A 72,089-nucleotide genomic window follows, 5' to 3' on the forward strand; every position below is an offset into this window, starting at 1 on the left:
AGGGAGGCAGAGGATTCCCACCAGCTTGATCGCGCTGCAGACGATCTAAAGATTCTGTTCCGTTCGAATCAAGTTGAATGGTCTAGATTCTTCAAAATGACTTGGATACCTCATAATATGGTATTATATACCTTTAGAAAAAAAAACTTTTGAAAAAGCACAAGTGTTTTGGTCCTCTCCTTTTCTAATTGACCCTAACAGCTTCGGCCGTCGCTCTCGAAAAATTATCACCCCCAGTACTGGGGACGGTCAAATGCGCATCATGCGGCTGGGACACCGCCCATGTGTGCACAGTGGGCCCCACCGTGCACACATGGGTGGTGCCCAGCCGCACGATGGCACTTGACCGCCCCCAATACAATAAAGATCCCGCCGCTCTCTCCTCCAGTCCTCATGTTAACTGAGCTTTTTTCTTTCTATCCCGTTTTTTCTAATTTCATTTCTCCCTTTTCCCCCTTTCTTCCTCAAGAAAAAAATCCTCTCCAATACTCCTTTGGTGTAGTGCAATACATACCGCTTTTGCAAGTGATCGATATCCTACCGTTATCGTATCCGTGACACGGTTTAGACAAGGGGTAAAATGGTCAATAAATATATTTTTAAAGAAGAATAAGGGGCAAATTTGTCCGATACAATCAATCTGTGTCGACATCGATCCAATATCATATCAGTTTCTAAATTGACCGATACCTATTCCAATACCGTGCACTAAAACTATGACCCTAGGGCCCCCCCCCCCCCCAAAAAAAAAAAATTATATATATATATACTCCTCTGTAACCAAGAAACCTAAAAAATGTAAAGATCAAATTTTTCGAAATATAAGATGTAAAACAACAAAAAAATGAAATTACTATTACCTAATATTGTTTTCACTTTGAGAATGGTTTGTTGTCTATGGAGAAATCTAGGTTGTAGTGGCCCCTTTTAGGACAACAAATTAAAAAGGTTGTATGTTACCTTTTTTAACTCTATCATTTGCTAATTATTAAGAGTTTTTTTGGTAAAGTAATTATTAAGAGTTTATGATCAATGTTTAATTGCTTGAATTTGGGAGTGGGAGAAGAATTACTGAATATCAAATTGGGACTTGGCTACTGTCCTGCAATGGCGGGAGCTGGAGCATCTAGCACCACTTTAGGATATAGACACATGGCATGTTATTAATCCAACGGTTAAGAGAAAATGGACAATTTATAATCCACTTTTCATCTCTCAAAATCTCGTTCTGCAATAACCCGACCCGAAAATCCTGAAACCCATCGTAGATTAAAACCTCCGTTCATCTTTCTCTAGGCCCTTCCCTCTCTCTTTCTGATAATCTCCATCAACCCTAGGTGAAGGAGTCCATCTTACCTGGTTCAACGGCGAACAGCGAATGGCGACCGGTGACGGCGAGGCTAACCAGGTAAGCTCTTCTCTCTCTCTCGCTCTCTCTCTCTCTCTCTCTCTCTCATATGTTCGTTCTGAAACCCTAACAAATGCATTTTCATTTTTGGTACAGGGGAGGTGGAAGAAAATTTTGGTTAAAAAGTTTGGGAAAGGATAGAATGAAGATCCACTGGAAGCTGCAAAGCAATATCAGAATAATGACTAATCGAAACAATTGATCAGAAGCTTCAGAAGTTTTTGACGCCAACTCATCAAAATAAATGCCCAATGTTACAGAATCAACATATGTATAGGTGATTTGCATTGTCCAGAGTCAAATTTACAGAGAGATGAATAAAGGATCAAAGAAGAATAAGAGAATTCCTATCAGATACTGTGAAACCTTACTTTGTTGAAGCAAAAAATTTCTCCAGTAGGTCAATTTAGGGAGGAAGCAGAGTATTAGTAATTTGGGGCATTGCATGACTGGTGCAATTTAGATGAATTAGTTGTTGGAAAAAAAATCCACTGAGATAAAGGTTATAGAAAGAAGGGTCTTTGAACAGGATAATAAGAACAACGATGGAAATGCTCCCCAAAGCATCATGATATGATGCACGGATTGCAGCCATAGATTGGGAACTATGCAAATTCAAGGGCGGGTCTCATCCAGATGGTGAAGCTCCTTGTATGACTTCCAACTAGTCAAATCTTCTTCCACTTCCCCTGTACCAAATTCAAGGGTGGGTCTCATCAGACTCCTTGTATGACTTCCAATTAGTCAAAATCTTCTCCCACTTCCCTGTACCAAATATGAAATGCATTTATTAGATTTCAGAATGAAAATGAGAGAGAGAGAGAGAGAAGAGCTAACCTGGTTAGCCTCGCTGTCGCCGGTCGCCGTTGAACCAGGTAAGATGGAGTCCTTCGTCTAGGGTTGATGGAGATTAACAGAAAGAAAGGGGGAAGGGCCGAGAGAAAGACGAAGGCTTTAATCTAGGTTTCAGGATTTTCGGGTCGGGTTATTGCAGAACAAGATTATAAATTGCCTATTTTCTATCAACCGTTGGATTAATAACATGCCATGTGTCTATATCCTAGGTGGTGCTGGACACTCCAGCTCCTGCCACTGCAGGACAGGAGCCAAATCCATCAAATCGGGATGTATAAAAGTTATCAAAGGCTAGAATAATTTAAAAAAACAAAAAGCCAAGAGATTAAAATCTGGTCATGTAACGTCTGCACCAATGCGAGTCCCATGAGAGAGCATGTAAGGGCATCAACATAGATATGAATTTTTATTTCATTAGGGAGGGCGACTGCAGTGCAGTTCGGGGTTGAGAGCTCAACATGTGGAAGATGCTTCACCTAACTGTGCAAGTTCGATTGACTCAATTAATTTTTTATTGCTTCTTGAGCTCAACACCGTTGGATGGCACATATCTTCCACGTGTCAAGCCCTCAACCCCAAATTGCACCGCACTCTGCTATTAGGGAATTGGAGAGGATTTTTTTTCCAAAACGTTAATGCTTGTTTATTACTTTGAGAGAGAGATTAAATTAAAGGATATATATGACCCCTGGGCAAGACCTTGAGAAAAAGGTTAAATTAAAGGATACATATGAACCATAGTTTAGGGAAAAACAGAAAGGAAAAATGGAATTTGAAGAGATGAAACAAGATTCCCTCAATAACTAAAATAAAATTACTAGCATAAGGTTCCTTAATTAAGAGTAAGACTGATAGAGGTAGGCCAATGGTGCATTATTAAACCATAAATGAACTTTATTTAGTATGATTCACCCTGAGAGCACCCAGATATGCATAAATAAGAATTAGTAAAAAATAAAAAATAAAAGAAAAAGTAAAGTTTGAAAAGGAAAGAAAGAACACAAAAAGGACTAGGAGTTGGTAGCAAGACAAGAGGAAATAGGGCGACCAAAAAATATTTGAAAAACACTTTGTAAGATTCTAAGTATTCTTAGTTAATGGTAAAGAGAAGAAGAGGGAGGGCAAAAGCACTTCAGAAAAAAAAAGTGACATCCCCAATTTGCAAAGTTTTTGGGTGGTATCTTTAATATTTTCTATCATTCACTTGGAAAAAAAAATTTTTAGACCAGACAAGCCGTAGACCTCAACCGATGGTTGGTAATGGTTGCTTGAGCTTTGAGCTATCTCACTTGTTCTTGGGCAACAACAACACTAATAATAAAAATAAAATATTACCATTAGACTAAATCATTCATTCACAAAAGGGGAATACAGTTGTATTATTCAAGTCTAAGTACAACATGGCACTTTCTCATATTATATTTAGTTTTTAGTATTAATTTTATTCTTCTTATAATATTAATTAGTGTTTTATAATTAGCAGCGTTATTGTTCTAACTAAGATGTTTTCGTTTATTGAGTGTGACTTACAAGCAATGCAATGGAGTAGTTCGTTCACTATTGGGGTTAAGAACAAAGTTGCAATGAGTTTAAAAAGCCAATTTATTGTTGTCTCAGTTTTATTTTAACTTTTTTTTTTTTGGTTAGATCACATACACCAAGATCCAGTTAAACTAGGGTTTGGATCATACCTGAATGTGTACGGAAGCACAGCGGAAGAAGAATCAATAGCCAAGCTTATGGCTACAAGCACTCGAACAAAGCTCCACAATCTCTATAGGTTTCTCCTTAGAGAAATCCACACCACAAATCCCTAGGTAGCAGGGATGGAAACCCAAATAGAAAAATCACAGAACTTGAAGAGAGAGAATAATTTCTTATACACTGCTCTAGGGTTTTAGGTCATCTTAGATATATAAAGCCAAAACCTTGGACCACCCCTTTTAGATCCCCACTAGGACTCTAACAGAGAGGAGGGAGAGGAGTTGGTCACTTAAGTGATTGGCTCCCTCTCCCCTACATGGGTTCGACCGGTTTGCTCCTTGTGGACGGACTGGACCGGGCCCATAGCCCAATGTCGATTACATCTCCCACTCGCCCACATAGGGTGCATAAGTTTTAGTATGCCTTCAAGTTTCTCTCATTCCGTGTTTATCCTTCATACAAGAAATGGGGTGTGCGACCAGTCGAGATGATACAGGGTAGGAATGTAAACGGATCGAATTCGGTCGGATGGCGGCATTATCATATTCGTATCCGATTATATTCGGACGGACTTGGATAATATCCTATCGGTTTTCGGACGGATTCGGATAATTTTCGGATAGTGATTTTTTGAATACCTTATATATTAGTCTAATGGACTAATATCCAATTATATTTTCGCCGGGGGCAGCTGGCGGCAATCCACCCACCGAAATTCTCATAATTTTAAGATCTACACATCTGTACGATTGGTTTCAACTTTTGCCGGCTAAAAAAATCGGCAGAAAGCCTATGTCCGTATGAGTTTTTCCAAAAATTGAAAAATTCCAAAAACCTTGATTCGAAACGAAAAAATTCGATTCCCTCAGCATGATCTATAATTTTTTAATCCATATAGGTTCAAGAACGGATCTATGTAGGCTCCGATACCACATGTTAGAATAGTTTGATCCAAATAGGGACAAAACCATAAAAGCCAGGATCTTCATAGGGCATTCAAGAACACAATCAAACAAATAATAGAGAATTAGAGATAGAACCACTAACCTTGTTTCAAATCCATGGTGATGATAATCATAGTGAAAAATAAAGACCAAAGATAACTGGCTTGATGAAAATACCGTAAGCACAGGGATGATGAACACTGAATATCTCCTTCTCTTTCCAGAATATACTTCTCAATAGAGATTGAGAATAATTAGTTGTGATGGGTTAAAGGGGGGCCCTAGCTCTCTTTATATAGTAATTCATATAGGACCTCTCTCATCATAGTCCCAGTAGGAATCTACCTGACCCTCACTAAAGCCAGTCTATATAGGACTCCGAAAACCACTCAATGACCCGCTTTATTAGACCACAATTAGGGTTAGCCTGGTTTAGTTAAATTAGGAGACTTAATATTAGTCCATTAGATAGATTTAATTAATCCTAATTAAAATATGACTCTAACATATACATATAACTATTGAGGAATTCGAGTCCCTCAATAATAACCCAAAGAAATTTACATGCTTATCCAATCATCTCCATATCATCACCACCTGTACAATGTAAGCCTTGAAAACCGTTCACTTGTAAATCGGTAATCTAATGCTTCCTGTAATTACGTATTTTTAAAAAGAGAAAACGAAAATATCCAGAGATCCAGACCATCGATCAGATCACTATCAAAGCTTCTCAGAAATATATGGCATATCTAATTTAATTTGCCATTTAAGAACATAAGTACTCTGCACCCTTTATTCCTCTACTGAGTAGTGATCCCCTGTTCAAGTGTGTGTGGTTGGGTATTGTTATATGCCCATTGCGTTCTGTTCGTACTCAAGCACCTTTTTGTTTGAAGAAAAAAAAAATAAAGAAGTCAGAATTCACAACAACAAAATGATAGAAAATTAAGAACAAATGGAAAACGTAGTCTCTGTACAAGGATTTGAGAAAAAATGTATACTGGCTTCAAGATTGAAGCAAGGAATTACATTAATGTATTCACACTAGCTAATTACATCTCTAATGAATTTGAAAATGGAAGAAGAATGAAATTGGGTGATGAAATTTGATTAACGACTAATACGATGAGAACTTAAAATCTTTTCCCTCGCTCTCCTGTCATATCTTAATAGTTTGGATTTCAGATTCGGAGACACGAGACTCGTAAAATCTGGCGATGAAAGCGGAGGCCTTCCTGTCAATGTCAGGTTCACCAACCCAATGATCTTTGTCTTCGTCGCTGTATTGTACCCTTCTCAGGTTCACTGCATCGTCCCACATATCTTCTCCTCCGTTGCCTGATTTCCTCCCCTTGCCGGTCTTGAACCCGTTAAAGATGGAGAAGAAGGATGACTTTCTCTCCCTTCCTTGCCCATGCCTGCTACCCTTTTCACCCATCTCTCTCTCTTCTCTACGACTTTACCTCACTCAAGGTGTACTAGCTAGCTACTACTCTTGTTTGGCTTCGCTGTTGGCTCTGGTTTCCAATTGCAACAAAGCTCCCTCTAATTTATACTACGAGGGAAGCAAAGGATCCCCACCAGCTTGATCGCATTGCAGACCATCTAAAGATTCTGTTCCGTTCGAATCAAGTTGAATGGTCAAGATTCTTCAAAATGACTTGGATACCTTATATATAATATGGTATTATATACCTTTAGAAACAAACACTTTTGAATTAACCCTAACAGCTTCCGCCGTCGCTCTCTCCTTCAGTCCTCATGTTAACTGAACTTTTTTCTTTCTATCCAGTTTTTTCTAATTTTATGTGTCTGAACTTCCTTCTCCCCCTTTTGCCCTTTTCTTTCTCAAGAAAAAAATCCTCTCCAATACTCCTTTGGTGTAGTGCGATACATATCGGTTTTGCAAGCGATCAATATCATGCCGCTATCATATTGGTGACACGATTCAAACAAGAGGTAAAATGGTCAATAAATCTATTTTTAAAGAAGAATAGGGGGCAAATTTGTCCGATATGGTTAATCTGTGTCGACATGGATCCAATATCATATCATTTTCTGAATTGAGTGATACCCATTCCAATACCGTGCACTTTGAGAGAGATATTAAATTAAAGGATATATATGACCCCTAGGCAAGACCTTGAGAGAGAGGTTAAATTAAAGGATATGCATGAACCATAGCTTAGGGAAAAACAGAAAGAAAAATGGAATTTGAAGAGATGAAACAAGATTCTCTCAATAACTAAAATAAAATTATTTATTTTATTAAGAGTAAGACTGATAGAGGTGGGCCAAAGGTGCATTATTAAATCATAAATGAACTTTATTTAGTATGATTCACCCTGAGAGCATCCAAATATGCATAAATAAGAATTGCTAAAAAAGAAAAAAAGAAAGAGTAGAGTTTGAAAAGGAAAGAAAGAACACAAAAAGGACTACGAGTTGGTAGCAAGACAAGAGGAAATGGGGCGACCAAAAAATATTTGAAAAACACTTTGTAAGATTCTAAGAATTCTTAGTTAATGGTAAAGAGAAGAAGAGGGAAGGCGAAAGCATGGCAGAAAAAAAAGTGACATCCCCAATTTGCAAAGTTTTTTGGTGGTATCTTTAACATTTTCCATCATTCACTTGCAGAAAGTTTTTTTTAGACAAGACAAGCCTTAGACCTCAACCGATGGTTGGTAATGGTTGCTTGAGCTTTGAGCTATCTTACTTGTTCTTGGGCAATAACAACAACAATAATAATAAAAATAAAATATTACCAGTAGATTAATTCATTCATTCACAAAAGGGGAATACAGTTGTATAATTCAAGTCTAAGTACAACATAGCACTTTCTCATATTATATTTAGTTTTTAGTATTAATTTTATTCTTCTTATAATATGTACGGATGTAAACGGATCGAATTCGATCGGATAGTGACATTATCATATTCGTATCCGATTATATTCGGACGGATTCGGATAATATCCTATTGATTTTCGGACGGATTCGGATAATTTTCGGATAGTGATTTTTTGAATACAGGTTCTCCTAAATGGATATAAATACGGATCGAATACGATTTTTCGACTATCCTTTGACATATTTACCGTTTTTATGATGAGGGTTAGGGTTGAGACTTGAGAGTTCAGTAACTACCCTTTCTTCTACTCTTCTTAGCCTTTTATCCTCTTACATTTTTTACTTTTGATTTTTTAGTAGATATGTACTTCCATGTATCACATTACATAAAACAATATATATAAACCAATAGCAAATCTAGAAAAAGAATCACATTATCTTAACTTAGAAATTTATAAAAATAAGATAACAAAATCCAATAAGGTAACTTAAAAGGATAGACAAACATAGTTATATTTCAGATATTTTATTACCGTTGGACTGCTAAACGAATCGGATAATAATCTGTCGAATAGGGGGATTATCATATTCGTATCCGATTAGTTTTGGACGGATTCGAATTCTCCTAAACGGATACGAACACGGATCGAATACGGATTTACGAATATCCATTTACATCCCTAATAATATGAATTAGTGTTTTATTATTAGCAGCGTTATTTTTCTAACTAAGATGTTTTCGTTTATTGAGTGTGACATACAAGCAATGCAATGGAGTAGTTCGTTCACTATTGGGGTTAAGATCAAAGTTGAAATGAGTTTAAAAAGCCAATTTTTTTGTTGTTTCACTTTTTTTTCCATACAACAAAAAGGCCAAAAAAAATAGCAAACATTTTAAATATGTCTTAAACATGTCTTATACTTAAATCTTACCTCCAAAACAATTAATTTAATATTATAAAAGCTTATGACCACACATCAAATATTAATATATTGCTAATAAGATATGAGTTCGTCCTAAAATTTATGTGCTATATTATATTTTTTGGCCTAATTTTTTAAATCTAAACATTAAAACATGTACTGTCGATCTGTGTTTTGTTGCCATTTTTTAAATGTATAAAAACATTTTTGATTGTTTAGTTCAAATTTTGAATAGGGGTTAAATATTGTTGTGCCAAAGAATATTACTCAGGTACTCACTACTTACTGAGTTCGAGGTGGATGGGAAGGTCGGGCTAGGTCATAGTTGCCATTTTGGTGAATATTGGAATTTGGAAAGAAGATAAGGCATGATTAGGCCAAAAAGGCCCAGGTCATTTACAATAACAAGCCAAGAGGAGAAGGAATACAGTAATATTCAATTCAAATCAATAACACCCAAAGGAGAAAGAAAGCGAAAGGAGAGGTTTCATAATTCCTAGTTCTCCTCCTTAATTCAAATCAATAATACCCTAATTCCCAAGGTGTTTAACACCTTGATTCGCAAGGTGTTTCCTTGGAAAAAGGCCTATGTTGAGGTTTGACAGATCTTGTCTTCCTCCTTGGTGAGGAGAGAAGGGTTCTTGCCTTCGGGAGTGTATTTTCTAGAATTGCAACCTAGATTAGAGTCTAGCACCATAAATGTCTCACTCCTTTCAGGGGGAGGACTATGTTTGACTCAGTGATGGATAAGGAAAAGGTTTGCCCCAGATATTTGGGAAGCTCAAATTTATGGGGTGGGAAAGATGTTAGGTACCCTAGCAACTGCCTGGCCAATAGCCTATCTTTATCTATGTGGACCCACTCTGAGGCTAATTATTCCTACTAAATAGTCCTAGATACTAACTTGCATGATAATAATACTGCTTGAATATAAATTAAAGCTACAAAGTATATGTATGTACGCAATATGTATGGTAAATATATGCATTGTATATAAACATGTAATAAGAAAGATATACAGGGAATACAATATATATATATATATATATATATATATATATATATATATATATATTAGTAAACATGCACGTGCAAATGCACGCGTGATCTTATATTAGGAGGAGAGAGAGAGAGAGAGCTAACTGATGACTATTGATAGTTTAAATAAAAACTGCTACAAGCAAGAGCAACTCTATGTGTAAAACATGATGATAGGAACCAAAAAAGAAAAAAAGAACAGTTACCAATAAAAGATCATCTTGACATAGATTCAATATTTGCGTAAATACTTAGTCATAAGTCTATATAGCAAGATTTAAGGGCACATGTTTTATTTTAATTTTGTAGGAAAAACATTTGTATCACAAGCTATACTAATGCTTCAATATATGCATTCTCCTCAAACCAATGCCCTATATTACATACCCATCCATGGTAACAAATAGTGATAAAATGGTCTTAGGCTCTTCTTTTAGACAAAAAAAATGACTTATCTATATATATTGGTTACTTTCATACTTATAGATATTTAGCCATGTCTTTTCAGAATCCCGTTCTTCCTGCAATCTTTTCAACTCCTTCTGTGCGGCAGCAATTTCTTGTCTTAAGAATCTGTATGGGTAACAACAAGCCTTCGGTTCTCTGTTCCAAGAATTTGCATCTCAACTTCTTGTTTTGCAAGCTTCTGTTCCATGATATGTGGAGGACGCTAAGAGCCGTCTTAGATGATGAGATGGAGCACGACCTTTACTTCCCATTTCAAATTACAATGTCTAGACTGGATATTAAGGGAGAAAAAAATATAAGAAACTAAAGCAGCATTGCCACAACCATTTGGCTTGCAAATTTGGCTTGCAAAGCATCAGATGAAGAATTGATCATGCAATGTCCTAATAATCAAAAGCCAACAAAATTATGAGAAAAAATATATGGCACAATTCAAAAATAGTATTGGGCCCAGATAGTTCTCAGGTGATACGTGTCTGATTCTGTTCAAAGCTACAAATCTACAGAAAGGATAAGTAAACCTCATATGTAAACCTCTAGTTACCTACCTTCTCACTATTTGACAATAGACCCAATCATGTCAGTATGAGTTAGGCGACAAAAAAAATTGGAGGGGTGGAGTGAGTTTACTAAACTCAATGAATCGCCCATTCACAATCATCATACACCAACCAGAAGTTAAATTTATCAGGAATCATACTTCCAATTTCCTAAGGACTAGCAATTATTTTGATTTAGGAAAGATTGCTTCTGAAAGCAACCTGTCAGCATGGATAGAAATGAAAGAAGCTAATTTGGAGGCAATTCACCTCAAAATTCCAATGTAGTAGCTTGAAAGTTGTGAGAATTGTTGTTGGGGATATAGGAGCTTGAGCAATGCTTGGTCCTTATCAAACCCAAACAATTGCAGTTAACATGATCACTAGGAACTAAATGGGCCTGACAACACTCTATAGTCTCTACATGGTATTGACCCATATTAGCCCTCATACACTACTTTCTCAAATCTGACCAAAAGCTGCATTGGCTAATACCTTTGGCAATTCAATAAATAATACAAGATCCACCAAAATCACTGATCACTGAACAAACTATGAGGGAAGAAACAAGTAAAAGGACCTCATGTGTGTGGATGACAGAGTTGTGAAGAACAGCCGGGTCTTGTTCAGATAAATGGTAGAATCTACCCAATTTGCCCATGTCTTCAAGGCATCCTATTAGCAATGGGTGTTCCAATTCATCAAATCCTAACAAGAGGTAGCTAGCATATGTATGTTTGCAAACATGAAGACACCTTCTCTAGAACCATGGCAGAAACATTGGGTATGATTTAGATACATACAACAACATAAATGTCGTACACATTGACATAATCAAAGCAGGCAACACAACTCATTTCAACATTGGAGGTAGTTAATTGTAAACAAAAAATTAATAACTTAAGAACAATGTTGAGATTAAATAGCCCTAAAAGCATGTAACTCAATATCAGACTTGATTTATGCAGAATTTACTAATTTGGCCCAAAGTCATCTGATCCAAGTAAACAAGATGGTACTCAGCTTGATTAGGTTGTAAGTTAAAGTGGGAGTTGGGTGATTCCTCCCATTCCTCCCTATAATCCTAATGGGAAGAAGGTCAACTTTATATACAGGTGACTAGTTGTTTAGGACTGATTATGTCCTTTGTTGCTCTTTGGGCGGTCTCTCTTCAGCTTGATTAGGTTGTAAGTTAGTCCCTTGTTTGCTTGTTTGTTGTGGAGCTTTCTCCTTGTATTTCTCCTTGTTCTTTTCCTTTTTATTTTGGGGAAAAGAATCTCTTTGCTTCGTTAATATATTTTTCATCCACCCAAAAAAAAGATGGTACTCAGCAAACTGATTTAAAGGACAACAGATTTTGTTCTCACAAAGATTATTAGAGAAACAAAAAAAAATTAAATTATCTAGCGCATGTCACAATACTCTTCCTTGCCAGTCGGGAAGAGAAGAGGATTTGCCCAACAAATTAACTTTCCGGCCAACTTGCAAAAATCCCTTCTACATTAGATGATATATAGATGGAGTTATGTAAATCAAGGTAACGGATTCTCATTGAACTGTTCAATTGCCACTTGCACAAATAGATCCTATAAATTGCTTAATTTCTTCACGTACCCAATAGACCAAAACTAAAAGAAAACACAAAGATGAGGGATCGAGGAAGGGAAGTAACAGCATGATGAAGTTGTTGACAAGTTGCATACATCCTAAGGCTAGTAGCCATTAAGAAGACACATAGAAAAAGCCAAACCTGCAAAATAAGAATCTAAGAAAAACTTCTTCACTATTTGTACAATAACTATGATCCAACAACAATTAATAATAAAAAACCAAGAACATGCACAAAGAATAGTAACTAATACTTGAAAGTTTGGTTACATTTGGTGTGAATTTAAGTACAAATGATGATACATAACGTGAATATGTTACACGGATATTCACAGATATCATTTGTGAATATTTTAGAACGTGAATATTTCAGAGAAAACAGTTCTAACTAACCTAAATGAATATATTGATGTCAACAGTCTCATGACGGCCTATCAATCCTCTCTCATTACCCTCTCCATAGGCTTCATATGCTCTTGGTGTCGCAGACCCAGCTTATCAATAGCCTTGCTGATCAAAGTGAAATTCATAACCAAAATCAAGAAAATTCACTCAGAATTCAAAATTAATCTACACTATAGAAGCAGAACATTTATAGCTAGCACATTCCTATACACAAAAAGGAAAAAAATATTTACTTGTTAGTTCTGCACCAGCACTATTCCAGTCTCCCTAATTATCCTATTGATAATAAGATCAGAATCAACAATTAAACACTGGAAACAATGCCCAAATGAAAGGTGGGTTATGGTTGGATAAAGATGACACACACACACACACAAATTCAAATCAAATTACTTTTTAACTTAAAACTCTGTCAAGGTCTCAAAGACAAAAACTATAGACAAATATTAGTTCTTGAATAGGTTAAAAACTTTTAATTTTTTCAAAGTAGGAAAAGAATCTTTGTGGTGGTTGAAGAACACAAAAGGCAGTGATTATCTATAGTGTTAACATTTTCAAGAAGACCTTGATTGGTTTTGGGTCAAATGTAAGAACAACTCCTATAATTGTTGTGATCCTCTTTTTTACAAAGCAAGTAGGAAAATAAAAAAAAAATAGAAAAAACACATAATCATTGATAAAAAGAAAATATCAGTGAACTTATTTAACAACCCTCGAGAAGGTAGCAAGCCATCCATAGTTGATTACCAAAAGAAAACCCAAGAACTGGTCCAACTTGGAGTTCCCACTGTTCAGGCCAACATAAACCACGGTTATGCATAAATTTACAGGACAAATTGTAGTTCTGAAAGACAAAGCAATTATAAGATCTAAGCATTTTATAAAGAAAAGATTAACCTGTCCAGGCATGACCTCACCATTAAAACAATTTTACGTAGATTCTAGTTGTTCAAAATGGTTTCTCAATGACTCCTACTATGGCTTCTTACATCTTACCAAAATTTTTGTTATGCTCATGGATGACTTAGAGATGGTAATGTTGTTGTCAGGGTACTATCTCATCCTCCCTTCTACAGGCTCCATCTATCTAATCTATATATCAAATAAGAATACACAATTACCATAAAAAACAATGTACAAGGAATGGTATCTCATGTGAAAATACCGTACTATGAGCACAATGTAGAGGAAAATAAGATATAGCGCACTTGCAGCCTTGTTAGATCAAACAGATTGGTTACAACAATAGGAAAAACCCCAACAACTAATAAATCATAAAATTCTCTGCAAGGCAAGAGTAATCACATTAGGGTATAAACTAAGCATTTGAGGTCAACACCAAATACTGCAAAAGACATTGTTTCTAAGGAATAAGCCTCAAACACCAAATCCAATGCAGGGAACCACCTTAAGTCAAAAACACCAAAGAAATCCTAACTAAAACCTGCAATGGGTAAGAATCGAATAGGGTTAGAGAGACATAAATCATGGGTTAAAGAAGATGACAGGGGTCAGAGAGATGAAAACAAAATAGTTGGGAGAAAAGAGAGAAATAGATGCTAACATCCAAATTATAAACAAATAAATAAATAATTGTTGGGTCCTTAACCTTCTTCTTCTTCTTGGACTTGCCCTCCTTCTCTTCATTTACGTCTTCAACATCACCTTCATCTTCTTTCTTGGTTTCCAAGTCTTCATCATCACTAAGCTCCTTCTCTGTTGTCTTCTCCGTCCATAGGTAGATAGGATAGCTTATGAACTCACTTCTTCACGAGATCCTTCAATCTTCTCTCTTCAAGGTACTCCAGCTGTTTTAAGATATCATCATCCGTGAATCAGCCGCCACAATACATCAAACCAAAGTCCAAACAAACAAAGAAGTGCACAAAGAAATTAGAGAGGAAATGTGAACTGTACCTGGTCGTCCTTGAGGAAGAGGGAGATTTTCATTCCTCTGCCAAGAGGCTCCCCATTGACATCCCTCGTTACAGTGAAGGAACCACCCGCTTGAGATTCCCAAATATATTGTTCATTGTCGTTGTGCTTCGAAGTCTCAATAACTTTGTCCGCAACAAGATAGGCCGAGTAGAATCCGACACAGAATTGACCGATCATGCTCACATCCGCTCCAGCTTATATTGCAACCATGAATTCCTTGGTTCCAGATCTTGCAATTGTTCCCAAATTGTTCACCAAATCTGTGGAAACCATTAATTTCGATCAGAGACGACCAATCAAAGAAACACGAACTCAGGTACAAGGAAAATAATACAGTGCTGTCAATAATAGAAAGCATCTTGTTGGATTTATCAGGAATAAGCCTAATGAACAACTCTGGTTTTGTCACCAGACTTTGGAACCGGATCTTGTCCAATGCCTGAAACGATGTTACGTTTCAGAAACAAATCTCGAATTTTACAACGAAAGGAACTCAAAAGAACAGAAAAAAAAAAAACTTACATCCAAGGAATTACTAATGAGTTCTCGAAGGAAGATCTCCTTGTTGCTGTAGAAGGTGTTGATGGAAGATCGTCCTGATAGTATGATAGTATGATAGTATGGTATGATATGATATGATATGATATGATATATATACTAGTAAATATGCACGTGTAACTATGTGTAGAGGCAGAAAAGATATTTGAGATTTGCACGTGTAACCATGTGTAGAGGCAGAAAAGATATTTGAGAGGGGAGGGTTGCTATACCAAATAATATTTTCTTCTCCCCAAAGGTTAGTCAAAATTATTCATGCAAAAGATAGAAAACTAAAGAACCAAAACAAAATCTCTTACAGGAAAATCAAAAGAGTTGAATTAGAACAAGGTGGGAAGCTTCTAGTTAGAATATAATGCAACAGTAGAATGTATGCAAAGCAAGAGGTCACTAACCTTGTAAAGCTTCAAATTCCAATGAAAAATATATCAAACTTTAGCTAAAAGATGCAATCTTGACGTACCAAAGAGAATCGCAAACACTGAAGTAGAGAATGAGAAAGAGAAAGTGAAGGAGAGTTATAAATAGAGGTGGCTGGTCAATCGAGGATGCCATTGTATCAATTATTTCCTTATGTGAATTCGATGGACAGAGATTTTATAATTGATAGGTAAGAACTGGATTTAGATTTATTTCCTCTCCCTGAGAGAGATTTTATAATTGGTAGGTAAGAACTTGATTTAGATTTATTACCTCTCTCTCTCTCTCTCTCTCTCTCTCTCTCTCTCTCTCTCTCTCTCTCCTATACTCTACACGTTTTAATCGTGCCTTGGAATGAGCATCGGTTTCGTAGGGGCTATTATTGACTTCTTACAATAGGGGGATCAGGGGGAATAATAATGATCCTAATTGGATCCTTTCTTTTTCAGCAAGACCGGTTGTGGGCAACTAATGTTCCTTATATAATTGGGCCCTGAACTCTCCCTTGTGAATGGTTCCTGATAGGGGCAAATGGATCCCGACCAATGACATAAGGACACGTGGACAACGACGTCACTAATGACAGAGCAGATAACGACGATGACGTCACTATCTTGCCGTACAAGGTAAAGGGACTCTAACCCCCATCCAAGTAACCGACAGATAGCTCCTATCTGTTGAAGATTGCTCACAAAGGTGGAGGAACAGTCGCACTCCAACGCAACCTCGAGAGACTCCCAAGGACACCGAACTACGGAAGTACAACCGCCTTGGAGGACTCCCCTCCTATAAATAGTAAGCGAAGGGATCCAGGTAAGGCATCTGACCACTATTGACTCTAGCTCTTCTGTACTTCCTCTACTTACTGTTCTGCCGGACTGACTTTGGCATCGGAGAGTCCCCCCTCGGAGTCCGCTCTAGGTCTCTTCAGTGCTCCTCTACCTTTTGTAAGTTTCCACGTCATCGAGAAGGAGTCCGACGGCAACAGTTCCATTGGCTACTTACCTATTCTCCTTTTGCATCATCCTTCCTCTTCCCTCATCATCTCTCTCTTCTAATCTCTCCCTCCCCTTTAACATGAAAGTAAATACTCAAATCTACACGTACATATAAGGGCCCAAGTTGTGTATATTAATGACTAATTATATTCTTATAAAACTTATCTTTCGTGCTCTTTTATATTATGCTGACAAAAATGCTCTTAGTTAATTATAATAGGCAACATTTTTATTTTTTGGAAGGAAAGGAATTTATTGAAAAGCAATGGGGACAGCTCCTGTGGCCTTGACAGAATCACTGGCGACACAGGGATCGAAATTGGGCCAAACTGTCCTTCCCGTAACAGACAGTGCCCTCCTGGCAAGGGAATCCGTTACACTATTCACGGCCCTTGAAACATAAGAAAACTGATAAACATCTAAATATGTAATGATTGCTCTAATATCCTCTAACACTGGGGCGAGGTGGAGAGGTGGTGCTGTATGGGGTGACACCAGGTACGAAATGACTCCCTGATTATCGCTCTCCACTTGTACCTTGTAGACTCCCTCAGAGATAGCCTCCAGAAGGCCCTCACGAATAGCCAGCGCTTCGCCCACCAGGATATTGATTATAATAGGCAACATGTATAATTAAAAAAATGGTCATACTCCAATTATGCTTCAAATTAAGGGGCTTCTCAAATTAGGGTGCTCCAACAGCTTCATCAAATGATATTCCTGATTGCTTACTGAGGATGGGGAACCAAGCTGCATGCATGATTTTCCAAGAAAATGGCTTGAATATTTATTGGTTAATAAGGTTTTTAACTTGTTTTTTTTAAGTAAATGCAATGGTTTTAAGTATGATCGGATCATGGGAAAATGCCATGGTTCTTCTACAATACTTAGACGCTGGGCACAGGCTAAAGGCCTCAAGAATCACCATCAACTGCAGCAATCATGCTGATCGACAGTAATACACAACACAGGCAGGTGAGCTTCTAATCTTGCACCTCACACCCTAGGCACGCACTGGGAGTCCTTGACACTTTCTTCAACCTTAAGAACATGGAAGGAGAAGACTTCAGTAAAAGCAAAGGCCTCTCTTTGTCAAAATATTTGCTTCATTTGGTTTGATTTAATTTATCTTAAACAATACTCTGGGTCCCCAAGGTATAAGGATGTGCCCGGAGAATGTTTCTTCCATCTAAGAACAATTAATAATCAAAAACGAAAAACATGAACAAAGAATAGTAGGTAATACCTGAAAGTTTGGTTACATTTGGTGTGAATGAAATCTTAATTAGGGTGGCCATCACATCGATGGCAACCCATGTTGTCAAAGAAACATGTTTGGATGATAATTCTCATTGTTGTCTTCGAATGTTACCCTTCTCTTTATGGTTCCATGCTTCTCTCTGGCCGCATTTTTCTCGTTTACTTTCTCACCTACATGATCTTTGAATTCCTTCGTCACCACATCTAGGACGTGCAACAGCTCTAAAGGCATTGTTGGGTTTCTTCCTTGCCTTATCAGTGCTGATCCTATCCTTCTCAGCTTTGATGGTGGGATGCAGGGGTGAGCTTTTAGGCATTGGAATTGTAACTTATATATCTTGGCATTCCTGTGTTTTTTGTTGAAAAGGAAATTAATATTTAAAACCTCTTAAAACAAAGACAATTAGCAGGCCAAAAGAGGCCCAGTTGCTGTTTGAGTCTGAACATTTTATCAATTAATTTTGTATGTTGTATCTTTAGTAAGTTTGTTTTAACTTCCACTTGATGAGTTTATGATTTTTTTCGCTGCTTGTTTCATTTTCTATTTCTATCCACATTCCTAGTAAAGATTCCGACATATTGAATAATTATTTGATTTGGGACCAGTGATGGGTAATTCAAATAAGAGAAATTCACTCATATTTGTGTAGAGTCTCCCTATTGCCTTTCAGCCTTTTTAAGAGGTATAATTGCCAGTCCTGTGCAATAAATGATAGAATGAAGAGAATGGACAGATTAATGATTTGTATGCAAGGACCGAGCTTTCATTAACTTATGATGAAGAGAGAATCTCTTAAGCTTCTCTGGTCTTTCGAGTTTTCATTCATCTACAATGAAGAGAGAATCTCTTAAGCCATGTGTTCCGGTCATTGGATGTTATTACTGCTGGAATAGTGCCAAGGGCATTTCGGACTTCATACAATAAGAAGGAAGAGGAATAATAGACACCCCAATGGCTAGATTCTCTTCACCCACACTTATGTAATAGATTACTCATTATATTTTGTTTTAGGACAATAATGCTCTTAATAAGTAATTTAATGACCCACATGTTTTAGCATAAAGACACAGTATCACACAGAAATTTACATGCCATAGCTCATGCACCTAGAACTAATAAACTTTGGAACAAAGAAAGCTACAAAAGATTGGAGATCTTGCCACAAAATAAAAATCCAGAACAGATTCTCTTCGGTGAGCTCATATGAATCTCGTCAAGGACAATGAGTTCATGGTAGACCTACAAGCCGAGGAAGGAACAGCCTAAGTAGATATGAGAATCTTCTATCCAATTGATGCTGCTAAGTGCTAATAGAACTCCATTCCATTACAACTCTAAGCTCCTTGGAGTGAGCTATTCTGTGTTCAAAGGAAAGGGACATCAATTTGGCATTAATATAACACCCCCCCCCACTGGTTCCTAAAGGGCTGCCATGACAGAACTGTTAGTGTCTCTAAATTTTGGTCTAGTCTGGACTAAGTACTGGTGGAGATGCTAGATGTGCCATTCTCACATGAATCCTCCAGATTGTCTTGGATAGGCCTCACCTAGTCTTGGAAAAGTCTTGACATTCCTCTGTTCCTAGATGATTCATAAAATGGACATAACCTTGAAGAACACTTCTCTAGGGAAATTGTGATTGAAGACTAATGAATAAGGGGCACTTTCATGGAGCCAGAAAGGTAATTTAATTAGAGATTAGTAAAAAATCTTGTTTATGTAACATTTTGAGGTATAGATGGACAATTGCAAGGAAAATGGGCACTTTCAGCATTTCTGAGTTAAGATGTTGCTCTAATAATTGCCTCCATGACTTTGCACTTGAAGCTCAAGCTGAAGTAGATCATTGGGAGGAGATTTGGAGGATATTTTAGAAGATCTAGAGGAGTCGATCACTGTCAAAGACTGATGCTATTGACAAGCACAAGGCTGCTCATCTTATTCACTGTGCTGCCAGCACAGTGAAGCAATAGTCGTGTGGCAGATTACCTTGCGAACAGGGCTTGTGAAACTCTTGGGAACTGTGTTTTCCGGACGCAAGGGGACCTCCCTCATAGCCTCGCTTGCATTGTAAGAGAGGATAAGGCAGGTCTTCCTGTTTTTCGGTTTTAGGCTGCTTGGTTTTGTTCCTTTCTTTTCTGATGCATGGGAAGGGTTTCCTGAGGTTGGAGTGCTCGAGAGAGTTCTTGTATTGTAACTTTGGGTCTGGGGTAAGTCCCCCCCCTCCCCCCGTGTATCTCCTTCTAGTGGTTTTCTAATAAAATCTTAGGGGCCAGCCCGGGTCCCAAAGAGTATTCGGGGTAAAAAAAAAAATGAAGCAATAGTCCAATGGCTTTGGAACAAAAAAATAAGAAACCGTGCTATTAAGTAATCATTGGCTCTGTTTTCTGGACTGGAGAAGTTGATGGAGTTGGGTTTCTTGGAAAAGGAAGGCTTTTGAATTTGAGTGGTATCCCTACTGCTGTCAGTTTATATTCTTTCTGCTATTGTGCTTTTCCAGTTTTCCCCACCTTATATACTTCTATGAAACACCAGCATCAGTTTTCTAAGGTAATAAGAAGCAAGTCTATAAATCAAGCATATTCCCATTTGTAGAACTGTTTTTCACGTATCCCTCTTTCAATTTCATAAGGACTACACATTTGAGATACGGAATACAATCAATTTCTTCTGAGATTTTTCAATCCTTTATACAGAAAACAAGTTCCCTTCTTGGGCAGATTTTGAATCAATGATGCCAAATTGAGGATATTCAGCAAAGCACTTTTGAGTCTTGCTCCACAAAAGACAGCCATTTATACTATTCTTGATTTCTTAGAATACAAAACAGTATCTCTTTCTGAATGTTTTTGTATTTTGTTAGAACAGCAACCCCAACCTTCTCAAAGTAATATGAACAGCTTAAGTATTTAGATTGGGATTTGCTTGATTTCAAGTTGTGTCTACTGAACCCCAAGGCCCCAACTCTCAATAAAATGTTCTTTTAATTCCACTGAAAGAACTTCAAAAACGATGTTAGTCCTACCTAAACTAACGGAATGAGGGCATGTATTAAACTTGAAAGAACCCCAAGGGACACGCAAAATTTCCTAAAATTGAGGGGAGTTTTTGTAATTAGGTAATACCTCAAGGAAGGTACCTGAAAATTTCCCTTTAATATTTTCCAAAACATCCTTTCGGATTCCAAGTGCACGTTTATGAATGGGGCAGCAAGAACAAAGCCACAACCCAGGCAGCAGCCAAGTTTTGTCCGTATATTCCTCTCAAAAAAAAATATAGGACATGTATTCTATATTTAAATAGAAATCATGAGAGAGAGACTAAATACAGAAATTATGAAAGAGAGTTTGCTCGGTAATTAAACTTTATTACAAGCTGAAAATTGTGATTAACATGGATATGTCTTGTATTAATGATGGATACCTAGCAAGCTGACAGAGAACCCCCATAGAAGAATGTATGCCTAAAAAAGTCATCAATGTAGGGAAAATCTTGCACATAATAGCATTTGATAGCATTTCTGTGGACTCGAAGACTCTTATCATTGGGACCTCTTCTAATGTAATCTTCTCCGCTAACTCGGACTGCTCTGAAATACGCAGTACTTCTGTGGTCTGGATGACCACCAAATGGTGGTGGGTATCTATATCTATACCGTCCAGTCCCCATTAGGGGAGGTTTTTCGTCTTGGAGAGCATAAACCTCCCCTCTCCAACCAACCACAGGAGCGGATTCTTTTATAGTATTGAATAATTCTCTTGGCCAATACCCAACATTAGTCATATTTTCTCCAACTGATACCCACCAATTTCCACTTTTATTATCCTATTTAAGAAAATGCAACAAAAAAATATACAGTTAGTTACCAACCTTTTACCCCAAAAAAAAGTTACCGACCCATAATTCATTCATCAACGCACTAGAGAAAATTTAATAAACACCTATCACACACACCACAAAAAAAAAAAAAAAAAAAAAAAAAAAAAAGAAGAAAAGAAAAGAAAAGAAAAATGAAGAAGAAGAAAATTTAATAAACGTTCTCTCACCTGAAAAAGAAAGGTTGCCAACTCAATTATTTCACCACCGTAGGTAGAAGTTTTGCAAAAAGCTTGACCAATGGGTATTGCTCTGTTTACTTGGACAAAACCATTGCATATAGCATTGAAGCAGCCAGTCTTCTTTTGAGAGTCATCCGCCTGTGTCATTGAAATATATACATATATATTAAGAAATGATATCATATATATCTTCGATAAACCCCTCCCCCTGGCCCCAAAAAAAAAAATTTAGAATGAATGTTGAGGCAAAATGGCAATAGAATTTCGGTTGACTTACAGTCCAATATCCAAAAAAATGGGTCTTGTTGTCACCATATAACCTAGGATTCACCTGATGATCACAAAATTTATTTTCGCCAGTTTAGATGTTAGAGATTGCCAAATAATTGTAACTCAAATAAAAATGTTTGAAATCATTTATTTATTGTCTTAAAAGTGTAGAAACAAAAAGATAAACAAACAAGGGTATAGAGATACAACTGACATGCCATCCAACTTGTACTTGGTCTTGTCCACCTTGAACCCACATCAAAGCTCCACTGTATTGATTAGCAGAGACTGGGGGATTGTGTATACTCATGCACGTTGAACCTCCATGGTACTTGAAGTTTTCATCCTTCAGTGCAAAACCTTCATACTGAATAAAGTGTGTTAATACCAATTTTTATAATCTTTCATGTATGCAATTTTGCTTGTGAAATAATCCACACATATATAGTGTGAATCTTTAACCTATTGTTATTTATTATTATTTTTGTGGGGTTGAGGGAGAGGTTACGGGAGACTTACTATGGTACCAGGGGCCACATTTAAGAACTGGTGAAAATTACCGGAAGGTTTTGCGTAGGATTTCCACCTTAGTAGATCTTCTTTTGTTGTCCTCCTAATTGGAACTGTTCCTAATGGGCAACCCCCTCCATCGAGTTGGAGATTAGGTTGTTTTGCTCCAGAAAAAGCTTCTTTAGGAGTCTCTTTTTGAACAGAAGAACTCATCTGCAATTTTGGTCCAATCATATCATGTTAAGTCCTCTCGTCAAGTATATGATTGGAAAAAAAAAAAAAAAGACACATAAGTTGAATGTGATCATGACACAGATCAAGAATACCTCGGGTATGTGGTTCTTCAGTAATGGGTTGTTGAAGGCTGGTTGTTTGTAGAAATCAACACAATCATATGTTTCGCCATTATCCGTCTGTATAAATTAGCAAATCAACTTCCATTGATCATTCAATGTATGTTTTTAATAGTAATAATAATAATAGGAATAATGAAACATTCCATCATCTATAAATCAAGAGAAGGAATAGTAGTGAGTGATCTATATATACATACCTTGATACTCTTGACTACAGGCTTGTTCATACCTTTGAGTTGTCTCTCCAACTCAACATCTTCTGCTTCCATGGTGAGGGAAGTTCCTCCTCCGTAAACTCCTTTGTAACTTAGAATGACTGAAGAAGTTGCTAACAAAGCTACAAGCATGACCACCCTTAATGCCATTATAATAAACAAAGGATTTGATATCTCTATGATTTCCTTGGTTGCATGTAAATGGTCTCTACTATATATTGGCTATCTATCATCAGATCTTGAGTTGTCTCTCTTTAAGAACGTATTTGTTGCATTGGACAATAAATATTTGATTGTCTACCAAAATTTAAGGCATATTTCAATTACTCAATCTTAATGACCAATTAAGTTCAGTTTTCTCAGTCCTTAGATGCCATGACCACTGCTCATTCTAAAGAACGTTGTTTTGGTTGCTTACTGGTGCATTTTTCATGCAAGTAGTAACCGCCAGGAACGCCATTATAAGTTACTATTTGGATTCGGCTCGTCTACAACTTGACTTTGACTGGCCAACGTGCTGCCCAGAGCCCACCACGTGGCATAATGGCTATTCAATGGTAATTTTAACATGAAATTCAAATTTGAATTTAAAAACCGGTTAAGGGAGAGAACCAAAACCGAATTATACCCACCCAACCGGTTTGGCTAACTAAAATAAACCAAACCCCCATAATACACAATTTTACTTTCTTTATTCTTCATTTTTCATTCTTCTTCTCCGTCACTCTACGACCACTGCAACCACAAATCGTCGAATCATTTGTTAATGGTGCCTTGCCATCTACCTTGCATAATCCTAAAAAGCTATTTTATGGCTTTGATCCCCTGTTCCTACAGATGGAAAAATAAAAACCCAAGCAAGGAATTGAATCTGAACCCATCGCAAAAAGGTACTCAAATCTCCATTACTAACAAGAATCAAAGAAGAATATTATTCATCATTGTTCTTCTCAAGTCGTTGCATCAGAATTTTACATACAATAATTTACAAGAGAGGTCAAAGTGAGACTGTGAGAGAGGGGGAGGATGAAGATGCCAAGTAGAGATTGCAATTTCTCTTTCTCTTTCATTGATTTATTATTTCTATGTTTCTTCTGTACAATAAAAAAGAGGGAAATTTATGAATACACCCCTGAGGTATGGAGTTATTATTAATGCATCGATCTATATGCACTATTTACACTTACCTCCCCTACTTTTCATATTAATTGATAAGTTAGTCCAAGTCGTTAGTTGTTCCCGTTAGTCACAAATAGGATGTGTTTTATAGAAACTTTTGGACCAAAATACCTTTGATAGGGTAAAATTACATTAATGTCCTTTTTTTCTTCCTCCCCTGCACTTACGATCATCCACAACCTGCGACCACAGAACTTGTGCTCCCTACCTCTGTTCTTCTTCGTCTGCCCTTGGTGAGTCTTTTTTTCTGTTCGAGTTGTTGTTATCTTTGGAGGCAGAGAGAGTTCTTGCAAGTAACGATTTTACTCCACAAGCCAACATTTGAAGAATTTGTGAAAGTTTTCCTGCACGGGGAGTACTGTTACAGACGGTCGAAGTCATGAATTCTACAGTGTTTGGGAGGACGGACATGGCTGCTGAGATAGTGAGCTTTGAGCTTTTGATAATCAATTGCAAAACAAGAGAGAGGTAGTGGTAGGCATCTATACAAAGCTCGTGCGTAAAGGGTAAGGCTCAAACAGAGGGAGCAGCATGAGCACACAAAACCGAGATTTGTTGAAGACACTGGCGAAGCACTGGCGAAGCACCGGCGGGAGCAAAAGAACACCAGAGGCAAGACAACAAGAGGAAGAAGAAAACTGGAAATCTCAAGGGCAACAATAAGAAGCGCAGAGGGGCAGAAAGCCCTAGTTTATAGCCAAAGGAGGGAGCAGAGCCGCTAAGATCCAACGGCCAAAGGCAAGCGCCATCGGAGGGCCGAGGGCGAGCGATGTTGGGAATACCCGAGGCGTCATAAAGGCCTATGACACGTGCCCAAAAGCTAGTGGGCACCTCGACGTAACGGAGAGCGAGAGATTGTAGATTAGGCCTAGACATTATAATGCCTACGGCCATGTGGCTGATAGCGTGTGGAACATAAAACACCATTAAGCCGAAATGACGATGGTTCATATCGAGGTGCCATCATAACTCTAGCCACGTGTCAACCAACAGATGGAACATCAAGTCATCTCCCGACTGTCAAACCGTCACATCCGCACACGCGAGAGCAGACACCAAAAATTTCAAAATCGATTCAACTCCCCTGAGCGAGAACGCCCAGAGGAGTGGGGGGCTCATGATAGGTCAGGATATGTTGCCCTCCAATGAGGACCTGACACGTGTATGAGGAAGGAACTGGCCATGAAGGTCAAACGCGATCTGACCTGGCTCACCGAAAGCGAGGCTTGGCGAGTGACAGACCTCGCGAAATGTATGTGCATGGACAGAGCTCGTGCCATTACAAGAGAGCGCTACGGGGACGCCCTGGCAATAACGACCTGACTCATATCAAGAAGGGATGACCTCAACACTTCATCCAACTAATCCATACCTCACCACGAATTAACGTGGCCCGATATTATCGCCCAGAGAATTATGGAATAAACGTTATCCTTAAAATCACTCCATTCCGAGGACTCTACATTCCTATTAGGGCACAATTTTGCCCACGATCAACCATAAATAGGGAGGTAAAATCCTTCTATGATCATCTGAATTCGATTATTCTCATCTATTGCTAAGGATTCTGACTTAAGCATCAAAGTGGATTGCTGGCACAACCTGGTCTTCTCTGCTAACCCTATCTTGTAAGAACAGGGTGCTCTGGTACTGTTTCCTGATGCGACAGACGAAAAAAAAAGCACCGTAAAGGGAAGAAAGGAATGGAAGCGGAGCAGCAAGATCGCAAACGGTCAGACCGTGTGGCTTCTAAAGCCGCTAGTGTCCAATGAAAGTTCTCTTCTGGAATATCAGAGGGTGTAAGAAGAACGCTGCTTGGGTGGCATTGTCGTCTTTTTCGCTTGAGACTTGTCCGGATTTGGTGTGTCTTGCGGAACCAAAGATAGAGTTTAGTAAGTTCCCTATTTAGTTTTTTAATAAAAAGGGTTATAATGCAGATTTGATCCATATTGTGCGCCCTGATTTGGTTCTGAATCTGTGGGTTATTTGGAAATCGGGTCTGCCCCGCCCTTCGGTCATTTCTTCTTCAGATCAACAAATTTCTTTGTTTGTTGTTTGGAATGAGGAGTTAATGGTTGTTTCAGTTATTCATGCTAGCTGTTTTCGAATTAATCGGAGAGAGCTGTGGTTGGAATTGGCAAATCTCAATATCTTTTTTTATATTTCCATTACTAAGTGCACATAATTAGGGTTTTGAGAAGACAAATGATATTTGTAAAGGTGTTATGGAATTGACGAGTAACCGTCATCGATAGTAATATTTATTAGTGTCAAATAGAAATTGAGATTGGGTGTGGCCAAGCAGTAAGACATTGGGTTTTGTTTCCTCTATTGGGAGATTCGAATCCTTCTGTCCCATAGCAGACCAATTCAATCAGAATAAGGATTGTTTTCTTTAACAATATTTTCTCTAAGAGAGTGTAATATTGGATACAATGTGATCCGTCTTTCTGAGTTCTAATGATTTATTTCTAAATCATTTTTGTTTCCCACAAACTAAACGGAGTTCAAATAAGACAAGGATGTGAGTGAATCTAATCTATTTATTTATTTTTAATTTCTATTACCAAGTGCACATAATTATGGTTTTGAGAAGATAAATGATATCTGTAAAGGTGTTATGGAATTGACAAACAACCATCATCGATGGTAATATTTATAGTGTTGAATAGAAATTGAAATGGGGTGTGACCAAGTGGTAAGGCATCAGGTTTTGCTCCTGCTACTCGGAGGTTCGAATCCTTCCGTTCCATAGCAGACCAATTCAATCAGAATAAGGATTGTTTTCTTTAACAATATTTTCTTTAAGAGAGAGTGTAATGTTGGATACAATGTGATCCATCGTTCTGATTTCTAATGATTTATTTCTAAATCATTTTTTTCTCACATACCTAATGGAGTTCAAATAAGACACGGATATAAGTGAATCTAATCTAATTGCAATCCCGATAGGATGAGAACATAGATCACGGTAATTTTATCCAAAGGAAAAGAAAACCGGAATTAGAATGCTTCTTTGCCCCCCTCCTCCTCTTCCCTCTTTTTCCTGATTTTTATGACATTCTGTACACATTAATTTTTGGCTTTGTCAATGGAAAACACCAAAATGGGTTCCTTTTGTTCATAGAAAGTGCATCCTCTAATATTCAAGTCAAGAACAGTGTTATTGAAACACGTATGTTATTTATCCATAATTAGCTATATACAGTTGTATTTGTTAAGTTCTACTTTGTAGAAACATTAACACATGTAATATCTGACATGGGTTATATTCAATGTCCAAGCACAGAATATACGGAAAACTTGGTATTGATGGGAAGGTTAATTGAGTTACATGTTAAAGCTTCTCTCTCTCTCTCTCTCTCTCTCTTCTCTATTTTTGTTCCACGTAACAAAGGTCCACACATGCATTTGCACGAGCTTTGTATAGACCCAACTGACCCTGGTCATGTATAATTGAACCAATCAACCCCAGTAAACATAATTCCTCATCTTCACTTTTTTTCTTTAACCCAAAAAACACTACCACAACCCCACCAAGTCAGCAAATTGTAACAAGCCAGCACCAACACTTGCTGCAAAAGAGTGATGATAAAACAAAAGAATCACACTTGAAAGCAACAGCTCTAGTTTGCAGTTTTTTCAGGATTTTTTAAATATTTTTTTTTTAAGTTTTCATTAGCAGAAACAGTTCCATGCAAGGCAATTGAGATTAGAGATGATAAGGTTGAAGGAGTTTGGGAGGATGTTGACTCACTCCTAGAAGTGATTGGAGATGATGCTGAGCTACCAGTTTGACTGTATTGTAGAACTAAGATGTTTCCAGTGTTTCCATGCTGATGTGCAGGATATACCATATCAGCTCACTTGCAAACCTTATTAAGTCACCTCTTACATAAACAAAGAAAGAGGACTTGAAAGACAGGAGCCCCTGGTGAGCTTGGCAATTGATGTAGCTTATGAGATAATGTTAAGTACTGATTTGGAAGACTCTATAATCCCCACTTGACCGTCCACAAGCAATATATGCATGAACAAGAACCAGGTATGTATATTGCATCAAATCAAATCAAACCCCCGTTGGAAGTTCTTTATAGTTCTCCACTATAACTAAACAAAGGAAGAACAGAGAGAAAAAGACAAGACAAGAAAGAACACTAAACAAAGAGAATCAGGAAGCTCAAACACTACACAAATAGAATCAGCAAAAGATGGGTTGTTCAGGATTTCTATGGCAATACACTATGGATCAATTTAAGGGGGCATGTAAACTTGGGCAACGATGCGATGATTGTTTGTTTGGGTTGGAGCAAAAGATGCTTTAGGTGGCTGATTTGTTCCAACACAACATGGAATAATGTACAGAACAAATAGAGGAAAAAACAATTCAAACTTAAGGATTCATTGTTCTTAGCTACAAAATTAATTCAGATAGTAATTCAAAATAATTCATGGGAAGAGAAAATGTCCCAAAATTTAGGATTGATGGGGAAGAAAGAGAGGTGGGAGAGAAACTATTATACTGTCCAAAGAAAGAAAAGACAACCATGCAACAGAGAGAGAGAGAGAGAGAGAGAGAGAGAGAGAGAAAGAGAAAAGAAATAGGGAGTGAGAAGATCTCTTAACCGATAGAGAGAGGAGACCTTGGCAATTAAACTAATCCATTAAAGAAGAGTACAATGACAGATCATTTGGAGTGTCTTGGCTACATTACATCTGTGATCTAGAATTGAAACAGAGCTCTGTCAAGTTAGACAACTTAGAATTGCTGCACAACTCAACATCTGTGATCTAGAACAACTGATTTGTTTTCTCCATAAGCACTAATAATATATTTTTGTAAAAAAAAAACCAGCAATTAAAAGGCCATCAACCATGCTTTAAAAAAAATCAAAGCAATGTGGCAAATGCACATGTGAAATTCACCGGTGAGAAATTCATACCTTGTCTGGCAACTGTTCCTTCATGGTTCCCTCAAGAATCAGAGCAGTATGGCAGCGGTCTTTCTGTAGACAATGATGGCTGGATTGCAACCTTATGGGCTACCTAAGTTCAGCGGTATCTATAATTTATAGACTGTGAATCCAATCATGGTGCTTAACGTATCCCTAATAAACAATAGGGCGGCAGTACACACATTGCATCAAAGTTGCATTCAATAACCCCAATCTCTATGGGAACTCAAACCAAAATACAAAAAAAAGGAGAAAAGCCGTGGTAATACTGATCATGATGTTGCATCAAAGTTGCATTCAATAACCCCAATCTCTATGGGAACTCAAACCAAAATACGAAAAAAAAGGGAAGAGCCGTGGTAATACTGATCATGATTTTCCAAGACGATAGTAAAATCGAATCTCATTGGGCTAATATAGAGCGATAGTAGATTAGGATTGAGATGGGGTTGCAGTCTCTCGGAATATGGAGATGGAGATGCGCCTATGGCTGCTATGGATTGAGAGGTAGATGAGGAAAGAGGGTTTTGGTTGGATTAGGTTCCAGAAGAAGATGGAAGGAGCACGGATAATCGGAGATGAAGGAGACGGTGGAGAGGGAAGGAAAATGAAGGGTTTGGTATACCATCGATTCAAGTATTAAAGGTTAAATAAATTAAAAAAAAAAAAACTCATAGCAAAGCCTATAGCTCCTAATCCAGAGATTGCCACTGTTGAACCCTTTGTAGGTTTTACAGAATTCAAGATGATAAAACACCTTTTGAGGGATGGAATATTCAGCACTATTGAAAACATATAAACCAGAAACTCGAAGGAAACTTGTTTAGGGTTCTCACCTTTTTTGTTTGACAATCCTCGTGAAAGTGCTGTTTCAAGTGAGAGACAACGATAGATGGCATGAAGTGCACCAAATCACTTGTAAACGCATAAGCCTAAGATTGGGGAACCCAACGAATTTTAAGAGAAATAATACAACAAAAATAATACCTTTCAAACATAAAGACTGGACACCAAAGAGTATGCGGCCTGTGTAAATCTTCCTCCTCTTTCTTAATCTTCCAGTTTCAACATTTCAATTAAATTGAATCTAGAATTCTGAAGGTGAGACCAATGTTAGAAGATGTTGCGTAGGCCGGTGAATCTAGGAAATACATCCAATTACTTAACAGCAGGCTCAGATAAGTAGATTTGCTAAGTAGATGTGAAAGCGAGGGCAGGTTGAAAGTAACATACCCCATGTATCGCTCATAGATAGCCAGAAACAACTTTCACATGATTCTTTCAGCAGTTTCCCTATCTGCATTCAAGAGACAGCATAAAAATGAGAGATTTCCAGTCAACCACAGAAAGCAAATTGGTGACAGGATCATGTTCTCGTGTCAAAAAAATCAAAGAAATAGCAATGGTATTGAGATCATACTTATCATTCACAGAATAGAGAAATAACAATGGGATTGGGACCATGCTTGTCATTCACAAAACAGAGAGGGGATTGAGATCATGCTTGTCACCCACAAAACAAAGATAATAGAGAAATAAGAAGTCTTGAGTTTCTCACCTGAAAGAGAAGCCGGTCTGTTGTATTTGCGACTAGAGTAGCCTCAAGAGATGATTGCAGGAACACCAATGCGATGATCGGATCGAAGTCAGCAACAAGGAATGTGGGATTAAATAAAAGGCCAGAGATAGAATTAAATCAAAAACCAAAAAAGATGTGGGAAAATAAATCACTAAATCAATTAAAAAATAATTGAATTTCACTAAACCCAGACTAAGGACCATCACAGCATAAATAAGCAACAAATAATCTTGGAAGTCGGTGGAATTTAAGTGTGATATTGTGTTTGGATTGTTGGATATGTGTGTCCATCAAACCCGGTTCGATCCGGTTCAACCCGGATTACCTTTGTATTGAACTTTTATACATTTTAGTTTAATAATATCACATGTGATATAAACTTTTTGAGCATTATGTGTCCGTAAGTTATACTTAAAATGGGCTGGGCACCCTTATCATATGGTCGTCGCATTGGGTATGCCTAGACATGTGATGTCAGGGTACGAATGCGAGTACTCACATGTTGATGTGTGTATTGGCGAAGAAACTGCTTTGTCAATTCCCTCATGTATTACTGCCAGATGTAGGAAGGGATAGATATGTGTCACCGACACCCTTTTGCCTGAGGGAACCCTATCACTGCAAAGTGTGACCGCATTCTTTGGTTCATCTATGACTGAGACTCAAGCGAGTCAAAGCCGGTGTTCTGGGAATGCGTAAATGCTTTGTGAGTGAAGGAGTTACTCAACATAGTTACCACTGCCCAATTGGGGAACACCAAGATAGAGATTGTCTGCGTATGGTTGTATCGGAATCTGGATCCAGTGCCGTTTTGGAAATGGTTTTGCAAAAATCTATTTTACATAAAATAATAGATTTTTTGTAATTATTTGAACAAAGTGTTTTATCGAGTTTTGCGGGACCCGATCAGATGCACGGACACTCTTATATGGACATGTACTGTGGATTGGGGTTTGACAGTACATGTGTACATGCCCTAGATTCCATAATGATGGTGTTGATTAGTGGGGGGGTTGTATATGATAATTTATTATCATATAGGGAGTTATTTAGAATTTACTATTTTAATTAGTTCTTTATTTAATTAATGGATATGGTGCTAATTATAATTATCCATAAATATTAAATAAAGTAATTAATTAATACTTTTCCTATTAGATTCTGCTTCTTTCCCTTTTAGAAGCACTTTGAGTTTAAACAGAACTACCAAACAAAGAGAGAGAGAGTCAGACTCTCAAAGGGATTAAATCTTATCCATTTAGGGTTTTTAATTAAACCCTGGCATTATATAAAAGGGACCAAAAATGCAAAGGGGGCAGTGCTCCACATTTTTGCCTAGCCCCCTCTTCTGCGTTTTGGTCTCTCTCTCCCTCTTTGAGATCTCTTCTTCTTCTTCTAGTTTCTCTCATCTGTGTTTGAGAGTTAGGGTTTGTGAAACCCTACATCTGTGCTGAAGAATTTGAGAGCATCTGGGATTGACTTGAAAAACCTTGGTAGCACCATTGGAGGTTCAGATCTGTTTGCTTGGAGTGCTCACTGGAGGAAGAACCACTATCTATTGGAGGAGCAACACTTGAAGCTCACCAGGTTAGCAGTTCTTTATTGATTCCTTCAGTTTATTGATTATTAAAATTTATAGGATGCGAAAGAAACTCGAATCGATTTATTTCCATTGCGCATTCGAGTATGGGATGGATCCCTCTTGACATGTGATGGATTAGAGATGTTGTTTCTCTGTCCCTAATGTGCTCTATAATTGCGTGGGACACATGAGGGAAGGAGAAACCCTAACAGGGTTGCACCAGGGTTCTCATGGGCAATCATGGGAAACCCTAAAAATTAAAATGGGGCGCCCATGGGACACCATGGGCTAACCCAGGGTGTGCAATACCCTAATTGGTTTATAATTGGTTTCCCTAAGGAACCATAGTTTTATACCTGGACCGTAGTTTGGCCTACAATTTGGTATCAGAGTCACCTTTCCCACCCATGAATATTGAATAATTAATGGATTAATATGATTGTCATGAGTGGGATGCAAGTTGGCACATGGGTGGTTATAATATGGTTGTTGTAACAACCTTCCCATGTGCACATGGGTAGTTACAAGGTTGTTGGTGTAACAACCTACCCATGTATGATGGATTTGATTATTGATTTATTTATTCCAATTATTGAAGCATGTATCCAAACAAATGATTATTTTTTTTTTAAATTTTAATCATGTGTTGGGGGGGGGGAACGTACGCTACCAAGCCTCTACGCACGCCCCTTCCCCTTTTCCCTGCCCATTTGCGTATTTTCCTTTTTTTTGGGCTGCTACCTACGGTGCCAGTCGCTTCTGCCTACGGTGCCATTGGCTACTGCCTATGGTGCCAGTCACTTCTACCTACGGTGCCAGTAGCTACTACCTACGGGAAAAACAAAATTTTTGGTTTTAAAGGAAGAAGATGGGTGAAGGGATCCCTCCCTCCACTCACTCGCAATTAAAATATGATTTTAATTTTTGAGTTTGGATGCATGTTATCACATGTGATGTGGTGATTCAATAATTGAGGAAATCCATGTTATTTTTAGTGTACTTGTTTTAATGCCCATGCATGAAATTATATTATGATGTGATTATGGGAATGGCATTCTAATAAATGGATGGATTATTTATGTATGTGATACATGGGGTTATGGGTGGATGTGATGCTTCTCTCTCTTTCTCTCTCTCCCCCTATCTTTTTTATAAATAAATGTACTCCACCCCATGGGCAGCCCAAATGGTGGGTTGGTTTCTCCATGCGGGGTTTCTTTATTATTATGGAAATGAAAGTGTATAGAAGTTTTCCTAGGTTTCCATTGTAATTTTAGAGGAGTTAGGACTCCCAGGGCATGTAGATGGTGATCCACATGTGGCGCTCAAAGCTTATGGAGATGCAAGTCATCTACTTTGAAGACGTGATCGGGCGGAGGAGATGATCGAGGCATGGCATCCATGGCATGATAAATGCACCCAAAATTATTAGTTTTATTTTTATTGGGAGGTATCTTTAATTGCTTCTGATAAAAATGCCACCATCCCATAATCACTTTTAATTAATATTGATTAATTATGTTGTTTAAATCTATCCATGTATGTGAGAGTTGCTTAATCCCTCTTTAATCATAATACATGTATGATATGGACTAGTCTTAATCGGTAGACATGACCATGGCCTCCTATTGAAGATAAATGTAGAGATTGTGTGATATGCCCTGCATACGCCAACAGGACATTGCCAGGACCACTGTCACATACTTATCTATATTTACCTCTATCTAGATACGTTAGGGTATGGATAGTGAGAGGGCACTGCGACAGTGGGCCATTTTTCATGATTCCATGATTTTAACTAATACAATAGGTAAGTATATGACTTGGGTGTATGTCAGCCGACAGGAACTGGACATGGCACCCAGGTGGCCAAAAATATTGGAAGCCCATGAGGCAGACAGTCTAGTCCATACTACCACTGTGTGTATAATGACTCCCGACAGGGTAAGTTATGCATGCAAGGGTTGTAGGAATCCAATTCATCTTTTGGGTTATGAGGGAAACCCAAATAATGAAAGACCATTGATGTGTGTGTGCTCAATTTATTAATTACAATGGTTATTAATTAGCCTGTGGTTATTTACTTGTGCATATGTAGATCTTTATACAATGGCTGCCGTTAATTCCAACCTTTTGACACTCATTAGCGAATACAAACTTAATGGTACAAACTATGTCGATTGGTACCGGAGCATTAAGTTGCTTCTGACTGCTGAAGGACTGTATACAGTTCTAGATGAATAAGTTCCTCCTCAACCCGACCCAAACAATTTTGAGGCAAATGAAGAGATGCAGGAGTTCCTCATGAGGGATTCCAAGGCGTCACTTTATATCCTAGGATCGTTGGAAAAGTCAGTTTTGGACTCGGTCAAGGATATACCCACTACTGGGGGTAAGATGGATAAACTTGCTGAATTGTTCAACAGGCAATTGACACACGCCCATTCTGATGTGGTGAGTCAAATCCACAACACCAAGATGTCCCAGGGGACTCCAGTGATGGATCATGTAATGAAAATGATCAATCTGTTTGAAAAATTAGAATCTATGGGGACTGATTTCAACATGCGATACAAGATCGATGTGATCTTAGCGTCACTCACTTCTGCCTATGCACCCTTTAAGATATCCTACAAGATGTCTGATAAGGAGATGGAGCTCACCGAGCTTGCTAATGCACTAGTAGAGGCTGAAACGTCCTTGAAAAAGGACAAGGCTGAGATCAATGCAACTGAGGCAAAGCCTTCTTCAAGTGGGAAGAAGAAGAAAAAGGGAAGTAAGGGTAAGACCTTGAAACCCAAGGGTGGGAAGTCTGGCAATAAAGGCAAAGGCAAGTGCTTCTATTGCAAGAAGGATGGTCACTGGAAAAGGAACTGTCATGCTTACCTGGATACTATGAAAGACAAGAAGCCGGATGAAACTGAGGCTACTAAAGAAGGTACATGTGATGTTCATGTTCTTTATGAGTCTAATTTGTCTTTTGAACCGACTAATTCTTAGTTGGTGGATAGTGGTTCCACTGTTCACATTTGCAATGATTTGTAGGGGTTCAAGGAGACAAGGAACCTGGAAAGAAATGAGGTGCGTCTTTGGATGGGCACTGGAGCTGAGACCATGGCATTAGCCGTGGGAACTTTTATTTTGCATTTTAGTTCTGCTTGTTTAATTTTAAAGAATTGCTATTATGTACCCTCTTTTAAGAGGAAGATAATCTCAGTTTCAAAACTTGTTTTGGATGGATATAGTTTTTTCTTTAATACTAAGTTAATTATTGATTCTAATAATTCTTTTGTGGCATCTGGATATATGCAAAGTGGTTTGTACTTCCTAGATTACCCTATTAGAACAAATATGGTTTCGAAAGTTGATTTGAAACGGAAAGTAGCTCCAGTGAACTCAACATATCTATGGCATCTAAGATTAGGTCATATTAATGTGGACCGAATCAGTAGATTGGTGAGGGATGCCCCCTTAGAGAGTCTGAGGGTGGAACCATTCCCAACCTGTGAGTCATGCCTTCAGGGCAAAATGACCAAGAAACCCTTTAGCAATAAAGGTACTAGAGCCACACATCTGTTTGAGTTGATACATACTGATGTGAGTGGACCCATAAACATACAAGCGAGGTATGGGTATGAGTATTTTATTACTTTCACCGATGATTACTCTAGATATGGATACATATACTTGATGCGTAGAAAATCGAAAGCCTTTGATAAATTCAAAGAGTTCCAAACCGAGGTCGAAAGACAGCTCGATAAACGCATCAAGTCCTTACGATCAGATCGTGGAGGCGAGTATCTATTGAATGAATTTAAAGAATACCTTATATCGCAAGGGATAGTTAGTCAACTAACTAATCCAGGAACACCACAACAAAATGGTGTATCCGAACGACGCAATCCGGACGATGCTCACTTGTAGTGAGCTGCCTCTCTCTTTCTGGGGGTACGTTTTAGAAACGAAAATTTACATCTTGAATAGGGTTCCATCCAAGTCTGTAGCTAAGACACCCTTTGAGTTGTAGAGTATTCAACATCTTAGGGTATGGGGTTGCATAGCACATGTGCGAAAGCAACAGACAGACAAATTGGAGTCCAGGACTTCAAGATGCCATTTCATAGGCTACCCCAAAGGCATGATAGGATATTATTTCTATGACCCAGTTGACCAAAAGGTCATAGTAAGCAAACACGTCACATTTCTAGAGGAAGAAATGTTGACCAAGAGGTCCGAATCTGTAGTCATTAAAGAGTTATCAGATAACTCAGAAACGTCACTTCCAGAAGTGAGACCAATTGACATACCCGCTGAAATACCAACACCTGAAGAACCTCGACACAGTGGGAGAACTATTAGACCACCCACTAGGCTAACTCTTCTAACTGAAGAGGAAACTGTGGAAGAGTTCCACATGGTATTGGTTGAATCAGATGATGATCCGATGACATATTCTGAGGCTCTTAAGGATGTTGATGCCACTAGGTGGCTAGAGGCAATGCGCTCTGAGATCGATTCGATGCATTCCAATAAGGTCTGGACTCTAGTCGATCCACCAGCTGGCGTCAAGCCAATTGGATGTAAATGGATCTTCAAGAGGAAGAAGGGCGCTAATGGAAAAGTCGAAAGGTTCAAAGTGAGAGTGGTGGCAAAGGGCTATACCCAGAAAGAGGGTATAGACTATGAGGAAACCTTTTCACCAGTGACGATGATGAAATCCATCAGGATTTTATTGGCAATCGCCGCACATTTGGATTTTGAGATCTGGCAGATGGATGTGCAGACTGCATTTCTGAATGGATTTCTCCAAGAGGGAATCTACATGCAACAGCCAGAGGGGCTCTCTTCCTTGGAGGAAGAAAGAAAGGTGTGCAAATTGCAGAGGTCCATTTATGGACTGAAGCAGGCTTCCAGAAGCTGGAACATCAGGTTTGATCAATCAATCAAATCATTTGGTTTTGATCAAAACATGGATGAACCATGCGTTTACAAGAAGATCAGTGGGAGGGCAGTATGTTTTCTTGTTTTATACGTAAATGACATATTGCTGATGGGTAACGATATAGGATTCCTTTCATCAGTAAAACAATGGTTATCCACAATATTTTCGATGAAAGACCTTGGTGAAGCTAGTTATATCCTTGGGATTAAACTCGTAAGAGATCGCCAGAAAAGGATGCTAGGCTTGTCACAGGCTACCTATATAGACAAAGTCCTTGCCAGATTTAGCATGGAGAACTCCAAACGGGGAAGTGTCCCTTTTCGATAGGGAGTCTTATGTACGCCATGTCGTGTACGAGGCCGGACATTTGCTATGCAGTAGGTATTGTGAGTTGTTACGAGTCTAATGAGTGGATGTGTCATTGTGTGGAGGAGTACAAAACAGAAATCTACAGCTGATCCCAATTTTTATGAACACCTTGCATCATATGATGCGGCTAATAAGGTGTTTGGATTAGGAAGTTCCTAACGTTTTTGGAGTAATCCCTGATCTTGTTGAAGGCCCTATTCCCCTGTTATGTGACAACAGAGGAGCCATTGCACAAGCTAAGGAGCCTAGGGCTCATCAGAGGAACAAGCACGTGCAGCGGAAGTATCATTTCATCAGAGAGATTATCCAGTAGAGCGACGTGAGTATCTCCAAAGTAGACACAACTGAAAATGTGTCAGATGCCATGACAAAGGGTTTGTCTCCTGGAGTGTTTGAAAAACACATGGAGGGCATGGGTTTAAAATGTATGGGAATTGGCTTTGATGTACAAGTGGGAGATTGTTGGATATGTGTGTCCATCAAACTCGATTCAGTCCGGTTCAACCCGGTTTACCTTTGTATTGAACTTTTATACATTTTAGTTTAATATTATCACATGTGATATAAACTTTTTGAGCATTATGTGTCCGTAAGTTATAGTTAAAATGGTAGTCACGACTAGGGTTTGGGCTGGGCACCCTTATCATATGGTTGTCGCATTGGGTATGCCTAGACATGTGATGTCAGGGTACGAATGCGAGTACTCATATGTTGATGTTTGTATTGGCGAAGAATCTGCTTTGTCGATTCCCTCATGTATTACTGCCAGATGTAGGAAGGGATAGACATGTGTCACCGACATCCTTTTGCCTGAGAGAACCTTGTCACTGCAAAGTGTGACCGCATTCTTTGGTTCATCTATGATTGAGACTCAAGCGAGTCAAAGCGGGTGTTCTGGGAATGCGTGAACGCTTTGTGAGTGAAGGAGTTACTTAACATGGTTACCACTACCCAATTGGGGAACACCAAGATAAAAATTGTCTGTGTATGGTCGGATCGGAATCTGGATCCAGTGCCGTGTTGAAAATGGTTTTGCAAAAATCTATTTTACATAAAATAATAGATTATTTATAATTATTTGAACAAAGTGTTTTATCGAGTTTTGCGGGACCCGATCAGATGCACGGACGCTCTTATATGGACATGTACTATAGATTGGGGTTTGGCAGTACATGTGTACATGCCCTAGATTCCATAATGATGGTGCTGATTAGTGGGGGGAGGGTTGTATATGATAATTTATTATCATATAGAAAGTTATTTGGAATTTACTATTTTAATTGGTTCTTTATTTAATTAATGGATATGGTGATAATTATAATTATCCATAAATATTAAATAAAGTAATTAATTAGTATTTTTTCTATTAGATTCTACTTCTTTCCCTTTTAGAAGCACTTTGAGTTTAAACAGAACTGCCAAACAAAGAGAGAGAGAGTCAGACTCTTAAAGGGATTAAATCTTATCCATTTAGGGTTTTTAATTAAACCCTGACATTATATAAAGGGGACCAAAAACGCAGAGGGGGTAGGGCTCCACGTTTTTGCCTGGCCCCCTCTTCTGCTTTTTGGTCTCTCTCTCCCTCTTTGAGATCTCTTCTTCTTCTAGTTTCTCTCATCTGTGTTTGAGAGTTAGGGTTTGTGAAACCCTACATCTGTGCTGAAGAATTTGATAGCATCTAGGATTGGCTTGAAGAACCTTGGTAGCACCATTGGAGGTTCAGATCTGTTTGCTTGGAGTGCTTACTGGAGGAAGAACCACTGTCCATTGGAGGAGCAACACTTGAGGCTCACTAGGTTAGCAGTTCTTTATTAATTCCTTCAGTTTATTGATTATTAAAATTTTTGGGATGCGAAAGAAACTCGAATCGATTTATTTCCGTTGTGCATTCGAGTATGGGATGGATCCCTCTTGCCATGTGATGGATTAGAGATGTTGTTTCTCTATCCTTAATGTGCTCTATAATTGCGTGGGACACATGAGGGAAGGAGAAACCTTAACAGGGTTGCACCAGGGTTCCCATGGGCAACCATGAGAAACCCTAAAAATTAAAATGGGACGCCCATGGGGCACCATGGGCTAACCCAGGGTGTGCAATACCCTAATTGGTTTATAATTGGTTTCCCTAGGGAACCATGGTTTTATCCCTGGACCGTAGTTTGGCCTACAGTTAACAGCTTTACCCATTACAGTAGATTGATTTCAAAATCGTAGGAGTCACATTTCACACTATAATAAGAAGTTCAAATCCACAAGGACATATCCTACTCCTCTACTTCCAAATTTTGTACTTCCATCTTACTTCCATGACTTCTCACTACGCCACTTGGCCTGACAGTCATCCAACGGCTGAGATTAAAAGAATTCAAAATATTTTGAAAACTTCATCACATCGTGCTTGAACCACGTTAGACCCAAAAATAAACCTACCCGACCGGTTCAAACTCACTCAAACCAACCCACCACCACCACCACCGCAGCCAAAGTGCAGGATGCAGTGTCGGGGTTGATTCAGTGAAGAAGGTTACGGAGGGGTGAGGAAGAGGCCGTGGGATCGGTGGTCGGCTGAGATTCGTGACCGTGTAGGGCGGTGTCAGCACTGGCTTGGCAAGTTCAATACGGCTGAAGAGGCGGCGAGGGCTTACGATGCAGCGGCGAGGAGACTCAGGGGGTCTAAGGCTCGGACTAATTTTGAGATCCCTTCTCTGTTACCGAACTTTTCTCCATCATCGTCATCTTCATCCTCCGCTTCTTCGTCGCCTTTGGGTAAGAGCAAGTCACGTTCAGGTAGTAAGGGAAAGGCTAGCCGGTGTAAGAGTAACAGAGCATGTGCCGTGGTCACTTCTGTCGCTCATCTCTTTAGTTCCACTGCCACTGCTACTGCTACTGTGAGTGATGAAAGAAGAAATCTTGGTAAGATAGAGTTGGATTTGGAGTTAGGTGTGGGTTTCTCGAATATCAAGGCAGGACCTTGTGCTCTTTCAGTTTTCCTTTTTTGTTCTTTTTTAGGGTTTTGGAAGTAGTCCGTGTAAATCGAAGCAAAATCCATGGAGGGTGGTGGCCGGTGTAAATCGAAGGAAAGAGTGATTTCTTCAGTGCCAGCAGCTTTTCAACCATTATCTCAAGCTGCTTCTGTGATTCACCTCTCCTTTGGAGTTCCATCAGATGCATACCCAACATTAGATCCCTCTCTCTCAATTTCTTCTCTGTCTTTTCCTTCTCTAATCTCAACCGTTCCAGCTTCTTCTGGATCGAACTCAGTTCCTCTACAATAGATGCATCAAGTGATCAGATGATTCTCCTTATCCGAATCGCCTGCCGGCGAGATCTCTATCCATTTAGGCTTGGAATTCATCTTCAATTGATCATCGAGTGGATCTACTAGAAAATTCCTCGGCTGCAAGGGTCTCGGTTGATTTTCGGCCGAAGATTTTGAGGTCCGACGACTGGAGATTGATAGGATAACAGTTCTTTTATGATTTTGGGTTTAGTTTGAGTGAAATGGGTTTGGGTTGATGAGTCAAACCGATCGGGTGGGTTTAATTTAGGGTTCAAGGTGGTTCAAATAATCATCTTATATGTTCTTTAAAATATTTTGAGTTTTTTTAATCTCAGCCGTTGGATGACTGTCAGGCCAAGTGGCGCAGTGAGAGATCATGGAAGTAAAACGGAAGTACACAATTTGGAAGTAGAGGAGTCAAATCCCATAAAGTATAAACTAATGAAATAGGTAATTCCACTCAGGTAACCGCATGACACGTAAATACCTGTTCCTGGAAAAGGCCCTGCGAGCAGCATCGACGACAAGTTCCACATCCTCGGCAGTGGCTGCTGGAATATCCCCTGAAACAGTCCCCAACTCCAAGAAGAAGAAGAGAAGTAGGGATGCAAATACAATCAACAAAATATCTGTCTCCCATCTTCTTCTGAAGATTTTCTCTAGAAAGAATGATGTCTGATGTGGAGAGATGGAAGAAGAAGAAGGAAGAATACAAAGGAAATCGAGGAATGAGGCTTTAGGGAGGAGAGGGAGAGAGAGGTTCGTTTTCTTTAAGACGTGAGAGGGACTGGAGATTGGGAGATTGGAGAGGGAAAGGGAAAGAGAAGGTCCCACGATTAGATATTTTTTTTTTTTTGGAAAAATTACATGACGGCATCTTAAGGTTTGTATTAAATACAGAGCAATCCCTTGTATTTTTAAGTTATATAGCCACACCCCCTGAGTGGAAGATGAGTGAACGGTGTTAAATAATACATTTAAAATACTAACTTTGCCCTCTTTTACTATCCTATTAAAATTTAGTGAGAAATTCCAACTTTGCCCTTTTCTAAGATTGTAAACTAAAACCTGTATGACAAACCCTTTTTACGGTTATCTTCTTCCCCAAATTTGAAGTTACCTCCATCGCTGATCTGCAACTCCTCCGCGCACAGGTATTCATTTATACATCTATGCCGTCTCTCCCTCATCTCTTCTCCCTCTGTTCTCTCTCGGATTTCTTTTCTCTGCTCTCATTAGTTGTGCCTCTTCCAAGCAGGGCCTGGAAGCTTCCGGTCCCGCAAGATAGAGTCGTAGAGGAGCTTCAAGTGTTCGAGATCATGCAGGCAATCGGAAATGCATCTGATATTCGCCTGGAGGCTGGCTCGTGTGCTCAGTGCCGGAATGCAGGTTGGATCAAGTGGAAGGATCCGATTGCAATCGGCAATGGACTCTGCAATTCGGCCGGCGGCCCTGTAGGCAGAAGCTCTGTGCATGTAGCATCACGCAAGGAAACCCTATGGGGTTCCTCGGCGATTATCGACTATCTTGGAGAAGAGCCTGATGGACTCCGAGTAGAGGCCTGCGTCTAAGGCTGCAAGCGCCGCTGTGCGGCGGCGGAGGAGGAGCTTGATATGAACAAGGAGTTGTGCGACGCACTCGGACTCCGACGGTGGTGGCATCGTCGGTGGATCACCGTAGCTAAAATCACTGCTGGCAGCAACGTTGGCAAACGAGAAGCTGTCATCAGACCAACACATGCTTTCCTTCTTGAACGCTGCTGAAGCTAGACGTTTTCCTCCATCAACCCAAGATGGCAACAAGCTTGACCCACAACCAAGTACCTGCATTGCCAAAAAAAACAGAGAGAGATGATGATGAGCAACATAAAACGACTCCATTCCAATGAATTTGACATTCTCAATAGGGTTTTATTTGAATAACAATATTCTGTAAAAAAAAGGTACATAAAACAGGAAAATGAGTGAGAAACAGGGAATTACCTCCATTGCCCTTCGTTCTCGCAGCTCTTACAGAGACCAACCATGACCTTCTTCAGGTCCGAAACAGAGAAGCATTTGAAAGTGGGGTCTTTATCTATCGTAAAGGAGCTTCACCCTTTCCCTCGACAGTTGCTGGATCGCATGGTCGGAAGAGAGAGACGATTCTTCGGACTCCTTACAATGACTAATAAGGGTATATTAGTCATTTTAAAGCATGAATAACCAACACGAGAATAATATAACAGATTGGGGCTGACTGTAACAACTAACCAAAACATTCAGGGGGTGTGGGTGTGGGTGTATAATTTAGAAACACAGGGGGTTGTTCTGTATTTAGTATAAACCTTAGGAGGTGATAATGTAATTTTCCCTTTTTTTTGGTAAGAATGAGATTCGATAGATTTACTGTCATAAAAAACAATTTTAAAAATTAAGAAAAAATAAAATAAAAAAAAGCTAAGGGTACCTAAGATTATGAAATTATAAGAAAAAATAACATTAGGATTAAGAATTGAAGAATGAAATTTTAAATAAGAATAAAGGGTAGAATAGGTAACTGAAAGATTTGCCACAACGTGCTTTTATATAATAGTATGATATATATATAATGTAGTTTCGCATGTAGTGTAATGACATGCCAAGGGGATGGGGGACATGGTAGGCTTTATGCATGCATCTATACTTTGAAAATCATTTTGAAATGTTTTGGTAGCACTTCCATATGACCAAAGGATGTTTTCAGCCAAAAAAAAAAAAACATTATAGTGGTATGAAATTATAAGTATTTTAAAAATCGACATCATAATGGCGTGCCAAGAATTTGAAAATTTCATACATAAGTCTAAACCATTACAGTAATATTGACATGGCAATGGTCTAAGTACAACCCTGGAATTGGGGGGAAAATACCCTAATTTGTGCACAATTCGTAAAAATGTATCAACATATCGTTAAGCAACATAATAAACTCTATAATAATGATCGAAAAAGGTGGAGAGATAAAAATACATTTTGGGGCTCCAGATGGGCTTGATGGAGAAATTTTAGAGAATTACGACACTTCTGTGGCGATCCTAGAACAGTTCGGCACTTCTCGGATCAATAATGGAGGAGAGAGAAAATCCAATTTTTAGGTTAATAACTGGCATATGTGGATATTATCGATACTTCTACAACAATTCTGGGCTTCACGGTCAAAGTTGACAGGAGAGAGAAAATTAATCTTTTGGTGCCAATTGGATATTTTGGAGATTTTTGACACTTCTAGGAAAATCCAAGAGTAATTCAACACTCTTGTGAGATCTTGAGAATTTTTGGGGATTTCTCGCTCTCATAGGCTTTTTACGGGATTCCTCTAGGATTTATTCTTTCTCTAGGGTTTCTTGGCTTTCCAAGGGACTATCGGGGGGAAATAGATCCTAGACCTGAAGGCTCAGAGAGAAGGCATCAGAAAATCAGTTTTTTGAATCTTGAAGGTGTTTTCCTCTCTTATTCACTTCTGCGAGATTCCGCTGGATTCAGATCTTCTCCAAGGTTTCTTGAGTATGATCGGTTCCTTTTGTCTTCTTGTTTGCACCTGTAGGGGCCAGGTTGTGTAATCAATGTCTTCCTCCTAAGAACTATTAAGGGACTAAGCCGGCGAGAGATTAGAGCTCTAAAAGTTTAAAGAGTTCTTAAGAGAGGAAGAGAGGTTGAGGTGCGTTGAACTGAGAATTAAAGACCCCTATTTCTAGATAGGTGAGGAAAAGGAAGCACCCCCAATCCTCCAAATGGAGGTTTGGTGGTACTCCCAAACCACCATTTGGTGAATGGTGGTTTGGCGGTGTCCCCTATTTTTGAAGGAGATGTTGTATCTCAATGGCTTACAAAGTGTGTCCAGGTCGAAGGCATTACCTACAATAGATAGGGACTACTAAAAGTGTCACCATGACGAAGCTCATCATAGCTAATGATATCAAGATCCAACAAGGTCTAAGCCAAGATAATTGGAATAATATCACACTGGCATTTGAGTTGTTTGACCACATCAATGATAACAAGTGTAGCATCTCACCTACCAGTTCAAGGTAGGTACTAAGAAATAACAAAAAAGAGAAAGCCATTGTCACGAAAAATGATATACCCTTTGCTACCAATTGAGTGACGAAAAAACTACTCAATCGGAGCATGGAAGTCAAGATAATCCTTGACCATGAGCTCCTTTAGTTCCCAATTAGTTAAACTAAAGTAGTTCATGATCTCTTGGGAATGATCACGACATGAAACAACAGCCTTCAACTGATCTTCACCTTTTGGATCTCACAGATGGGATGATGATGGTACTTGTAGATGCTGAATTTTGTCACCTCCCCAGCAATGACGACAATCGGACGCAGATGACTGGAAGTGCCCCTGAAAACCAAGGCCATGGCTTCTTGCAGCCGGGACGGTGCCATCCTCTCTCCACCAGAAGCTGAAGTTCATATTCAATGATGAGGTCGTCACTATCTTGTCCTGAAATATAAACATGCTTGCCAATGTAGAGGCTATCAAAGAACCAGATTCTCAACTAGCTAGTTTTCAGTTCGACACTACGTGTGCCACATACCCGGTACAACCCCTGAGGGAGAAGCTTCCTCTTACCCATCTGAACAGTCACAATGTAGCAATCCTGAACATGCTTAAGAAAATGGGGTATTTTCTGGGTATGGGCTTGGGAAAGTCTCACCAAGGAATGTTAGAGGTCATACTACCTTCTCACAACAAAGAGAACTATGGTCTAAGTTATACCCCAACCAAAGAGGACTCTCCAAATGGGTCTAGAAAGAGAAACAGAAGAGGAGCAAAGGTTAGTTAAAAAGCTATACAAAGAGGTACCCGAAAAGTACAAGAGGGTAAAGAAGTCAAAGAACGCAACTGTAAACACCATTACATCTTATCCTACAACTCTCAACAGATATTTCATCGAAGAAGGGGATACCCTCCCTTATTATGGATTTAATGAACCATGGTACGATGAAATTTCTCAACAACTAATGCCAGGTCTTGAAATCTTCTTTACAGATCAAATGGACTGGTTGGAGATCCTTCAAGAAGATCATGTGGACTCCAACAAAGACTGACAAGAAGAAGCGACTTCTTTCCAACTTGAAGACCTATTTGAAGGAGTGATTGCAATGTTAGACATCCCTGAAGATTGGAATCCAAATCCATAGGCAATCATTTACCTAGCTGAAGGAGCTATACCAAATTGGACCCAATTTTTAGAGTACCACTTCTACGAAGGCGTCGACAGTTCTAGTCCTAGTCCTAGTTTACATTTCAGCTCTTCTAATTCCAGTTTTGAGTATGAGTCCGAGTCCGAGTCCAGTTCTTCTTCTAGTTCTTCTGAGTCCATGTCCGAGTCTGATGTAGACCTTGAGTTTGATTTCAATGAATTACTTTTTTCTGGTTACAATGTGCCTCTTCTTGCTCACAAATGGGGATGAAATGTTCAATGATCCTCTACCTACTCTCCTAAAAATAATACAACAAAATAAAGAAAAAAGAGCTCAGCCAATCCCTAAGAGCTTTAAAATCATCAATTTAGGATCATCAGAATTGCCAAGAGAAATAAAAATCGGCTCAACTTTTAATGAACAAGAGGTCCAACCTCTAATTGAACTCTTAAAAAAATGCATGGAAGTGTTTGCATGGTCCTTCGAGACATGCCTGGAATTGACACCAGTATTGTCACACACCATCTATCTTTATACCTTGGAATAAAACCGGTAAAGCAAAAAATGAGATGGGTGAGACTGGAATGGATCTTAAAAATCAAAGAAGAAGTTACTAAACAACTTGAAGCAGGATTCTTAGAAGTGATGGAATACCCTTGAATGGATGGCCAACATTGTGCTGGTACCCAAGAAAGACGCACGAGTTTGAATGTGTGTAGACTTTAGGGACCTTAACAAAGCAAGCCCAAAAGATGACTTTCGCATACCTCACATCGACATACTCATAGACAATATGGCTAAGCATGCCCTTTTATCCTTTATGGACTGGTTCTCAGGGTATAACAAATCAAGATGGCACCCGAAGACATGCAAAAGACATACTTCATAACTCAATGAGGAACATATTGTTACAAAGTAATGCCGTTTGGACTTAAGAATGCCAGGGCAACTTATCAAAAAATGGCAACCACCATTTTACATGATCTAATGCACAAAAAGGTCGAGGTCTATGTCGACAACATGATCGTCAAGTCAAAAGAACATGAGGGACACGTTGAAGCCTTAAGAAAATTCTTTGAACGAATTAAGACATGCAAACTAAGGCAAAACCCCCAGAACTGTGTATTTGGAGCCACAGCTGGAAAACTCTTAGGGTTCATAGTCAGCCACAAGGACATTGAAGTCGACCCCACCAAAATTAAGGTGATTATAGACATGCTACCACCTAAAACTGAAAAAGAATTCAGGGGTTTTCTCGAAAGAATACAATACATCAGTCGATTCATTTCTTGGTTAACCATGGTGTGTGAACCAATCTTCAAGTTACTCAAGAAGAACGAGCCAAAGGAATGGAATGAGCAATGCTAGACCGCGTTCAATACAATAAAAGAATACTTGACCAACCCACCGGCATTGGTACCCTCGATATCTGGCAAACCCCTACTATTGTACCTATCCATAACAGACACTGCCATCGGAGCAATACTAGCACAACATCAAGAAGATAGCAAGACAGAAAAGACCATATACTATTTGTGCAAGATATTTTTGGGCTATGAGACTAGATATACAGCACTAGAGAAAGTCTGCGTAAGTCTGATCTGAGCCACAAGGCGGTTGAGGTATTACATGATAACTCACCAAGTGTTTCTGATCTCGACGATGTATCCAATCAAATATCTATTCGAGAAACCTACCTTAAAAGGAAGATTAGCATGATGGTTGCTCTTATTATCAGAATTCGATGTCAATCATGTGACTCAAAAGTCAATCAAAAGATGAGCAATCGCTGATCACTTATCAGCACACCCAACCCTTAAAACCAGACCATTGAAAGACATATTCCCTAATGAGGATATTGCACAATTGGAACCAGAAAAAGCCAATACAATCTGGCAATTACTATTTGACAGAGCAGCCATTCACAAGGATTGTGGAGCCGGCATACTATTGATTACCCTGATGGAACCCGTATGCCCTGGGTATTTATGTAAAATTTTGAGTGCACCAACAACATGGATGAATACGAAGTTTGCACCATAGGTCTTGAGGCTGCCTTATCAATAGGACTCAAGAGATTGGAAGTCTATGGGGACTCCTCCTTGGTCATATGCCAAATGCAAGGGAAATGGAAAACTAAAGATGAGAAGCTAATTCCCTATCAAGAACATATTGAGTCACTATCTAGGAAATTTGAAGAGATTACTTTCTTCTACTTACCAAGAGATAATAATCGGTTTGCTGATGCACTAGCCACTTTAGCATCCATGGTTGAAATGGAATCCAAAACAAAAGTACATCCATTTTCAATCAACTTAAGACATCAACTAGCACATGTCAATCATATCCATGCCTTGATGGTTGATGGAAGACCATGATATGCAAGCATAGTTGTAAGTACCGTGGTCCTCGCCATGACAGGGTTTTTGTAGCCTTATTCGCGATGAAATATTAATATGAATAGTATAATTATTTAGTAAAATGACATCGGGGGATTGGGATCATGCATCAAAATATATTAAAATGATGTGAAGTTGTCACCTAGGGTTGGGACCTAGGACCCATTAAGTGTAGCCCTATCCGTTGTGAACGGAATCGGGCTATGTGACTCCGTATGGTCCGACCAGAGGTTCTAGGTAAGGGGTCAGGTTACGAGTGTGGGAAGGTGTTAGGCACCCACCTCGCCCCGCCAAAATCGGTCTCTCTGTAATAGATGCTACAAAATGACAAGCTACTCTCTCTCTTTTATTACGGGGGGAAACACTATGAACTACATTATGATTGCATTATATCCACAAAATGTACATAAAATCGATAAAATATGAAAGGACTACATTGATTTGATAAAAATACAGTAATTCTACCTGTAGAAATGTATTCCCTTAGCTCAGGGGAGACGGACAAACAGAGCAACGATACTCCTTGGACAAGGTGACAACTCTCATGGATGGCTTGTTTATGGATAATCTGACAGAATAACGGCTGTACTAAAAGGGTTTCAGTTGTTATCCGTACACTAACGGGATAACAAGCATGTAGGGAATGGGATCGCCTTTGTTTAGGAGGGTAATCGAAGGATCTACCCTCGCATGGAAACCCCACTTAGACACACACTTACGGCGAGAAATCGGGGTGGAAGAAAAGAAAAGAGGGTGAAAAATCGCCTCTAGAGGGTCTCCTACCCGAAAACCCCCTTGCCTTTGGGGGGTGGGGGACCCTCCAATTTATAGGGCCAGAAAAGTCCTCCATGGCGCCATGGAGATGTCCATGGTGCCGCGGGGGACTTTTCCACGGAGTCGTGGGTGACGTCAGCAGGCTGATGTCACACCCCTTCGCGGCGCTGTGGAAAAAGTACAGTGGTGTCGTGGTGGGTCCCCACGGTGCCGTGGAAATGTCCACGGCGCCGTGAGGGCGCAGTGACAATTTTTTCTATTTTGGGCCTTAAATGGGCTCCTCCAGTATTGGGGTTTTGTCTGGGCCTGTGGGCTTTCTTTTCAGGGCTTCTAGCGGGACCGTCGTTGTTGGGGAAGGTGAGCAGTACCTCCTTCAGCATTTGGTAAAAAGGTCTTATATGTCATTTTAGGGATGTTAGGGAGATTTGGTTTAGATGTAGGGACAAGAGTCCTTCTTGAGAGAGCTACCGATGTCTGTCTGTGTCCTGTTGTCATCATCACCGGAGGGTGACAAAATTCAGTGTCTACAATAGTAGATTTCATCAAGGAAGGACGATACCCTAAGGATGCTATGACCAAGGAAAAATATTTCTTGAGGAGATACGCTACATAATTCATTCTATTGGAAGATATTCTATACAAGAGGTTGTAGGACAAATTACAACTATTATGTGTTGATGAAGAACAGTCAAAACTAGTCATGGATCAAATCCACCCAGACATATGTGGGCCGCCTCACATGAATGCAAGGATGATGGCCAAAAAGATCCTTAGACTAGGGTATTACTAGAACGCCATGGAAATCGACTATGTACAATACAGGAGGAGGTGTCACAAGTGCTAGACATTCGGCAATATCTTACATACACCACCATCAGAGTTGCACACTCTAAGTTCTCCCTGGCGCCACTTGGGGTATCGATGTCAACGGCCAAGTGGTCCCTAAGTCTTCCAATGGTCATGAGTACATTCTAGAAGCCATCGACTACTTCACCAAGTGGGTGGAAGCCCTATCCTATGCCAAGCTAATGGTAGCCAAGGTGGCTAAATTCATAAGCCATAACATCATGTGTCGGTATGGAGTCCCTCACGAGCTCATATCAGATCAAGAGTCACACTTTAGAGGAGAAGTGAGGAAACTATGTGACAAGATGAACACTCAAAGGCACACATCACCCTCGTACAGACCTCAAACTAATGGTGCAGTAGAAGCCGCCAACAAGAATATCAAGAGAATAATACAGAAAATGGCCGACAAACACAATGATTGGGCCAACAAGTTGCCCCGTGCACTTTGGGCATTCAAAACATCCATCCGAACTTGACTGAGGCAACATCTTACTCACTAGTCTATGGAATGGAAGTAGTCCTTCCAGTCGAATTGGAGATACCCTATCTTCGGGTCATGATGGATAGCAAAATTCCAGAAGCGGAATGAATCTTGACAAGATTCCAAGAGCTAAACCTCATTGACGAAAAAAGAATGCGTGCCATCGATAACATAAAGAAATATCAATAAAGGATGATATAAACATTCAACAGGAAGGTAGTACCATGCCAACTATCGGTTGGTGATATCTAGTACTTAAGGAGCAACGAGCCCCCATACACGAACAACGAGGCAAATTCAGGCCCAATTGGAGTGGCCTATACATGATCAAGGAGATACTACCTGACCAAGCAGTATAAGTAGTGGATCTAGATGGAATTGAGCTCCCTTACTTAACAAACATGGATCAACTCAAGAAGTACTATGTCTAAAGCTTCCTAAATAATGGAACTACATTCGACCTAATCCCTTAAAAAACTTAAGGGTGCATAGGCATCTTGGTGAAATAACATCAGGATGGGTCACATCACAAAAAATAAAAAATAAAAAAAAAGATAATTGAAACCAGGTTAAGGTTCAATCACAAGTTCAAAGTTTGAGCCGCATCAATGTTAAAAAAAAGAAGGTACCAATACAAAACAAACAAAGTGAGGCACTATTCTTAGCAATTAAACATTCTAATAGATCAAATCCTCCGCCTTCTTCTACAACTTTGCAATCCTTACCTTCAGAACAATCGAATCATCTGTGTCTTCACCATCATCTTCTTCTACGTCCCTGGAACGCTTGAAGTCTCCTTCTGCTCCCATTTCAACCTCCTCCTTATAGTGTTATCTCTCTTATTTCCTTGAATTTTCACCCAATCCTCGTATTCAGCAGTCATTCCTTCATCATCAATAGCTCTTACGATATTTAGTATTAACTTTGATCATCATAAACTTGCAATGCTTCCCACCAGTTCCTTGTCCATCTATTCCGGTGGATAAAAATTCACCAAGTCCTCAGGTACATCTTGAGTCAGTCTATACTGTCGATGCAATCGATTAGGTATGTAGAAAGAAGTATGACCAAGCCCCATCAAACACACATAGTTACTTCTATAAGAATTCAATGCCGGTGCACTAACATCCCACCATGAGCACTGCCAGCAAATATCATTAGAAGAAATGTGGGATAAAGCATGCTCCCAAAAGTCCCATCGATGGTACTTTACTACCATCGAATAGAGACGATAGTGCTTGATCTTAAATTCTCCTCTCACTAGTTTCACAAACTGTAATCTCTCACGAAGCCAAACTTGCCATACAAATGATTATAAGGGTAAATCCAAATGCACGGCAAAGAAAAGAAAGGAAGAGAATTTACAAAGAAAGTACCTGCAGCAGGTATGGGCTAGCAGCAAAATCTCCACTACGAGGAGTATGACTCCCACTCAAGATATCCAACCCTCTCATTGTTTCCACCAAGACAGTAGAAACAATTTCACCACCCCGTTGGATTTGCTTAACGACCTCTACTAGTACAGGGGAAGCACCACAAGCACCAGAGTGCAGAAGGAATTGAGAAATCACATAAAATAGAAAGGCTCTCTTCCTACACTTCATGAAACCATGGTCACTCTTACGTTGGCCAGTAAAAAGGTGAATAATCGCAAGAACATCAATATGGTGACCATGCATAAAGTGGGGAAGACGTCCTCTCTCTAATCCAAAGAAGGACATGATATCTTTGGAATAGTCATCCTTCATAAGAGGATGTATCATAGCACCATGATGAGGAGAGAGAATGAATGCATGAAGTTCTTCATAAATCGGACATACCTTAGTAGTACCAAATTGGAACACGTGTACTTTAGGGATCTAATGGCAAGAGACTCCTCGAAGCAAGTCCCATGCAAGTGTCATGCTCTTCATACCCACCAAAGGTTGGAGATGCACCATCCCCAAGGCTTCACGGTCATCCCTTAGCATGGAATCCTCCATGAACTCAAAGCCTTGTCCATTGATTGGAAAATAATAGAAAATAGAAAAATAGAGAAGAAGAGAAGAAATTTTTGAGGATCCTGTCAAGGAATACACTTCGATGTCTAGCCTAGATGGTTCACTTTTGAGCAGTGCATTTTTACTGTCTAACTTGATCCGACAGTCAGTTATTGGTACTCGACATCTACAAGATTAACCTCGATGTCGAAGGATGCCCATTCAATCAATCGACAACAATTCCATGTCTATCCTATAATTTCATAGGTTATGACAACTTCATGCACTTTGGGCAGTCCGCACTGAACCAATGGGTCCCTGCCATCCCAACACGTCATCCTATATCCATAGGGCCACGATGGACCATCCCACATCGCCATGTACACGTACACCATATTTCAACCTATCAACTCAACCAATTGATCAAAAATCCAAGTTTGGATTAAAAATTAAATAAGTTAAAGTCATCCCAAAATATTTATAGGGCTCAAACACTTGAAACTGTTCATCATTCTTTAAAAAAAAAAAAAAAAAAAAACAAAACTAAAACTACTATCCTCCATCATCCTCGTCCTCATCGAACCCATCTCTGTCACCATTCCCCTCGTCACCGTTGTCATCATCATCCTCCTCACTCTCCTCCCTCTCATCTTTGACCCATACCCCATGACCACCAACGGGATCATCAATCTGGATTGCGGGAGATCTTGGCACAGGAACCTCCGCAGCTGGGGCAGGCTAGGTAGCAACTAAAGCCTCATCCCTCTCCTTCTGAAGTTGGATGACAGTCATCTCGTACCCCAAAATGTCACCTTCCTGCATTACATATCAAGCATTAGCATGAATTTCAATTTCTCCTAACCACATAGGAAACAATAAAAGAAGCAACTTACCAGCTGAAGGATCCGCTCCTACTGAGAAGCAGCAAGTTGCTTCAATCCAACGACCATCCCCAATAGGTCGTCATACCTATAACCAAGGATCTGCACCCAAATTGATGGTCAGCTGCCACAAAAGGAAGGAAATGTAAACTCAAAATGAAATCAAAATACTTACGGAATCGAAGCCGCAAGGAAAGCCGACGATAGTCAAAGAAGGACGAGGAACGGGCACCTCCCTGCCCTAATGGATGAAGGACCATCCAGGTATAGGGAAGAAATCATCCATCACCTTGTGCAAATAGGAGGGCCCTGAGGACAATCTAACCCCAGCATCATCAACAGGGGAAGGCACCGTCCGAGGAGCAGACTCGAACGAGGTAGCCTCATGAGCCGAGGTACCAATGCCAGCCGTGGTAGCACCAATAGTCTCTCCTGCCTCATAAGGCTTGATGCCAATCGGAGCCTAAGCACACAAGAGACAGTTAATAACTAAGAGAAGAATGAAAAGATAAGAAGTGAATAGGTTCGAAGCTTACCCGCGGACCCGAAGGAGTGAGTCTGACACACATCAACTCCTTCGCCCTATACCCGTGGTAACAACCCCAAGAGTTAGGCTCAACGAATGGCCAAGCATCGACAACCTTCATAAATCGATGCATCTCCTTCCGCGATAGATGCTACGGCTCGAGCATAAAGCATGGAGGCCTCATAGGGATGCCAGGCCTCTTGATACCAGGCCACTGCCTTTAAACCCGATCTCCTAAGTACTAGGCATACCCACAAGGCCCAGCGAAGACCAATCGCCGAGGCACAAGTCTCCTTGCAGCCTCCAGTTGAGCCTGCATGCCTAACTCTGTGAACTCGAAGGGCTGCCACACCACCTATCAACACAAGCACATCAAAGTTAGTAACAAGCCAAATGCAAGGCACGAAAAACAATAAAGATAAAGCAAAATTTTACCTCCTGTGGTGAGAGTCGGTTCAGCATCTCTCACCTCCAGCACTGGTACCTTCTTCTCCTGGGGACGGGTATTATCAGCTAACCATATCCCAACCCGAGGAAAGAATGTATCATCTCTGGCCCTCAATCTAGGGGCCCATACCCCCAGATGATCATAGCACCAGCATTGCAATCAAGTCAAAGAACATCAATACAGGCAACATATCACAAGGCACATGCAGACAAAGCAAAAATACAAGTAATCAAAGACAAAGGATTACCTCTGGTATGAACCAAGTGTCACCGACGCACTGGGTATGCTGCATGGCCAAGGAATCCAGCGTCTTTAGCATATGGGCATAGCTTGCCCCAGCCTAATCGAAGGTCTTCACCTTCGCTAGATCCCTAAGGTATCACACCATGGAGATGTGGATCTTCATGCCACTGGTGATAACCAAGGTGTTCCCCAAAAGATAGAGGATGAAACACCTCGCTAGCTAGTCCAACTTCTCATGGCTGGAGGAGTCGGTCACCATCTTCTTCTTCCACTCACGACAAAACCACTGCACCATTATGTTTGACTCAGGAGGAAGGGACCCGAGCTGCCTTTTTCAGCTCCTCTTCATTGTATTCCCAGGCGCCAAGACGCCGTGTCATAGCCTCACCACCAAAAGAGAGGCCCATATACAGAAATAGCAGAGCGGCGTGATCGCCATCTCACCCATAGGTAGATGGAATATGTGGGTGGTAGGCCACCACCTCTCAGCCAAGGCCTACGCCAAAGATGTATCGAAAGACATAGTCTGGAGGAGAGCCAGATCCTCGAAGTTGGCCACCATAATCCGCTAGTGAACAACACTACAGAGTTGATTATACCAACTCAGAATAGTTGATCATGACCCATATTTGTTGGAGGTCACGGGTTCCTGCAACAGGGTAACAATTCAAGAATCAGTTCAAAAGCATCCCCAATAGGTCAGGTAAAAACTCAGCAAAAGCAAAGGTTTTTAACTGGATTAGTCCCTAACAACAAAAATCCACAGAATAACCTGAGCTAAGCTAGATTAATCCCCACAAGCAACACAAGCACGCATAAGCATTACAAGTAAAAACAAGCAACAAATTCATTTGGTTCGACATCAGGATGGGTCATCCCATACATGGAAACCCATCAAACCCCAGTGGATCACAATAGGACTAGTAACTCAAAACCAAACTTACATTGGCAATCTAAGCAATGGTTCTAAAATGGGTCAATCCATACACGAACCTAATTAAGCTAGGGTTACCCAAAGCAACAACAAGCGTGACAAAATCAAAATTGGGTAATCTTCACATTCAAAATAAAGGAATCAGAGGCTTACCTTAGGCGGCTTCAAGGCATTGCCGTAAGTGTGAGAGGGCATGTTTCTGAGTAATCGGCCCTTGTACCAAGGAGCCCTTGATGTTTCCTCACAATTGCTCAAGCCATCCTCGTCTGGACCCATCTCTGGAAGATGAGCGGTATCACCTCCTTCCCATATCATAATGCCCAAACTCCTCGATCTCTTGGGAGGAGGAGGTGTACTATCAGACCCCATGGACCTCTTGCCTAGACATCACAGAGAAAGAACAAGAAGAAGAAGAAGAAATACAAGGGAAAATGGGATTTCCTCATAATTCCAATTGGATAGAAACAAGGAAGAAGAAGAGACGATCGCTTTGAACATTAGAACGCGTGATTTGATCCATAAATAAGGTCATATGGCCTAAAATGGTGGAAAATCGCTTTGGGAACCCTAAGCTATCGGAGAAAATCAAGTTTGGAATGATTTTGAAATGAGACTTTTAGTATTCATAAAAGGCATTTTTCTCGCAGAATCAACATCAAACAGGGTCACCCTCAACATCGAACCACTGTCGAATAAAGCATTTTGATGTCGACGCGGGCTTTCACCGTCGACCACTTTTCAATGTCGAGTAGCACTTTTTGCGCCAAATTTCAAATTTGACCAAGTGGGTCCACCCCCATGGTGACTTGGCACCCCTAGCACTCCAATGCACACCTTACACATGGTTTGCACACGCAATCAAGTAAGATTCGAACCTCCAATCACGCCCACACAATCAGCGATTGTAAACTTGGGATCTCAATTAGCGTAACACGCACGCCCTTGCACCGACAAAATTACCAATCTACCCTCACCACCTCAAAGCTGTACAGTCACTTATAAAATTACAAAACTACCCCTTTATAAAGTACTTCACCCCATCACTGGTGAATTTATCCTCTGAAATGCCCGCATTATCGACAGTCTTTATAAAAAGCACCTCGCCCTATCAACAACAAATTTGTCCCTAGAAGTGCCCGAACCATCGACAATCCTCTACAAAGCCTCACGCCCGTACCATCGGTAATCCTCTTCAAGTACACCATACCCTGTCAACAATGAATTACTCACCAAAGCGCCTGAACTACTGGCGGTCATCACTTACACCCTTGCCCTATCAATGGCAATATTTCCCAGTACACCCCTATCAACGGCAGATACTGTTTGCACTTTACAACCTTGATGGAGGAGCCCGGACTATCTGCCAATCAAGTCACCCCAGCATGCGTAGCCCAAACTATTGGCAGCTCGAGCATTACTACAGTTCAACCGATGGAGCCACCTACGTAGGTACGCCTCTATCCCCCGCATCCAGTGCCCCTGAGCAAGGCACTGTCGAGTTTTCACTCAATCCAACGAGAAAAAGTGTTTGCAAAATCACTTCTTTGACTCACAACTGTGTACAGTCTCAGTTAAAGAGGGGCATTCTGTAGACACCTCATTTTGTCTTTCCCCCTGGAGGTTTACCGCAATGATGATGAGCACAATTGTAGCATCAGTGTGCACTACCCGAATCCGTCTACCGATCACCCATTCCCCTTTACCAGAGCCCAAACCAAAGCCTCCAAGTCTTCTAAGTACCTCTGGAAAGGCTAGCTCTAGTCCAGACCCCTTGGAACCAACCTGGCCTAGTATAGAACCTGGCCCAAATAGTCCTAACCATGCCCATCGACACCAAAACCCACCTCGATACTCAAAGGCTCTGAGTCGACATTGACCCACCTGCCATCAACATCGAACCATTTTATTTAGTGCATTTTTTCTGTCTATCTCACTTCAACATTCAGTTAAAGGCACTCGATACTCACATACCAATCCTTAATGTCGAGTCCTATTCATCAATAGCCACTCGATGTCGAGTATACCCCATTTCGATGTCGAATTGGGCACTTCTACTGTCAAATAACTACTGATCTGAGAGGCCTAAACTTACCATATTTTACTCTGATTGCGAGTCCTTTCGCGTCCTAGCCTATTTTTGGCACTTTGGATCTCAATCTTGGCTCCCTTAGGCCACAATATCCATTAAAGGAAATAAAATCCTTGCCACCCATCCATTGGTCGTTATCTTGGCTTTATACCCACCATCGATGTAAAGACAACCCCCATGGACGATCCAGATCAACTTCACCATACCTACATGAATTTGGGAGTGCACACACCCCTCTACATCTTTAAATACAACCCCTCTCACATTAAGGAGGGTTACATATACTTTACATGAGCTAGACTATGCCATTGCACAGCTTTCCCTTGGTGACTCCTTGCCCATATTGCATTGAAACACCCCTCCATCCATACTTAGCCTCCATTCAAGAGTTTGGGGCCTTAGCCCATAACTCTCTTTACTTCTTGAGCAATACACCCCTCCATTGAAACCCCACACATCAAGGTTTAGGAGCACCAAATCGAAAATCTCAGCTTGATGACGAAGCATTCAAGTACAAAAGATAAGAGAAGCCACAACAAGTGACGATACTTGCTCAACGTACGCATCTCCTGAGTTACACAAGGGAAACCTCCACACCCTTACTTTGATCTTCTTTCACTAGGTAGGTCCTTTGTTCTCTGGTCTTATTCAATTTTTGTTGTTTTCTCATTTTTATCGAGTTTTACATCTCCAAAAGGGGTGTGATCCCGTCTTCCTAGACGGTGATCACACCCTATTGTTTCTTCCCTCCTTCATGCTTCTTTTATGTATATTGTATCTTATCTTCATGTATGCATCTCCATGACTCCAATCCCTCGTAGTTTAAGACTTCCTCATGCACACTCATCATTGGTACATTTTCCTGTTTCTTTACTATGTTTCATCATGCATATGCATTAAATTATCATCTTTCATTCTCATGCATACATCATATCATTACGCTTAGCCTAGAGTCAATCATGTTTAGGTTATTTAAGCCTTCGAGTCCTTTATTTTACATTTCAGTATACTAATATTTACTTTGCAACTGAACCTCCAGGTATGTTTCCCTTTATTCCCCTTGTCTTTGTACTGTCTTACACTTTTAGTTACATTCCACATTCTACCAAAGCATGTTATTCATTCCACGATGCCTAGTAATAGAAGACCGGCAAGTTCAGGCAGACTGGGGTGCCCAATATCTTCCCCAGATCGTAACTTGACCCGTACCCAGACCAACAGACCATTTGTCCCCAAAAGGGCATTTTATGAGAGTCATTACATTATAATTTTGGTCCTAGACCCTCTTCTAGGTGGCGACTCCCACACACATTTTTCACGTCTTTCTTCTCTGTCTCTTTTCCCCCCCAAGGAGGGATGAGGTGGAGGACACGTGGTGATCCCCCATCATGCACTCATTGTCCTTACAGGCGGTACTGGCACAGCTCATCCCACTTCTTTTTAGATTGCCAAAATGTTTAGTGAATATCTGGCTAGATGCTTGAGTAGTATGAACAAGTTCCTATGAAGTTAAAAAATATGGGAAGCATTGTCCTCATGACCATACATTGTCTTTAGAGAATCCCAAAGTGCCCTGGCATTATCGGAGTAGGCAAAAACTCCATATATTGAAGGGTCCATGGAATTAAAAATCCATGTCATAACCAGTTTATCACTTGCCTACCAATCCACAAACTTGAAATCAGTGGTAGTAGGGAGTTCAATGGAGCCATTAACATGTCCAAGTTTAGACTATCCTCTAAGAGAAACAAGGACGGCTCTAGACCAAGGCAAATAGTTTCTACCATTAAAGAGAATGGAGGTAAGTCGATTACTCGCCTCACTGGAACTGGGTTGACATGAATCGGTCACCATAAGGCTAGACATGAGCAAAAGAAGAAGCGAAACCGAAAAGAAAAAACACAAACTAACGAGCTTATTTGTTTTCCTTCGAGTTGCAGCCACTTAGATCTATGCCATTGAATTGCCCAGATTTCTGCTCTGATACCATGTTTTAATCTTGATCACACAAGAAAGAAAGAATAAAGAAGAGAGAAGAGAAGAGAGGAAGAACACAAGCAATTAACGTGGTTCGGTCATCCAGGGTGGAAAACCTACTCCATGGTGCGAATTTCCCATTCAACTAGCTTCTGTGGGGAGGATTCATTCTCTTTAAATAGAGTACAATATGATCGGTTACAGTGATTAACATGGTAACTATATTCACAATATAATCCGGCTTGATCCCCTACTATATTGGGATTAGGGTGACCTGTCATCCTTATCTCGCCAACAGTTAGTTATCTATTATTGTTTGTTCTTTTCTTTATTTAAAGAAGTTAGGAAGTTTTAATAAAGTTGAATTTTATCTACAAGGAATAGTGACTCATTGGAGATTGAGTTCCCTCGCAGTAACTCTCGTCTATCTCACTTCTTCTATCTTTTCTCACCATCATTTATCCCTAGTAATTCCATCTTATCAACAATTGGTCCAGGCAAGAAGACCCTGGCCGCACCAGTTGCATAGAGAGGTGAATGCTTTTTTTTTTTTGTTTTTTGGTAAATAATTTTATTAAGGAAAATCTCTAGGAAACCCCACCTTACAAGAGTCCAACAAGAGCGAAACACATAAGAAAGGAGGAGGGGAGAAGAAGTATTATAACAGACATTGGGTGTTAGCCCATGCGAGACGAGCGCCTCAACCACAAAATTTCCTTCACGCAAAGAATGCGAGAAAAGCACAGAATAGAAGGAGGATCCCAACTGCAAACAATACTCAAGGATGAACTTAATCCGCCAAGGAATTTGCATACATTGACCTTCGAGGATCAAGATAACTAAAGCACTATCACTTTCAATGCAAATAGAACGAAGACCCAGTTTTTGGGCAATCTTTAGGGCATTTTTTACTACAAGTGCTTCAGCTACACAGGCCCTATTATAGCCACATCCAGCAGAAAAACCATAAAGAAAGCGGCCTGAGGAGTCCTTACCAATTCCATCAAAACCACTTGCACCAGGGTTACCGTGATCAACATTGATTTGTGAATAAAATGTGAGAGTCAAATTCACTGTGAGTCCATGTATTTTCAATCGTCCATATATTGATAAGCATACTTCTATAGTCATTTTATAAACTGGGATTTCAAAGCTTTATTTTTCCGGGTAGCCAACTTCAACTGAGCTAAAACCTGACAAGTAAACAGTGGACCTGGGGTCTACCCATATTCGAACTGACATGTTATATGGTAGATTTGTCAATTAGTTGTAGCAAGATCTTGGGATGAGTTTGAGTGTCCATTGAGCTTCTCCTCTCCTCCATTATATGAGCTTTGGAAAAAAAAAAAAAAAAATTGGACTTTATCATCCTGATATGAACTTTTGTACTACATTAGCTTTAATTGGCCCAATATTGTTTGATTAATGCAAAAACTGGAGTTCTCTATTCACCAGCCATTTCTGCCACTTCTTAAAGTTCAAGCCTATGCCAAAATCATAACATCCAGTGGTTTCTCCTTGTGAGGAGCTTCCATTTTCTATACATCATATAAGAACTTATCCAATTTTACATCACTTTTTATTTTTTTGGGCGGGGTTGGGGGGGGGGGGGGTGGGGGGTGTGTACGAATCTTACAGCACTTTTAGGTTTTGATAAACTGTAAGGTCCATTTCTGTTTTCCTCGCATAACCCACACCACATCATGGCTTGTAATCTTCTGTCCTCCACAAGGTTTTAAAACTTGGCATCGGGATCGAAATCAGCCAGAGAGGATTCTGATCCGTATAGGCCTAAATCAGTTCGAAAATCGAAAATTTAATCTATTTTATGATGAAAACCGAATCAGTTCAAGAATCCGGAATCAGTCCGATTCAAGATGAATTACAAAGAAATTATTAGGAATCGGTCGATTCAGGTTCGATTCAGCTGATCCGATTTTTATCCAACAAGCAACGATTAGGATTGGTTAAAATCGGGATTGGAATTAAATGATTCCGATCCGAATCAATCAATTCACCGATCCAATTCCCGATTTTTAAAACCATGGTCCTCCATCTCGGTTTATATCTTTTTCATTCTGGATTCTTAATAATAGTACCAAAAAAAATTCTGGGTTCCTACTACAGCTTGCTGTATTCTGTATGATGCAAAGAGGAAATGATAAAATTAACTTCTTATCGTTTTTATTGCTTCCAAGACTCAGAAATAGTCTATACTACAACGTTTCATTCCATCAAAGTAGAGATGACTTCTACCAAACAAAAAAAAAGTAGAGATGACTCAATAGAATAACTACATTCCATCAAAGTAGGATTCCAATAGAATAATAACTCCTACAATTAATAATTAATAACCCCAACAAAATAGGAACTCTGGTACAGTTTCGATCTTATTTTTCATCATTTTTTTTCTGGGTTCCTTTTCTAAGCTCAATCTCACGCAGTCGTCCTTTTAATCTTCTAATAGTTTCTTCCCTCTCTTCTTCATTTCTTCCCATAAGTGTTTCACGGGTGAGGCCAAGTTTCTCACACTCTATCGCTACTATCTGTTTGATAACCTCCCTCCCATTTTTGATCAAATCCTTCTCCTTCTTCGCTTTCCCACGATCGTCTACATCCTTAGCTTTCCCACGATTGTTATCCATCTTGAGAGAAGATCCAACTTCTGCAATTTAGAAGAAAATTTGTATTTAATTAAATAGAGTTTATTTATAATTGAAGGTTTAGTAAAAGAATGGTTAAATCATCCAATTTAAAATTAAAGAATTCAAAGGTTTCATCGCAATCAAAAAGACTATCAAGATTTCAGATTGAAATTGAGAGGAAATCTGTAAAGCAGAACATTGAAACTGAGAAATAAGCACCAAAGGACGTGATTATAAAAAATAAATAAAAAATTGAAACCGAAACAATAGAACAAATAACTTATTATTAAAGAAATTGAAATAGAGAAACGACTAATCGAGAATTGCCTGCTACAGCTTGCAAATGCGGGGCGTTCTTCTTTTAATTTCTCTTCCTTCCTGAACTTCTTAACGCCATGTAGATGAACAATGCTTTATATTTATGTACGTGGAAATTGTTGATTTTTTTTTAAAAACAAATCCGTCTTTTTTTAAAACTACTTTTATCGTTTTTTCCTCCTGGTTATCCTGCGGCTTCTATCTTCTGTTTTCTTATGTATAACTAACTTCCGAGAGTCCATTAAACTTCACTTACGTGAGGATTTTTATCCTCTCAAGTTCTCAATCTCCCAGTTCCTCTCAAGTACTCTTAATCCAATGGTCAGATTTTAATTTTTGTTAATCAACCACCCAACACTAACCTAACCCTAGTCACTCGATTCTCTCTGCGCTCTCAATCCTCCCTCTCTGAGCGGCGCAACCCTCTCCTCTCTCGCTCTACTCAGAACTTCGGTGCTACACTGCCACTTTAACTGGCTCAGGTCAATTGCCAAAACCTCACACACCAACTAGTCTAAATTCTCCGGTCTTCAAATCTCTCAGAATAGAGACTGTTGCGTCAAGAAATCTCCACAAGCTATCTTCCTGTCTGTCTAATTACCTGCACAGAAAAGTAGAGGGGTCATCAGAGAACCGGTTTGCACCAGCAGGGGACTCTCCGATGCCTAAGTCAGATCTCTCTGAGCAACAAATGAGGATAATTCAGATGGATTGTGAGTGATTATACCTGGGTATATACAGGGCTTGTGACAGGTAGAGGCGGTGAAGGAAAGAGTCCCCATATGGTGAGTTTTTTGTCTTTGGCAATGGTAGAGTCCTTTTAGGGATGTGATTCCGGATTCCTAGAGATCGTGGATGCTTCTATAGTAGCTTCTTTACAGGAGTATTCTATCATAAAGAAAACTTAATCCATGTCTACGTGGCATGCGTTGTTGTTTTTAGTAGGTTCCTTACTTGTAACAAGTCATGGAAGTGACTCATTAAATCTTTGGTCATCACGAGATCGCAATGCCCTGTTGACGTGGCATGATCTAATTGGACGGTTATATTTAGGTATAATAAAGACCATGCCTAGTTCACCCAACAGCATCACACTCCATATCCACCCCACCAAATGGCACCACGTTCATTGGCCAACACGGTGAGTGTTGCGACTGCCGATCCCAGTTTCACAGTTGCTCTAGCAACGGCCATCAACTCTATTATTTGCATGCGTGCATCAACACAACAACAGTAACAGTAATAATAATGCCAGCAACAACAACTGTGGCAACACTCCAATGGCAATAGCAATAAATTACCAATTCAAAATTTTCAGCAAAGAAGTGTTTTTTACTTTTATATGGGTTCCTTCATTTTTATTTATTTAAAAAAGGGGGAGAAAAATATTATACAGGGTTTCATTGGTTTTTTTGGGAAGGTTAAAACATGATTACATTCTTTGTTTGTTATTTCAAATTGAATAATTTTGATCCAAATTAATGGTCTGTGAATACAGAGAACTTGCACATTAGCTTGTTTGATGTACTTCTTGGTACATATTTATGACTTTATCACTTAGTTGTTGGCTGATGTGGCATATGATTGTAACATTGGCATAACTAATAGTAGTTTTAATTTTAAAATTAAATAAGTAATGAATTTATGTGTAATGATTTCATGTAACTAATGAATTTATGTATAATGAATTCATGTAACCACTTCCTTAAGTGAGAAATTGGTTTTAATTTTATAATTAAAACTAGTAATGAAGCTATGTAACTATTTCCACTTCTTATTTCAAAAAAAAAAAAGTAACTATCTCCACTTCCTCAATGAGAGCAGATGGAAGAGTTACATATGAGATAAACACTTAAGTCCCTCTTTCTATTTAAATACTTGTCTCATCCTATTGAGAAGGCAAGACTTGATAGAAAAAATAAAGAAAGAGATAGACTTTAAGAAGTGGGAGATTCCAAGAGAAGCTTAGAGCATTCCCAACATCCAGTCATGGTAGGTTATTATGGTCCAAGAGGAGGTATACCGTAATATTTATTTTCTACATCTAGTAAGATCTCTAGGATTATCCCCCTCCTTACATTTGGCATCATAGTAGGTTTTCCCTACCTCTTGGATTTGGATTTTGGTCGGAATTGGGTAATTTCAAGGTCCATTGATGTTACCGTTGGCTTATTTTGACCCGAACCCTAACCTGAATCCAATTGTAGGTCCAGAACCCGGAGTTGTAGCCCTATGTATCCTGTGGAACGTAGATTGGGTGTTTGAGCGAGTAGACACGGAAGATGGAATTCTTGCATCATTACGTCACCTGTCGATAAAACGACGCATACCTCCCCCGTGCAATTGCAAAGTTCACAAACAAATGTACAATTCTGGGTAAGCGACTCTGACCATATTTTTTAGGTGTTTAGGGCATGAAAACATTGTTAGAAATGTATTTATACGCGAAACCGCCAAACTTGGAGCGTTCCGACACTTGGACGACACATAAAACACACCCTGGTGGATCCTTCTGGTCAACCACATATATCAACCAGAGTACTGTTACTGCAGATTCCTATCTCGAGAGTGCGGGACCCGGTGCCTTGAGTCGGGGATCTTGCCGCCACATCCCATTTAGCTTGTTGAAATATTTCCCCAACAATGTTGGTACGTGGGACCCGCTTAACTAACCTTCGTACATAGATTTGACTAAACAATCATTTTATAATTAATAGGGATAAGATTTACGTGACCGACTAATACACCATATATAAATAAAACATCTTTCACTATTCACCTCTCTTCATACTTAAACGAATGAAAGTTGAGTGAAGTAGAAAGAAGAAGAAGAAGAAGAAGGCTGAAGTCAAAAATCTTGTTTTGGTAAGAGACTTACCACCCACATCTCATTCTATCTAAATCCCAGTTACTCTTACACTGATTCCTGTGCCAAATTTATCTCTAATTTGGGAAATTCAAGCACCCAGTTTCATGGGTGTGGGTTTACTTAGAAGACTGTTTAATTTAGTCAAGCTATCTCCATATATGCTAGACTCTATTAGGAAGTTTCATCTAGATCATAGATTGATAATGCTACCATCAATTAGCACCCTATTTAGTTTAATCCATGTTGTATAAGTTAGTTTCCAACCATACTTAGTTGGTTTAGTTCATGTAAAATAACTCTGAATATTTCTTGCATATCTGAACCATGGTCATTAACTTAACCCCAATTCCCAAAAGTGCCCAACTCCCTTGCCTATTTTGAATCATAAGAACTCAATCTTATATGTAAGAATCATCCCTGATGTCAATTGGGGAAGACCAACCCAAAACCTCCTTCAAAACTCTATTTTCCCTTTTAGTTTTCATTTTTGGTTGTCTCTGGTGGAAGTTACTGGTCAACCAGAGACAGACCAGTGTTACTAAAAGGTGTTTTCTTAACTCCAAACCTATTCTGAATCAACCCTAACTTATCTTGGGATTTCAGTATCATTAGAATATCATCTAGCATGCATGCTTAGTTGATAAATATTAAAAACCTAACTCTTGGGTCAATTTTCATTTACTGTTTGTCTCTAGTGGAAGTCACTGGTCAACTAGAGACACAGACCAGTGTTGCTGTCAGGTGTTCTCTTAGCTCCAAACCTGTTTTAAAATTAACCCTAACCTATATTGGAACTTCAGTAACATTAGAATACCACCTAACATATATGTTTGGTTTATAAATATTAGGACCTAACTCTTGAGTCATTGAACCTACTGGAAAATGACTCGTGAACTAACCCGACAGCGCAAAATCAGCTATAGCAAGGTGAGGGAGGATATGCCTTGATTTTATTTTGAAGTGTTTATCATTTTAGATTAATTATCAGGAAATATGCATATGTGTGAAATTATTCTTGTTAGAACTTGTCTTATTAATTACTTTATTCATATCTTGTGATTATGAAATTGTGGAATTACGATGAAATGTGAAATATGTTTGAAGGTGTAATTTGTAGGCTAGAATAGATGCCGTAGACGGCTTGAAAACGAGAGGTATGGTGTGCTATAGTATGGGATGCAACACTGTACACCTCGTACTATGCCATATAGTCTGCACATGGCTAGGGACGTCATTCTTTGGTACTACAACCCTTACCAACAGGGGTCCAGGTGCTGGGTGATCATAGCTCCCTGTCGTTGAGGAGTGTGTGGAACACCGGGGTGGGGTCCAGGCTATGATTATCGGGGTCTACCCATGGGGGGATCTGGGGATTACTACCGGTGTGGGCTCCATGCAACAATTGAGGTTACGGCTTGGGTTGAGTTGACGGACCCAAGTCTATTTTTCCGAGTTGTTGGCGTAGTACCAACTTAGAGACTTAGGCATTGATTGTTAGGTGAAAATTAGGTTAAAAATTAATCCATGCATTTAGGATTTTTGTTTTGTCTGTGCGAATGCTTGTGTGTGGTCTATCTTTTACTTGCTGGGCTTGGTGGAACTCACCCCTGTGGAATGTTCTCTTTTTAGATGATCTTGCAGGTAGATGTGATGGCACCGGGGAGGATTATTTCGAGGCGGAGGTTGATGGTTATAGTGACCATGCTATTTTGGACTCAGAGGGGTGTGATCCCTCTGACATGGACGATCATGGTGTCCCTGGAGAGTAGGGACTGATGACGAGAAGCACGTTTATCTTTTGATGTATATAGTCTTTTTTGTATAAATATTGTATAGTTTGGTAGTTTCTGGCCCGACGGTTGGGCACCGTACCTTTTGGTAGTTTGGGTGTTTAATGACAATGTAAATAACTTATAAATTATCTAGTAAACACTTTACTTTTCGTGCACTCTGATTTGGGACATATCCGTTGCTTTATCATTGTGTTTAACTTGTGACGTGTAACTACAGCTTTGTAATCTTGGAGGTCCTCGAATACATCGGGTATTCGGGTCAACCCACGAATCCTCCTAGGGGGTGGTATCTGGGTGACAAAGTTTGGTATCAAAGCGTGAAGCTCTATTTACAGTCACAAGTGGCGGAAGTAATAAGAATGAAGTCTAGAACAAAGAAATAAAATGAAAAATATTTAAAAGAATGTAAACATAAAATGAGGGTAAAAGAACACCATAGGAGACTAGTCAGGTGCAAAAGCCAATAATATATGTATTAAATAAGAGTATAAGCTTTTACATCAGGTCTGCAAGAAACGAAAAAAAAGACATACATCTGGTAGGAACAAAAGGTTGAAATAAAAAAGAAAAAAAAAACACATAGACATAGCTAGTAATTTCAAAGGATCCTAAGGTCTAAGTCTACTCTTGTGGCTGATCTCGAGCGGCTGGTGGTGGATGCGAATCAAGTCCGAAGTGGGCATCCTAGAAATCAAACCTTTGCTCGAGTGTGCCCACCCTATTGTTCAGAGAAGCCATATCCTCCCGCACACTTGTGAAGCCCTAATCTAATCGGTTAGATATGCTGTCAAGGCGCGCCATCATGCTCTCCCAACCAAAAGCTCTTATTGGTGGTGATAATCCCTGTGAGGATGAAGCCCCAGCATGGCCTCTAGTAGTATCACCCTGATGCAATCCTCCCTCCTCATCACTCCCGGCCTTATCAAACAACTGCATCCTTAAGAGTAGCCTCATTGATCAACTCTTTTCCCTCTCTGCCAGGAACCTCACCAGTAAAATCAACTTTGAAGTGTCAAAAGACTTGAGAGAGAAGTCTCCCATAAGGTAGGTTACCGTCCCCTAGATTTTTTGCATGATACATCATGGTCTTCATCAGAAAATATGGTAGACAAATCTGAGGTCCTCCCCTACCCGCCATGTATAGGCAATATGTGATATATGCCCTCAAAATGGCAACACCACTCCGGTTTCCTCCCTTGGGACATATGTTGTATTGGACAACACGGCTCAAAACCCTCGAGGATGGCTTATACTCCACCTCAGATGTGGGAATTCCGTCGGTACCTGTGAGTTCCTTGTACACTTGCTTACGAGTTTCCATTGGAACGATGGACGAAGTGTCGGTCCTTGCCTTAAAATAAAACTGTTCCCCATCCATAGAAATACCCACTATAGTGGCCAACCATCGAGGAGTAAGCTCAATATCAACTCCCTTGACCCTACTTGTCAACAGATATTCTTGGTGATCCTCGCTACGAAAAATAGTCAAATTGCAATAAAAATTTTGAACCAAGAGTGGATAAGAAGGTAACTCAGGTACTAACATGGGAGCCCAACCTAGCGTGTTAAAATGCTCATAAACCTTGAACCTCCTGAGGTGCACTGTATTAACCTCTTTACCATTTTCCACCTTTTTTGTACGGTATGCATTCCCTTTCTGAGAACTTGAGTAACTCAAGAATAGGTGATCATCAAACTCGCCCATTTCCTCTTCCTCACTCTCATCCTCCTCTGTAGGAGCAACATAGGGCTCATCCTCGGATGATGGAGATGACAGCGATGGTGGTTCTTGTCGTGGGCGCTTGCTAGCCAAGGTTTTCCTTGGAGCACCACCGGACCTGCTTGATGACATGGCTGCAACAAGTAATAAGAAGTGGAGAAAGTTAGATGTATTATAAAATACACGAACTAGAAGATTTATAAAAAAATATATATATATACATCTACATATGTGTATATGCAATTATGAACTTCATAAACATGAACTAGAGACATGGGTTATACCTAAAAGAGATATGCAGATTATATGAGAGCAAAAAGGGCTAACAAATTGTAAGAAACTAAAAAAAAAAAACAAAAATACATATATAATAAAATCAACAACCAAAAAAAAAAAAGAAATAGAAGACAGCAGCCACAGAGAAAAAAAAAAGTCACACAAATAAGTAGAAAAGGGTGTAGAATGTAATAAGAGGGGAAGTGGAAACAAAGAGATTGTACATTGAGTAAGATAGACAACATCTATGAAGGGAAAAGAACAAAGAAACAAGGAAGGATTTCACAAGAAACAAGAAAAAAAAAAGGTTTTCAATAGAGAAGGGAAAACCGAAATTTGAGAAAGAGAAGAAGGAGAAAGAAAATTTTACCTAATCTTGATGTTGGATGCAAAGATTTGGTGGTAGAACTTGGGATTAGTAAGAGCAATACTTGAAAAGGGCTTCTGGTCGACCTCTAAATAGTCTCCTCTCCAAAAACCTAAAAGAGAAATAGAAAAAAATTACTTACGATTGGGTTTTAAAGCTGTCCCCGACTCTCTGGTCGATGTCTCTAGTCGACCACTCGCATCGACCAGAGACAGACAGAACCGAAATTTTTTTTTCTCTTTTTGAATGATATGAGTTTGGACACTTTTCGAATAAAAAATTTAGGGTTATTTACACCATGCCTTAACCATCATAACCATAGAATAAAAATACACCATTTACTGAAACACGCTTTTCTATATACAAAATAATTTTATTTATTTATTTAAAATTTTTTATTAATTATTATTTATTTCATTTACTAAAAAAATATAATAATAATAATAAATAAAATTCGATAATTATAAAAATTAAATTCTTGACTTGAACTTTTGTCTAATCAACTAATACCTAACTCTCCTGAAATAGGGAATGGACATGACAACTACGCTTACCAACCTACTAACGATATGATTTGGTTCACCAGACAGAGGAAGAGGATAGCAAGGCTCAAAAATATTAAAGTTAGGGCTAAGGAGGAATTGGAAAGGATAGTCGAACGAGCAACTGATTATTGGATTGTAGATCGAGAGTATTACCTTGCTGTAGCTGAAGAGGTAAAGGGTGATTTATTGTACATTGACCTAGAAATTTACTTCATCAAGAAGAGACTCGAGCGACTAGCCTTCTAATCATATGAGATATTTGAGCCAGCTTAGGAAGAGAATTTTTAAACTAAACATAATCATTGGGAAAGTAAAAAGAATATTGAGAGAGCAAGAAGAGCTATGTATGACCAGTGGAACCACAGAATGAGGCAATTACTCCTGAACAATGAATGAGCAATGGCAAATAATAATTCCGTGTGGCTGGGAGAAGTACAACCTTGAGCTTGAACACCAACAGTTTGCATTTTAAGAACCTAAAGGTATCTTACCCATACACATTAAAAAATCTTCTCAACTACTGATGTAATTTTCTTTTATTTGATAAGTTAGATTATAAAATTCTGATTTTAGGAAAGATTACCTCCATTAACAACTACTTGAATACATATGCTAAGAACTGTGATTGAATATAAAACATCCATGACATATTAGTGTGTATTGTCTCTGTCCTCTCTGCAGGTACTCATGGCTAGTACAAGAGGTAACGAAAATGTTCTTCATGGATTCATGGCCCAAAATGTTGGAACTGCTACCACTTCTGCCAGTGCACCAAATGTCCAACCTACACCGGCAGCGGAGGATCCTCCAACTACTCCTTCAACTAATCCTCAGGTTGATCCTCTAGCTGCTGTTCCTACTTTTGTACCTCCTCCTGTAACAGCAGATGGTGACATGATAGCCATCATGGCTCATATGTTACGGATCCAGCAACAACAACATGAGCTTATGATTAACATGAATAACCAATTCATGGCAATCATGCAACAAAGAGGTGCACCGCAACCCAACTATGTTCCAAACTTCCGTCCTCCTATGCCTTCGAATGTTCTGGACAATTCTACACCGAAGGTGATGGAGAAATTAAAAAAGCTACAACCATCGTCATTCTCAAAGATCGGCACAGATCCACTACAGCCCGAGCGATGGATTAGCACCATGGAAAGAACATTTGAAGTATTAGAATGCACAGATGCTCAAAAGATAATCTGTGCCGAATTCCAGTTGCAAGATGAGGCCGCGGCTTGGTGGAAATCAACAAAGGAAAATTTGGAAGTGATACACCCCAATCCCACTTGGGAATAGTTTAAGGAAACCTTTTTCGAAAATTTCTTTCCAGAAAGCTTAAGGTATGAGAAAGAAGCGGAGTTTGCGACTCTTGTCCAAGGATCAGGTTCAGTCTTGGAATATCAACAACAATTTGAAAATTTATTTCATTTTGCTCCGATACACATGAGAAGTGATGCATGCAAAGCAAAGAATTTTGAGAAGGGGCTCAAACCCGATATCAGTGCCATGCTGGCCATTTTGGATATACAGTCTTTCGCTCAGATGGTTCAAAACGCGAAGATTGTGGAGTATA

The 72,089-nt window shown here is 39.5% G+C and overlaps 1 protein-coding gene and 2 pseudogenes across 1 annotated transcript; all 3 read right to left on the reverse strand.

The window, feature by feature from the left end:
* Window positions 1–10,496: 10,496 nt before the first annotated feature.
* LOC122638907 lies at window positions 10,497–17,286 on the reverse strand (annotated as a pseudogene).
* A 4,057-nt stretch (window positions 17,287–21,343) lies between these two features.
* On the reverse strand, window positions 21,344–23,479 carry LOC122638908. The gene is made up of 7 exons (XM_043831758.1): window positions 23,312–23,479; window positions 23,085–23,171; window positions 22,768–22,971; window positions 22,463–22,615; window positions 22,256–22,309; window positions 21,967–22,116; window positions 21,344–21,745 (listed from the first exon to the last, which is right to left on the reverse strand). Exons 1-7 carry the CDS (start codon window positions 23,477–23,479, stop codon window positions 21,344–21,346), a joined length of 1,218 nt encoding a protein of 405 aa, XP_043687693.1.
* An 18,971-nt stretch (window positions 23,480–42,450) lies between these two features.
* On the reverse strand, window positions 42,451–51,706 carry LOC122638909 (annotated as a pseudogene).
* Window positions 51,707–72,089: the final 20,383 nt, after the last annotated feature.

The sequence above is a fragment of the Telopea speciosissima genome, chromosome 9, assembly GCF_018873765.1.
Source record: "Telopea speciosissima isolate NSW1024214 ecotype Mountain lineage chromosome 9, Tspe_v1, whole genome shotgun sequence".
Lineage (NCBI taxonomy): Eukaryota > Viridiplantae > Streptophyta > Magnoliopsida > Proteales > Proteaceae > Telopea > Telopea speciosissima.

Bases quoted from the DNA above. Each gene is read 5' to 3' on its own strand.
- LOC122638908 (XM_043831758.1), bottom strand. From the start codon at position 23,479: ATGGCATTAAGGGTGGTCATGCTTGTAGCTTTGTTAGCAACTTCTTCA. The intron at 22,972-23,084 runs GTATTCTTGATC...CCAAAATTGCAG, and splicing joins TGAAGAACCACATACCCGAG to ATGAGTTCTTCTGTTCAAAA. The intron at 22,616-22,767 runs GTAAGTCTCCCG...CACTTTATTCAG, and splicing joins ATGTGGCCCCTGGTACCATA to TATGAAGGTTTTGCACTGAA.